Raw genomic sequence first — 71,070 nt, forward strand, 5'->3', positions numbered from 1 at the left:
CCACGCCGCTGGCACACGCAGCTTGTTATCGTTCTTGTGACAGTGACGTGGATTCCACGTGGGATTTTCATAAAGCGTTCGTGCGTGCAGTGCAGTGCGGCGCGAGCATTATTCTGTGGTCGCGCGCGGATCACTTCCAAAAACTCGTATCGATCAGCCGCGGAACACAGATCAGAGATCAGAGCGCGCAGCAGTTAAGTACGTAGCACGTCAGTCGATCTGTGCGGCTGGCGTTCATTCGTGGCTTTGGTGCTCTCGATCGGTGTCGGTGGCCCTCGCGTTCGCGTCCGCCTTTCTCAGTGGGATTCATGGAGGGCAGCCTCGTCCTCGATTCGGCCGCGGCGGGCTTGTGGGCGGCGTTCCGGAGCGGCGGTGCGAGCATCTTGAGCTGCGCCTACTCTTCTAGAGGTATGCATATATACACGACTTGTCTCGCCAAAACAGCCCTTTCTTCGCGCTGGCTCTGCAGCTTTGTGAGCTCGACCGTGCTGTCGTTGTACTCAGATCATGAGCCGGCGACGAGGGCTCGGGCGTCCTTCTCTTCGTTCGGTAGGATGCGGATGCGGAGGGCGGTGAACTCGGTGGCGCGCGTGAACTGGTGGAACGGCAATGGCCACGGGTGGACGACGGCGGCGCCGGAGGAGAGCTCCGTCCTGGAGGCCCGGGAGGACGAGTACGGCGGAATGGTCGTCGACGCCGACCGCCTGCCGCACGACGTGGCCGCGTTCGCGCGGTCCCTGACGGTGTCGCTCTCCTACTGGAAGTCGGTGGTGCGTCACCACGGCCGAATCACCTCTCCAGTGGTGAAGGCAAAATTTCACACCTGTTGAGCTCTAGCAGGTGCTTATATATATCACGGCAGTAGTGCTTTTTTACAGGGCAAGAAAGGGGTGTGGCTCAAGTTACCGTTGGATCGCTCCGAGTACATTCCATTAGCAGTAAAGGTATATTTGCGTAACCAAACAAAACTGTAAATAATGTGGTTAATTATTATTACGTGATGTTACGAATCTCTCTTTTCGTACCGGGTTCGAACCCCGTTCATGATGTTACTTGAGCATCAGTGAGCTATGTGCCTCTGTGCAGGAAGGATTCAGGTATCACCACGCAGAGGAGTCGTATCTGATGTTAACCTACTGGATCCCTGACGAGCCCTGCATGCTCCCTGCAAATGCTTCTCACCAGGTTGGAGTAGGAGCTTCGTGATCAACGACCAGATTGAGGTATATATATATCCGTACGTCGCTCATATGTTAGTGCATGTTCCTTGACGCGTGCTAAGGGCGTTTGGTAGGTCTCCCCCTAGTTCCGGCTCTGGCTCCTCAGATTCGGAGAAGCCCTGCCAAACACCCCCGGTAATGAGAAGATTTAGATTCCTGCAAGAGAAAAGGAGAAGAGTTTAATAAGTTTGCTACGTGTGTTTTTCATTCTGATTCTGATGGCATTTTATTTCTTGAGAACCCGACAAGGTCCTTGTAGTACAAGAGAAGTATTCTGCTTCAAGTTTGCTTGGTGCTTGGAAACTTCCAACGGGATTCATTCATGCGGTAAGGGTTCAGACGTTATGAAGTACTTCGATCATGGATGTATGCATGCATGTAAATGCTGAATGTTCCTTGCCCTGTGGCAGTCAGAAGAGATTTTAAGGAGAACTAAACAAGGGCTAAATGCTGAATGTTCCTTGCCCTGTGGTCAGAGAGGTCAAGGAGGAGACTGGAGTAAGAAATGGATTGTTCTGATTGTTTGAGAGTTAACCCTGTTCGCTTGTTGATTTCAGCCAGGCTTATTCAACCAACCAACATTGTTTCTCTCTCACAACAAACCAGCACCAGTCAGCCCAGAAACCAACTAACGAACACGCCGTTAGATTGTTCTGGTATTCATTCTTGGATTCAGAATTTTTTTTATGGAACAATCATGAACACAGTGTCTTCGCGCATTATGCAGGTTGACACTGAGTTTGTGGAACTGATTGCTTTTAGGTAATGGCTCTGCATGCTATTTGCTAGTGGTTTAATTCAGTAACGCACTCGTGCTGCGCGATAGAACAATTCTGCACATGCAGGCATCAGGCATCCAAATTTACAGAACGTCATCATATATCTGCTCGTTGCGGCCCTCGATCAATCTGTGGCAGGCACGCACACAAGGTGGCGTTCCAGAAGTCAGACCTGTTCTTCATCTGCGTGCTGAGACCACTATCCAACGACATCAAGATCGACGAAACGGAAATCCAAGCAGCGAAGGTACGACGTACTCGGCGCTTGTTCAGCGTTGGCTCGCCAAAGCAAGTCAGCATATATGATCTTCTGAACAGTGAACACGGTTTGCAGTGGATGCCGCTCCCGGAGTGGATGGAGCAGCCGTTCATCCAGGACGACCTCATGTTCAGGAAGATCTCCGAAATCTGTATGCAGCACCTCCGGAGGCGCTACTGCGGGCTGACGGCGCACCACGTGGTATCCAAGTTCGACGGCGGGACGTCCACCTTGTACTTCACGAGGCCGATCGTTTCTCGACAGATAAGCCGACTGAACCTGATTCGTTGCGAGAGAAAACTACTGATAACCAGGCTAATTGCGAGGAACTACTATAAGTTTAAGTAGCGAGCAGAGCGGGTTTATAGGACCTGGGGCGCGGGTATCTAATAAACACGACAGACGACGGTCGCTGGTGATGATAGGGACGAGACGGTGCCCGTATTATCTGCATAAACATGGAGCTTTTCTTTTTTAACTTGGTGGGCTGACTTGGGCTTCACATCAGGTTGGGCCAATAATTATGGTTATCGTATCGACCAATCAAAATTCAGCTGTAGATACAATTGCACGTATGAGTATGACCGTATTGCTTTCACGGCCGTAGTACACTGAATGCCATGTACTATCGTCGAACAGAATACAGATACCTTCCCCGCCGCCATCCTCTGCGGGGCGCTGCAGAGCACCGCGTTGGCCCTTACCCTTTCCGTCCGACCGCCTCAGGTGATTTTTTTTTAATTTTAACATTTTTTTGAAAACTAATTTTAAATCTAACACTGACTGTTTTTTTTTAAACTAACACTTTTGTTCGCGCCTATTGTCCTGGCGCGGCTAAATACCTGTGCCGCGCCATGCATGGTGGCACGGCAGCGGGCTGACGTGGCGACGACCGGAATCACGACCGGTGACGTGGCAAGGCTCTGCCGCGCCACCGATCTTGGCGCGGCACTGCCGCGTCACGGAGCATGGTGCGGCAGGACCAAATAAATATCGCGCGTGAGCCCGCCCACCCGCACGCACCCCTGCCCGCCCGCCCGCCCACTCCCGCCGCGCAGCACCCGCGCCGGCCGCGCCACGAACGTCGGTGCGTCAAGGCCGCCCACTCCTAAGGTAGCTCCCTCTCGATTTTATGTTATTTTGATTATTATTATTTTAGGATAATTGGTGATTTAGGATAATTAGTGATTTAGGATAGTTAGTAATTTAGGATAGTTAGTGTTTTATGATTGTTATTGATTTATGATAGTTTGTCAAATTTAGGATAATTAGTGATTTAGGATAGTTAGTGTCGATGTTTCACCACCGATAGCCTGCCACGGGGTACCCGGTGCAGTATGTTCGGGCTTCAGCGTATGCAGAACTCGACGGTAAACGTAACAGACAGTCGATTTATCTTGGTTCGGGCCCTTGACTGTGATCGAGTAATAGCCCTACAGTCCAGTCGGCGTTAGCCTTTGCGTTGGATTGATTGTAAAGTGTTGTGTTGCGTTATCTCCTCCGCTCTAGGAATCCGCCCTCCTTTATATAGTCAGGAGGCCAGAGTACTAGTCGGTTTACAATGTGAGTTTCTAGTAGGATTACAGAATAATACTACTACTACTAAGATTACATGGAAAGAATCTTAGTTAGACTAGGTCTTCTCCCTTCCTTGTGGGGTATCCCCCGTGGATCTCATATTGACAAGCCCCCGAGCACTTCATGGTTGAGCTCTGGAAGCCTCATCTTGTTCCTTCAGGTTTTGCCGAGCAGGAACAAGCTGTCGTTCGAGTGCTTTCTTGAGTGAAACCGTGTAGTGCTTCTTAGGATCTTCGAGTGGTGTGTGCTTTTTTGAAGAAAAAGGTACTCCCATCTGGGTGTAGCTCCCGAGCCTCTTGCTATTTGGAACAAGGAGCTGGAGGGTCTTGTCTTGAAATTGGTCTGATTCTTCGTCGAAGGGCTTCCGAGCATATACCCGGGTTCTTTATCAAAAAGAACTTGGATATAGCTAGGTCCGGGTTCTTTTTGTTGTAAGTCCTTAAAGTGGTTTGTCTTGAAGAAGTCTTCTTGGTGACGTGCGCTTTTTTCAAGGAAAAAAAGTGCACTCACTGAGTGTAGCCCCCGAGACTCTTGCTATTTGGAACGAGGAAGCTGGAGGGTCTTGAATCTTATGTTGTTCAAAAGAGCTGAAAACCCTCTTCTGTTGCAGCCCCCGAGCGTATATCCGGGTTCATTTACCCAAAAAGAACTCGGGTGCAGGGTCTTAGCATATTCTCTGGTAGTCTGTTGTTGTTAGATGTGGTTGTATGATAGTGGTTGAGTGTAAATGCTGTTTGCTTCATGAGTTGTACAGTGTTGGTATATCCTTTCGAATATGCTTGTCCTTGAGTACTGTTTCTTCACGCCTGAGTCCTCTTTCATTGAATTCTGTCTTTTCACTGTGCCCTTTGTTAGGTTTGTTCCGTTGGTGCTCCTGATCCATGTGCACCGCTTCTTTGGTCTATAAATACCCTCCTGGTGTGCTATTTTGGTTCATCGAGCATTTTGTTGCGTGGTCTGAAATCTTCATAGCCATGAATATGATAGTTTCTGAAGTAGAGCAGCCCCCGGACGTATCTCGTAGTTCTTGTATATCTTGTCATAGCTAGAGAGAGTCTTGTGATAGAGATTAGAGGTGGACTAATCTCGCAGCGGCATTATACCAGGAGGTACGTTGCGGTAGTTAGAGGAAGTATTGTGATGCGGGATATGTTCCTTCATCCAACAGTTCTGGGTAAATCCCCCTTGCCTGCCCTGCGACTGTCCGGTGTAGATCAACGCCTGATCTGGTGTCACATCGGACTTGGGTAGACAGATGCCTACTGGGCTTCTCTGTTCCATGTTGTCTCGCCGTGCTGCTGACTTCTGCCTCGGATGTTCTGTGTCTATCCTTTGAAGAAAACAGTGTAGCCGAGTGTGGTTTAGTTCTACCAAGTAGCGATTTGGAACACGTAGTCGTTCGAGAGCCTAGTTGTGTCTAGGTTCCTTTTTGCTACCTTGCTCGTCGTAGTACCGAGTTCGTTGGATCTTGTAAGATGTGTAATATTGTAATTTTTGAAGCCATTTATAATGGAAAGAATATTGTTTTCTAGGTTGTCATTCTTTTTTCTGCTGATGTCCTGGTTGTTTGTGAGATTGCCGAGTTCTTTCAATAAGAACCGAGTTCTTGTGTTCCTTGTGTGGCGACCCTTCGTTGCTTCATTGTTGACGAGTTCTTTTTATAGCAATATGTTAACTCTGCCTTGGTGCTAGATGGATAAGTCTGAAATCTGCCTGTTGAACTATACCATTGTGTAGAAGTATGTCGTCCGTCATTTTTGCTTTGTTAGTTGTGTTGGGAAATGAACCATTGCGTTCACATGCCGTGTTGAAACGGGCCTAATGGGCCGCATTTTCATTGCCGTAAAAACATATTTAAAGGCCTTCTTTCTTCTTTTTCTTTACTACCCTGCTTTTGCCTTGAAACCCTAGTTCTTACTCTGTCGTCGCCATTGTCACCATCATCTGAGCGTCGCCACCTGACCGCCGTTGTTTCTCAGTTCCTTATTGCTTTCGCTAGTATATGGGTAGGAAGAAAACCACGAGCAAGTCCTAGGACAACCTTTGTAGACGAGGAGGCATCACTTTCTATGATTGAAAATCAAGAATTCATGGCCATGAGGGCTGCTCAGAAGGTCTGGATCAGTTGCATGAGCTGGTCAGTGATTGCCTGATCCAGGACAAGGAGATTGCTGAGTGGAGGGCTCCTAGGCCAGCATCGGGTTCCAACCTTAGGCTCTAGTGAGATTGTTCTTTTTGTCTCCTTTATTCATGCTGGTCTTTGCCTTCCCGCCTCTGCTTTTCTTCATCGCTTTCTTAATTATTTTGGGATTAGCCTGAACCATCTTACTCCCAATGTTGTCCATCATCTTTCTATTTTTGTTCATCTTTGTGAAACTTTTCTTGGAATCCTTCCTTCTCTTTCTCTCTTTCAGTTACTTCTTTCCGTCTGAAGCCCCAACCCCGCAGCGATGACACCCATGTTCTTAGTGGCTGTGGGATTCAGTTTCATCAGGGTCATAAGGGTAGATTCTTTGATTATGATTTGGTTGATTCTGTGAGGGATTGGCGTGCCGATTGGTTTTATGCCACCAATATGATCCCTCCTCTTGCTGTCCATTCTTCTTCTGGTCCCGTGGTTAACGACCGATGGGAGAAGAATCCCATGACGGTGGATGAGCTCTAGGCGATCAAGCCATTTTTGGAGAGGATATGTGCTCTAAAACAGCAAGGCTTGACCGGCTTTGGTATCATCTCTAGTTTTCTTCACCGCCGTGTACAACCTCTGAAGGAGCGAGAAAACTATGGGTTTGAATACTCTAGAGTGGAGAACCCTTCTCGTATGGTCCCTGCCCTTGAGCTGACTGATGAGGAGGTGCTCGAGCGCCTTCAGAAGATGTTGAAGGGAGTAAGCGTCGTCCCGCATACTGTCTCTGAGTATTGTGCTAACAACCCGCCTCCTATTGTGAGTTGTTTTTTTCTTATGCTAGTACTTTTCGTATTTCCTTTGCTGTCTGCACTTTTCGCTTAATATTTCTTGTTTGGTTGTTTTACTCTTTTATAGGAATTGGGGCGTAACTTTGTTGATCCGATTCCCCTTGACGACTGCCCCGCCATTGTGGAGCTTGGGGAGAATCTTGCTGCGACATCTTTAACCAGTAAGTTTTAAACCACTACGATGTTTCCTAGTGTTTCTTCTGCCATTCTTGACACATATGTAGAGTATGTTCCTCGTCTAGTTCCTCGAGCTCCCCGCAGTGTTGGAAAAAGGGGGCGAGCAGATTGTTCTTCTTCCAGTTTGTCTGCCGCCAAGAAGTCTTATCAATCGAGTACTCATCCTAGGTACTCAAGTTATAGGTAGCGTGCTCCTAGGTGAGCATATTAATATGTTGTCTTTTTGTTGTTTGCTTTTGCCTCTAACCAAGTACTTTTCTTCTTTTTCAGATGGCGCTGTGGTTGCCATGCTTGAGAGTGAGGAAGAGGAGGAGGATGATGCGGCCCTTATTATGTGTCGGTGAGTTGTTTTCCTGCTTTTCTACTGTTGAACACTTCTTTTTGTTGTGACTTTGACCTTATTCTCTTGTAGTAAGCGATCGTCGACCTCGAAGTTCTTCTGGAGCTCCGATTTCAACCATGCCACTCCTAGTTGCAAGGTGGCGACGATATTTTTGCTTCTATAGTTCCCCCTCTAAGGTCTACTGTTGGTCTTGGGGGTTTTATGAAGAAAAGGATAGCTAAGTGAGTGAATTCTGGTTATGTTTCTCTGCTTCTGTTTTCCCCTTCTCTGATTCATATTCTTATCATCGATTTTCTTTATCATCTTGCAGGACCTTTGTCTTCCCTCAACCCTCAGTCGACTTCTTTTTAGTCTTCTAGCGCTCCCCTGCGTTCTGAGTCTCTGGACTCAGAATGTGCGGTCGGTGAGGTGGCTATGAGGGTGACAGGGTTCTTCGGTGATCCCTGCTGCTGTTGATTTGCTTGGCCCCGGAGGTGATCGTGGCCAGTGGCTATGGAGCCATCTAGGGAGGTAGCCGGTGCTTCCTAGGGTATGGCCCTGGTCTTGTCTTCTTTGCCTCAGCCGGCTTCTCCCTCTGCTCCTCTTCCTAGTGGCGTTCAGCGTCTAGATGATGATGTGGTGCAACAATTCGATGCCACTCATCGGTTATCAGAGCTGACCGCTGCCTGGGGGACCTTCGTGACTTCTTTTGGTGAAAAACTCTAGGTAAGTCTTTTCTAAAGTTCTTTCTTTGGATGTTCGTCTTTCTTCTGTTCTTATGTCTTGTTTTTCTCTTTCTCTTTTTGCTCAGTCTTTTTCTCAGGATCATACCAGCTTCTTTTTCTTGTCTAAAGCTGAGAAAAAATTGTCTTCTGAGGTTAGTGCCCTAAAAACAGAGCTTGATCTCTGTCGGGCCAAGATGGAGACCGAGCGTCAAACGCACCAAAAAGAGGAGAAAGCTCTCCATGCCCAGGTGGTTGAGGTAGGAAAACAAAGGGATGCAGCTGTGGAGGCCATGAAGAATGAGTGCAATGGTATTGCGGGTTCTTTTTGTTTCCTCTTGTATTCGAATTTTCCTTTCTGTTGACTTGTTTTTGGTGCCTGGTTTAGCTCTCCAAGTTGAAAAGCAGAAGCTCTCAGAGGATATTGAGGAAATGAAGACACTTGCTCACAATAGTCACAACAGGGCTAAGAGGTAATTACTCATGCTGAAGAAGAACTTGCGCTTGCCAAGTTGATTAGGCATGGAGCTGACAGGGATCTTGTGTAGGCCCAAAAAACAGTTGAAGTCTTGACTGGTAAGTTGGCGATGACTACTGAGAACTAGAATGCTTTGTGGAAATCATTTCGGTCAGTAGCCGATCTTCTCCGGACTCCATCGGATGATGGTCAATCTTGGGCTCAGTTTATTCCCCAAGTTCTGACCTGTTTGTAGGAGTTCATGAAGAGATGTGCCCAACTATGTACCAGAAATGTTCTTGCCCAGGTCTAGGTTCTTGCTTCGGAGATGCCCCTGTCCAAGATTGCAGAGAAAGCCAAGAGTCAAGAATATCTTAATGCTGTTGAAAAGATGGAGCCTGAGGTCGAAGATTTGGCTAGGAGGATTGTAGATAATCTGGATATTGATATTTCTTCTCCTAATGGCGATGCTTGATGTATTTTGAATTTATTACTCCAGCGTCTGTAATAAGAATATTATATTTCTTTTTGAATGAAGATCCTTTATTTTTTGTTGATGTCTTCTTTGCCTGGATGTTTTTGATTTTGTCAAGTGCTTGTCATGCTTTTGTCTGCTATGTGTAAACAACTCAGTATTTGTAGATCGTTGTCTTAGCAAACTTTCTTGATTTGTCGAGTGCTTGTCTGTCTTTCATCTGCGCTGTGTAAACAACTCGGTTTTTATAGATCGTTGTCTTGACAAACTTTCTTGGTTTGTCGAGTGCTTGTCTGGCTTTTATTTGTGCCGTGTAAACAACTTGGTTTTTTGTAGATCATTGTCTTGACAAACTTTCTTGATTTGTCGAGTGCTTGTCTAGGCTTTCGTCTGGTTGTAGAAAACATCTTAGGATTGGTTTGGGTGTTAGCTTATTAGCTACCCTCATCGACGGGCTCAAGCATCTTTTCAGCTCTTTTGCTCTCAGCCGGTATGCTCAGGCATGATTTCAGCCATTTTGCTTTTTGGATCCGGGTGTTAGCTTATTAGCTACCCTTATCGGTGAGCTCAAGCATCTTTTCAGCTCTTTTGCTCTCAGCCAGATGCTCAGTGAAAACTAACTCGGGAAGATTCATAATAAGACATTTGTTGTCGAGGAATACCATCTTTATTGATCATGAACGTTTACATGCTTAGTGAAAACAACTGGGGGAAAGCCATGATGAGACATATGTTGTCGAGGAACGCTATCTTTACTGATCATGAACGTTGATCTCTTGTGGCTTGTATTTATGTTCTTCCTTGTGTTGTCTTCATGCGTAGAATCTCCTTAGTTGGCTGATGTATCATGTATTGTTGATTTCTTTTCTATCTTCAGTTATCAACTTGTACGTGCCTGGTCCGGTAACTTTTGTGACAATAAAAGGACCTTCCCATGGACTGAGTAGTTTATGGCGTCCGTCAGTTTTTTTATATTCTTCTTAGTACTAGATCTCTGATTTGGAGTGATCAAGGTTGGGTATTCTTGTTGTAATGGCGTCTTAAACCTTGGAGGTATCTGGCTAATTGAAGGGTAGCATTTACTCTGACTTCTTCTGTACTAGTCGAGTTCTAATCTCTGAGTGTGTTCTGCTTCTGCTTCGTCGTATTGTTCTATCCTTGGTGACATCCAGATTAAGTCGGCAGGTAGTACTGCTCCTGATCCATAAACTAGGAAGAAGGGTGAGTATCCGATGGCTCTGCTTATTTAAGTCCGTAGCCCCCATACTACTTTGGGTAATTATTCAATCCATTTGGATCCATAGCCCACTAGTTCTTTGTATAATCTTGGTTTTAATCCGGCTATTATAAGTCCATTAGCCCTTTCTACCCATCCATTGGCTTCTGGATGTGCGACTGATGCGTAATCTATGCCGAAACCACAATCCTATGCCCAACTTTAGGAATTCTATAGTTGTAAAGGGAGAACCTAAATCTGCGATGATTCAATTTGGCATGCCGAAGCGATACATAATGTCTTGGATGAACTCAACTGCTTTGGTTGCGCTGTATTTTGCGAGTGGTTTGTATTCAATCCACTTGGTGAACTTGTCAATTGCTACAAAGATGTACTCGAAACCGTCCTTTGCTTTCTTGAGAGGTCCTACTTGATCTAGCCCCCAGCAGGAGAAAGGTCCAAGTGGGAGGGATGCAGATCAGATTGTGAGCTGGTACATGAGCTTGTCTTGCGAACATTTGACAACCTTTGCATTTTCTGATAAGTTCTTCTACGTCTTTCAAAGCAGTTGGCTAGTAGAATCTGGTTCGGAATGCTTTACCGACTAGTGTTCTTGAAGCTGCATGATTTCCACAGCAACCTGAGTGTATTTCTTTTAAGATCTCTTTGCCTTTTTCTAACCAGACACATTTTAGGAGTACTCCTGATGATGCGGCTCTTCTGTATAGGTTGTCCCCTATTAGGACATAGTTCTTGCTTCTACGGACAACTCGGGTAGCCTCCGCTTTATCTGCTGGCAACTTATTCTCTTTGATATAATCGATAAAAACCTGGGTCCATGAGGTGGTGATTACCAAGATCTGGGTGCCTTTAGCTGGGAGTTTAGGGGTTATCTCACCGGGTTGATTGATAGAGGGAGCTGATAACTCCTCTATGAATACGCTAGGGTGGGACCTTCGCCCTGTTCGATCCGAGCTTGGCGAGGACATCTGCTGCAATATTAGAATCGCGCAGGACATGTAGAATTTCCAATCCTTGAAAATATTTTTCGAGTTTTCGTATTTCAGCGTAGTAAGCGCCCATGTTTTCTTTGGTGTAGTCCCAATCTTTGTTGGCTTGGTTGACGACTACCGCCGAATTGCCATATACGAGTAATCGCTTAATTCTGAGAGTAATTGCTACTCGGAGTCCATGGATGAGGGCTTCATATTCTGCTTCATTGTTTGTGGCTTGCTATAGTATCTGAAGGACATACTTAAGTTGTTTTCCATCTGGAGAAATGAAGAGAACGCCTGCACCGGCTCCGCCTAGCTTGAGCGATCTATCAAAGTACATCTTCCAATGGTCAAGGATGGTATTTGGCATGGGTTGTTGAATCTCTAGTCCACTTGGCCACAAAATCGGCAAGGGCTTGAGATTTGATTGCCTTCCGTAGAGTGAAATCGATATTCAGAGCACCAATTTCAACTGCCCACTTAGATATACGCCATGTTGCATCTTTATTGTGTAGGATGTCTCCGAGTGGAAATCTATCACCATAGTAATCTTGTGGCTTTCAAAATAGTGGCGAAGCTTGCGTGAAGTGATCAAAAGGGCATAGAGTAGTTTTTGCACATGCGGGTACCAGGATTTTTTATTCTGACAGTACCTCGCTGATGTAGTATACAGGTCAGTTGTACTTTATATATGCGCCCTTCTTCTTCTCTTTCTACAGCTATCGCTGTGTTGATCATAGTAGAAGTTGCCGCAATGTACAACATCATGTCCTCGTATTTCTTTGGAGGTGTGAGAACGGATGAGGTTGTGAGGTACGTCTTGAGTCTTTTGAAAGCTTCGTTGGCTTCTTCTGTCCACTCAAACTTGTCTGTCTTCTTTAGTAGTTTAAAGAAAGGTAACCCTTTTTCGCCGAGTCTTGATATGAAGCAATTGAGGGCCGCCATGTAGCCTGTTAGTTTCTACACATCCTTGACACTTCGAGGAGGGCCCATCTCTGTTATGGCTTGAATTTGCTTAGCGCTGGCTTCGATTCCATAATGACTGACCAAGAATCCTAGTAGTTGTCCTGAAGGAACTCCGAATACACACTTGCTTGAGTTCAATTTCCACCTCCACCTCTTTAGGTTTTCAAAGGTTTGCCTTAAGTCTTCAATTAGTGTGTCCGGGTTCTTTGTTTTTACTACTACGTCGTCCACATATGCTTCTACCTTTTCGCCAATCTGATCACCAAGGCACATTTAGATAGCTCTTTGGTATGTGGCACCAGCATTCTTGAGTCCAAACAACATGGTCTTGTAGCAGTAGGTGCTGAATGGAGTGATGAAAGATGTCTTGCTCTGGTCTTATTCTTTTAATGCAATCTATGATATCTTGAATAGCAATCAAGAAAGGATAATAGGGCAGATCCTGCTGTCGAATCAACTATCTGATCAATGCGTGGTAGCTCGAATGGATCTTTCAGGCGGTGTTTGTTGAGATCTATGTAGTCGATGCACATGCGCCACTCATCCGTGTTCTTTTTTGTACTAGAACTGGGTTTGCTAGCCAATCTGGATGAATGATTTCTCTGATGAATCCGGCTGCCATTAGCTTTGTGATTTCCTTTTTAATTGCTGCCTTCTTGTCGGGTGAGAATCGTCATAGCCGTTGCTTCATAGGCTTTGAGCCTTCATTGACATCGATTTTGTGCTCAGCCAACTCTCTTGGGACACCTGGTATGTCGGCCGGCTTCCAACCAAAGATATCTTTGTTGTCCCAAAGAAAGTTGGTGAGCGCGAGTTCCTGTTTTGCCGAGAGGTGGGCGCTGATGGTTGCTGTTTTGGAGGGATCACCGGTGCCCAGGTCGATTTGCTTGATGTTGGCTTCTTTTGGTGGTGCGAGGATGCTGGGCTTTTTAGCCAATATCTCTAGTTCTTCTGGGCTCATTTCTGCAGCAAATAGTGACTATTTCTTTTCTACCATCGGTGGCTTGTGCCTTGGCTGCAATTTGAATTGCCTGAACGTCGCAGTCAAAAGCGCGCTTCAAATCACTTCGAAGGGAAAGGACACCGTTAGGCCCTAGCATCTTAAGCAATAGGTACGGGTAATGCGGTATTGTCCATGAATTTTGCTAGTGCTGGGCACCCAAGGATTGCATGATATGATGAATCGAAGTCTACAACTTCAAACTTGATGAACTCTGTTCGGTAGTTTGAGGGAGTGCCAAAAGTAACCGGTAGAGTGATTTGTCCAAGTGGCATAGCTGCCTTGTCGGGTACTATTCCATAAAAAGGGGTGCTCGTTGGTGTAATCATCTCGATGAGTTGTAGTCCCATCTTCCTTAGCGTCTCTGAAAAGATGATGTTGAGTCCAGCTCCCCCATCGATTAGTACTTTAGTGACAGTCATGCGAGTGATAGTTGGATCTAGAACCAGTGGGTAATGGCCTACGTTTCCTATGCTAGTCCTATTGGTCTTCTCTTGAAAATTGGATTAGATACTGTGACCAATTGAGATATCTTGGGGTAGCCGGTTCTGCTGCCATGATGGTTCGTAGAGCTAGCTTTTCTTGATGTTTACTTCTAGAATCTAGGGCTCCAGCGAAGATTACTGCTATTGTCCCCCCTGGATTTTTGGAATCCCTTGTCTTCGTAGTTGTCTTCATCTTTTTTCTAATTGTCTTCTTTAGTGTTTACCTTATTATCTTTTCTCGTGTATCGCTCGTTGAATGTGTAAAAATTTCTAGTGGTGTGATTTCCTTTAGGATGCAAAATGCAACGCATATTTTCAATGTCGTCATACCCTCTGGGTTTGGAAAACTTTCTTGATTTATCAGCCATCGCCACAGTGTTGTCTGGTCCACGTTTTCTTTCCTGATGTCTGATATTTTGATGATTTCGCTTGTCCGGGTTGTCTTGGTTGTTTTTATCCGGGAACCTTTCTCGTGTCTTCTCCTCTGTAGTAATCATCTTTTCTACTGTGTGTCTAAATTCTTCATTGCTTCTCGGGTTTTCTTTGCAGAAGTCCTAAAATTGCCACCTAGCCATAATTCCTGTGAGAGAAAGCTTTGATTACTTCCCGTTCTATGATGTCATGTACTTGAGCACATAGTTCGCCAAATCGTCGATAGTAATTTCTGAGAGTTTTGCCTCCTTTCTGCTTAAGTCCTTTTAATTCTGCGTGGGCGATGGGGTGCGTAATGATACCCGTGAAATTTCCATAGAAAACTCTTTGCAAGTCTTCCCAATTTCTGATTGACCCTGGATTTAATTTGTCGAACCATTGGAGGGGCATGGTTTCCAGTGCCATGGGAAAAAATAAGGTCTTGATATCGTCGTCTCCTCCGGCTAGTTCAATCGACTGCGAGTAAATTCTAAGTCACTGCCTTGGTTCGGTCTTGCCATCATATTTAGAGTGGTTGGATGGCTTGAACTTGTGAGGCAGTCGTATTGAAGCAAGTCTTTGTATTCTGATTCGGCACCTCCTTCCTGCCAACTGTCGTTTTAGGTGAGAGTAGTTCTGCGGGGATGTCTGAATAGGTATTTTGCTTCTGATCTTCCTTGGTTGTTTGATTCGGTAATTTTGACTGTGGTCCCTTCTACTTTCTCTGCTGTGACTTCCGCTTGGTCTAAGTCTCTTGAAAGTGGACTTCTTTTGAATTTGATCTTCCTTCCTATGAGATGTTGACCTGGCGGGTAGTCTTGAGCGGGCCCTTCCGTCGTGCATTCTTAGGGCTACTAATTGGAGGAGGTCTCAGAGCTGTTCCTATTTTTCTCTTAGAAGTGACGTTGCTCCGAGTTCTTCTAGTGCTTCTCAGATCTTATTGTAGGGTGTATTCGCCGCACGTTTTTCTTTGACTTCTTGCTCTGATTTTTTCCTGTCGTACTCAGCCAGATCTGACTCATATTTGACCCAAGCTTCCTTGCGTTGCCTAGCACGGCGTTGGCAGTCCTTGTTTTAATTTGTTTCTTCTTTCTCTGGCTTGCCTCTGACTCTCGGTCTCACCATCGTGCCCCTGGATAAAGGGTGATATGTTGGACTCAGATTCGTCTGATGACCTGATGTCGGGTACTTCTGGGGGGACCAGAGATGATCGAGGACGGCGAACCATGAATACTTCTCGTGTGTGAATTGTTCTGTTATTAGTGTTGGTTTCCACACTATCGGAGTTGTTGATGATTTTGGTAGAGGCTTCAAGGTCACAGATCGAGTCTCCCTCTTGGTAGGGTAGAATTGCTGTGCCGATTAGTTGGGTACCATTGTCCTCAGGAACAAAACCTGGCCAGTGGACGATGCAGTCTTGAGATGTTATAGTTAGTATGAGACCTTCCTAAGCTTCTTTCAGTGGCATTCTAAGCATTCAGATCGAGGGATCCTTCGGGTCATGCCTGATAAGATTTTGCCATGTTGTGGAGTCCGAACAGAAAAGGACCCGACTTCTTGAAAGAACTCTGAGTGTATTCTGAGTTGTTTTCTTGATAGGCTGAGGCCGCGTTCTGGAGCCCCACTGGAAAAGAACTTGGTTTCTCGAAAGAACTCGGTAAAGACTTCATCTCGGATGCTGGAGCCTGAGTTTGAGTTGGATGCGCAAAGCCACAAAATCTGAGTTGGATCGGACATCACGAGCTATGCGAATCTTTAGGTGAGTTCATCCGTCATAGTCGTCGAAATAGAAAAGTCTTCATAGGTGATCCGAATCTTCAAGGAGACGGCTTCGGAGCTTGCCATCGTCATCTGCCTCGTAGATCCATGAACCAAAAATGAAGGTTGATCCCATCGAGAAGATCATGTTGTCGAGGTCCGTCGAGCTCTCAGATGCAGTTTTGCCGAAAGCCCCTACCTAGCGCGCTAGCTGTCGATGTTTCACCACTGATATCTTGCCACGGGGGTACCCGGGGTAGTTTGTTCGGGCTTCAGCGTATGCAGAACTTGACGGTAAATGCAAGAGATAGTCGATTTATCCTGGTTCGGGCCCTCGACCATGATTGAGTAATAGCCCTACGTACATTCGGCGTTAGCCTTTGCGTTGGATTGATTGTAAAGTGTTGTGTTGCGTTATCTCCTCCTGCTCCAGGAACTCCGCCCTCCTTTATATAGTCAGGAGGCCAGAGTCCTAGTCGGTTTACAATGAGAGTTCCTAGTAGGATTACAGAATACTACTACTACTACTAAGATTACATAAAAAGAATCCTAGTTAGACTAGGTCTTCTCCCTTCCTTGTGGGGTATCCCGTGGGTCCCATATCGACAGTTAGGTTAGTGAATTTGTTTGTGATTTACGTAGGTAGTTTTTAGGTTTGAGGTTGTGTGTTCTAGTATAGTTAGGATTTTACGTTTAGGGATTGATTAGGTATTTATTATTTAGTTTATAGTTAGTTATTTAGTTAGGGATTTTGGGTATAGATACTAGTTTACAAATGTCGGTACTTACTAGTGCGTGATACGTCGATTTTGATAACTTCATGAAGTTTCGTCAAATGCTTATATTCCTAGTGAAGTTGTTTATGTTACTAGTGCGTGATATATCTATTAATGTTACTTTAAATATATACACGTGCTTTCATATTGTGTTCGTATTGCATAACAAGTAGTTCAAATTTTGCAATGCTACATAATGTTAGTTTGAATACTCTAACAGCTTAGTTTATCAATTTGTAATAGGATAGCGCCTCCTACGCAGCACCCGTTGTACCTCATTCTTGAGGTGGAGTACGACGACCAGCATCGAGCACACATCTTGAGTGACAACGATGTAGAGGTGGCCTTGCCTACTTTGAGGCCCCACACACACACCAGGGCACACCAGTGGGACGAGCATTATGCGCCGTACATACGGCATGCCGGCTTCCTCGAGCTTGTCCGTGTTGTCAACCATGGTCTTCCGCTCCTTGACCTAGCACTACTTACTACAGCTGTAGACAGGTGCGAGTGCATTCTTTGTACATAAACTTTCTTGTAACAAATTTGAGGCAACCAACAGCCGTTCTATTCTTATAACAGGTGGAGGCCTAAGACCCACACGTTCCACCTACCTTGTGGCGAGATGACCTTGACCATGCAGGACGTGAAGGCTGTTTTTGGCCTTTGGTTGGGGAGAGTTCCAGTGACAGGGATAGTTGACAACGATCACTGGAGGGAACTAGTGGCTCAGTTTACTGGCTTTCTTCCACTAGATGATGAGGCGTCCAAGAAAAATAAGTGAGAAATTGAAGCCTATTTAATACTTGTATTGCTTTTCAGCAGCCATCGGGTCTCATTTTCTTTGGTAAATTTCAGGAAAACTTCTGGTGTTTCGTCGTCCTAGCTCATGGAGCGCTTTGATTACTTGGACCCATAGGCTAAGGAGGCTTAGATTGACAGGTTCGCTCGAGTGTGGCTCTGGCACTTTCTTGGTGCTTTCCTCTTTCTAGACGCCTCGGGCAACACCATCAGCTAGATCTTCCTTGACATACTATGTCAGCCGTGGGAGAACATAGCGGCATATAGCTAGGGCAGCGCAGTCCTGGCATAGGACGTATCGACAGCTATGCGTTGCCTGCCGTCGCACCTTAGGGTATGCGAACATTGGAGGTTGCTCATACCTACTCCAATTTGGTGTTGGGAACGATGGCCCATTGGGAGGTCCCCTTAGTACTGGTTTACCGGTAAGTACTTCGATTCATTATATTCTTCGATATGGTTACATATGATGAGTTTATTAATGGCTAATTCATTATCGTGTTCAATGCAAGCAATGGAACGGGCAGGATACACTCCCTACAGCTCTGTTTATCTAGACGGAATCAGAGTTAGTTAGAGGGAATGCGAGGCGCAAGTACATGGAGTACACGGACGGTCTCGACGTCCTGACACAGCACCAGGTTACGCTCTCTTTACTATCATACCTGTGTCTTGTTCGATCTATACTATATCACAGCCTAACTCAATTACGAAATGTTCAAGTACATTGGTATCCTTGGGATGCTCTGGAGCTCCAGTACTATCTTAGTCCTGCCACTAGGGACGAGTCAGAGGAGTATCGCTGCAACGTCCCTCTTATTTTCTTCCACGTGGTCGAGATTCACTTGCTCGTTAGGGTCTGCAGATAGTTTGAAAGAATGATAGGCTGCCCACCACCGTTTTACTCCACCAACCAAGGATTCCACGGGTGCGTTATCAATTAATAATAAAGCTATAATTCAGATGTGTATGTGGTACAACTAACATCATTTTGTTGCAGGTATGACCGTAGGAAGAGATACAAGACCAAGGATTGACGCGTGACACACAATGCGCACATCCACTTGTGGGAGACCAGGGAACGACAGCCGGTCCATGCGGGTCCTCCACACGACCAGCACACCTTCGACGAGTACCTGCGGTGGCTTCACAGGTCTACGAGGACACATATCAAGCCCCCATACACTGAGGAGGCGATTGACGAGGACTCAAAGGATGATGTCATCGAAGATGTGTATGACGTTACCACTAGGGAGGATACACAACTATAGAGAACCCCGCTTCAAAGATATGTGGTAAGATACTTGAATGGTACAATTTGTTATCCTTTTGGTATTAAGTATGTGTACTAAAAATGTCCAACCGCGTTTCTGTACCTAGGCGACACAATTATCAAGGATGTCCAACGAAGCAGCGTTCGGCTTCACGAGTCTAGAGGACAGGGGCCTAGGTGTTCTCGCGGCTTTTGTGGAGGTAAACATAAACTAGTCTGTTCTAAAAGTGTTTTTTTAGTGTATATGAGTTTGGGAAATACACTAACTTTAACGTCTATTTACGCAGAAGGTGAAGAAGAGCTGCAGGAAGCTAGCTCAGAAGTTGAGCTGCATGTACACTCCTTATGAGGAACCGTCACTCCCGGCGTAGTCGGGTGGCACGTCTTCAGCCTCTTTGAGGACACCAAGACACCAGCCAGCTCTTCTCAGCCGGTGACATGTGCCACTTCCGCGGTGCGTACACCACCACATCATAGCGCTGGGGAGGACCCTGCAATCGAGGACGACGATGACGACGACGACGACCCTCTGGGCTTCCGCAGGCAACACGACCAGTGGGACGATTGGCCACAGGATGAGGTCGGCATGTCTCAGCTAGGTGGTGCCCCGCTTGATACCCAAGGAGCCTCACAGGTACTAACAAAGATAGTTTCTTTAAATACGTAGGCTACATGAACTAACGATCATAAATAATTCTAAGTAATCGTGCATATCATATACTTGCAGGGTATGAGCCGTACGCACCGGCGACGCGACCACACTGACGTTGGCTACACTCTCAATGTGTTGCCAACAAATCCGAAGAGACAGAGGCGTCCGAGGGATCCTTACACTCCTAGGGTCTTAGTTTGTTAGGTCGAACTATTATTGGCGTCCGAAACTTGCAGGCATAGTTGGTTATGTTATGTCAAACTTATGTCAAACCAATGAAAATATTATGTGACAGCTTGTCAACTTGCGCACGTACTTCATTTATTTGCTTCATATTCGTTTCAATGCGTCGCGGCATCACTGCATACGAGATTAAGTAGCAACTAGTTCAGAAACCGGCAGTCAAATTCTCTATTCGGCCGTGAAAAAATTCAACAAAAGACAGAAACAAATCCACTATTGATTTTTACATCAAGCAATACTTAAAATAACTCACACTATCGGCGCGATGCGTTCCGATTAAACCGTCTAGGTACCGCCGGGTGGGCGGCGGGCGCGGTGGCCAGGCGGGCTTGCTGCTCTGTTAGGCGTGACTGGCCGCGGGGTTTTATTCGGCTCTGTCGCGCCACGGATCAGGGCGCGGCACTGCCGCGCCAAGGTCGATGGCGCGGCAGACCCTTCCACGTCATCGGTCAGCAATTCCGGTCACCGCCACGTCAGTCCTCTGCCGCGCCACCATACATGGCACGGCATAGGCATTTGGCCGCGCCGAGGCAATAGGCGCGACAAAAAATGTTAGTTTAAAAAAAAACAGACAATGCTATATTTAAAATTAGTTTTGAAAAAGTGTTAAAATTAAAAAAAAATCCCTCTGGTCAGGGTCCGTCGCCTGTGCATGGATCTAGTTACCTTCATACGCTCGATCGAAAGCCAATTCTTTTTTCCTTTGCTTACGTTTGTTCCCTGTTGTATTTCTTAGGGTTTTTGTTCTTTAATTTGCTAGATCTGTTTGCTGCTGCATACTGAAGGTGCTCTTTATTCCTCTTCATAATTGACAGATTACTCGCTAGTGAATCGAGCGATAATTTTTTGTCTTTGGACGGTCGGTTAAGGTCAGTTCGAAGTTGGGAGTTGCCGATAGAGTCTGACGATGGGTCTGCCGCGGCGGTTGCAGAATCTGATCGTGGAGAACCGCCTCACTGGCGCCAAATCGCTGTTCTCCATCGACCTCACGCGCCAGTTATTCGGTAACAACATAGCAGCACATCCATCAACAACGATCAGAGATAGATCGGAATCAGCAGCAGTGCAGACACCGGTGGCTGACGCCGGTAATCATCGTCAGAAGTATAAACAGGTTGAGGCGGCGGCGGCGGCCTTAGAGATGGAGAGGATTCAGCTTCCAAACCCGACCTTAACCTTCCAAGCTTTCGGTCCAGGACTGAACGATCAGCCATGCAAGGTCCATTGCTTTCCCCTCGCGGGTGGTAAGATGCTCTGGGCAGATCAGTTGGGTCGCTCCTTCGTCTTCGACGTGGAGACGCGGCAGACGGTGATGGTGCCCAGCCTCCACGTGCCCAAGTGGACGCCCTTCTCTCTCTTTGTACCCTATGCCAGCGCCGATGCCGACGACGACGACAATTGGTGGCAGATTCAGAGAAGTAGCAGCGGCCTTTTCATCGGGGTGAGAAAAATTCCTAAACCGGCGGAGACTATCGGCAGCCGCCTTTTCATCATGGAGAGGATTCCTAAACCGGAGGCTATCGGCAGCATGCCGCTGGGGAGCTTCCAGTTTGAGGCTGTTGTCTGCAAGCCTCGGTGGTACATCGACTCTTGGCAGTGCCAACTCTTTCCTCCACCGCCGTATATCCATGAGCCGGTGTACCGGGACTGCTACAGCCGCCACGAGATCAGCTCGTATGCAGTGATCCACGTGGATGAAGGCTTCCACATCTGCATATCAGTCGATGGCATTGGCACCTACTGCCTGGACACGGCAAGCCGCACGTGGAGAAAAGTCGGAGACTGGACTCTACCCTTCCGTGGCAGGGTTGAGTATGTGCCTGAATTGAAGCTTTGGCTTGGCCTCACCGCTGAAGATCAGCACCTAGCTCTGGCTGCTGCTGACCTCACTGCCATAGACTCCCAGCCACAGCCAGTGGGCTCTTGGAAGCTGCTTTACCTGCTAGAAGAAGAGGAAGGGAAGGAATGCAAAGATTCTCAACTTGTCAACCTAGGCTCCGGCAGGTTCTGCATCACAAGGACTCTCAACGCTAGCTCTCTTGGTGATACTGACAAAGATATTACTGTACTTACTGGTGTTGAGGTGTTGCCATGTGTCCAGGATGCCAACGGCGACAATGGAGAAGTGGGGCTCCAAATGATCCCTCACAAATCGTTATGTTACAAGTCTGATGACAATACCGTCCATGCCGTGTTCTGAATATTTCACTGCTTTATCTATCTGAACAAATTTCGATGATGTGTTCTCAATAATTCCCCGCTGTCTCCGGACGCTCTAGGGGTTAAGAAAAATTCAGTGTCGGGGATTGTGGTGTAATTTAGGACCTTCGCATGATAGTCTCTTTTTTTTTATCCATCTATAGTATGTACTTCCTCTGTTCTAAATTATAAGACATTTGGGTTTTTTTAATGTCTTGATTTCGTTATGTATCTACACATAAGTGTATATCTAGATGCATTAAAATGTATATATCTAGAAATAACAAAACATCTTATAATCTTGGAACAGAAAGAGTATTGAAGTATTGTATCGTGCAATGGCACATTCTATTATGATAATTCAGTCCTACTCCCTCCGTTGCAATGCGATCAATAATAATAACTATGATATATGCTAGGATCTGATCTGAAAAACCAGTACATAATTACAATACCTCAGGCCTCTCGCCTGACCGGCGAAGAAGACGGTGTTTGATTCGCGCAAACCAGTCACGCTGCCGGGTGCCGGGTCCGGGTCCGGGCTGCGGACCTGCGCGCGCGCACTGGATTTGTGCCGCGCGTCTCCGCGACATCTCTTCCGGTAGTCCGGTATCACGACAGTCCACGCGGCCACCGCCCACGCCACGCCCCGCGCCGAGACGCCGTCCGCTCCACCGTCCACCCCAACGCCGGGAAACGGAAAAGTGACCAGTCTCACCAACGTTAAGCAACAGCGTGAACAGCTCATCATTCAAAAAGAAAACGATAGCGTGAAGATAGCGACACATGCGGGGGGAAAACAGTGATCATCATTCCTTAATTAACCAGATCGAATCGAAAAGGCAGAGAGGGAGGGGGATCTCTCCGTCTCCACGCCGCGTCCTCCCGCACGAATCCGCGCTCCGGCCAAGCCCTAGCCACCCCCGCCCATTCATGGTGGGCGGGCCGTGAGATCTCTAGGGAGGCTCGTGGGCTTCATTCGTCGGGCGGGAGGGGAGGGGAGGGGAGGAGATGGGCGCCCGGAACAGCGCTGCCGCCACGCCGGTGCTGCTCAACGTGTACGACCTCACGGCCGCGAACGATTACCTCTACTGGCTCGGCTTCGGCGTCTTCCACTCCGGAATCGAAGGTTCCCATGGCGATCTATCCTCTTCCCTTTTCTTTTTCTGTATCCGTTCTGCTGCGGTAGAATGATGGATTATGCTGATTTTATATTTTCTTTATTGTTGCTGCTTTATGGTCAAATTAGTAGGATAATATATTCTTCGGAACAACATGTATTGAGATGGCTGATCAATGGGAAAAAGGGGCAGGGAAACAAAGATTATAGAAATAATACCGTTGTGTCTTCGCAAGAATTTCAAGGAGAATCGCGTGTCACGCCTGCCTGGCTGCAAAAAAAATGATCACTTCTGCTCTGCCAGATTTTTAAGTATCGAAAGTGTGGATTCACCAACGTAGCATCTCTTCAACCTTCCTTGATTACATGGATGGATTGCTACAACCTGGCGAATCCCTGAATCAACACTGCTTTTTAAAAAAATTTTCATCTATGTCTGCATTTTTCCTAGATCTAGATGTCATGATGTCTATTTCAGTATCTAATGACTAATTTACAGAAGGTTTACATTTTTTTTCTCTTCTTCAAAATGAACAGTCCATGGCACGGAATATGGATTTGGAGCCCACGACTACCCATCCAGTGGTGTGTTTGAGGTGGAATCAAAGAGTTGCCCTGGCTTTATCTACAGAAGAACGGTGTGGCTTGGTACAACAGACATGTCTCAGGAAGAATTCCGCTCGTTTATTGAAAAACTCGCAGGGGATTATCATGGCAACACATACCATTTGATTAATAAGAACTGCAATCACTTCACAGATGATGTCTGCCAGAACTTGACTGGGAAGCCCATCCCTTCCTGGGTGAATAGGCTTGCGAGAGTAGGTTGGTATCAGCGTCACTGCCGATTTATTTGTTTCCTCTTTCCTTTACACTTGAAACTATAGGCAGCTGACTGTATCTTTTCTCCAAAATTTAGGCTCAGTTTTTGATTGTCTTCTACCAGAAAGCGTTCAAGTTTCTCCTGTAGGTCGTGTCCCAACTCGTCGTCAAATATCTGGTCAGTATCTACCTGAATTCTCAATTGCTCGCTTCCTTCTGTTTCTATGATTTCAATTAAATGTTCAAATTGTATTGTATCAACCTAAGAACAATAGCCTGTTGTGCATGATTCAACTCAGTTTATAGTTTCAAACTTTCAATGCTGTGTTATGCTACTTTCACGAAAATGTGTCATTGACATGGAACAATTATTTCTTTGTAGTCTTGCTCAATATTGCGATATTTTACCTTCTCTGTGAACAGTGGGCTTTCTTAATTTTGTTAATTTAGCTGTATGTATCTGCACCCATTCCATGGAGATTAAATGAAGTTTTACTTTCTTATGTGCTAATCAGAGCATTGGACATGTTGCATGTCTCATTTCATGCACAATTATTGGTGATATAAATCTCAAAATGTTATGGAAAATTTCAATAGATTTCAGAAATCAATATTACTAGGTAACTCCTGTATAATGTTGCTTTTTATGCAAATGCCAAACAAATATAGAGGAATTCACAGATATTATCTTCCACTATTTACAATCTTGTTAACCATCTGTCTATTTCTCTTAAAATGTTACTCAGACGATGATTTGTATTCAATACATTCACCAATCATTGGGGAAAGCGACAATGATGAGGATGAGGCCAAACACCTGCTGCCAGCTCCATCCAACGACCTGCATTCTTTAGATGTACCACCAAAACTAGCGAAAGATCTTCTCTGAATCACTCCATGTTCATAGGCGCCTACCATACTGTAACTTAACTCGTATAGCTATTGGTGCTAAAGTGATTCTGAAGATGGCTTGACACAGATAGGAATTGACCATCTTTCATTAAAGATGAAGCTCTAATTGCTTGTGGTTTTGCAGTTTGCAGTTTCACTTTGCTGTCTCATCTCAGCGAACAGTTGTCATCTATGGTAGCAGGTGGCATGATTGTTACTCTGCCATTTAGCACATCTGGAAGTTGCAAATTTGGTATGTGGGGTTCCGGTACCTGTTAGGAATTAGGACTGTGATGCTTGTTGAGCCCAGTGTTGAAGGCACATACTGTAACATGTTACTATCAAAAGAGTGTACATGTACACGGCTACTGAGTATTGGCCACGAATCCAAATGGGTGACTGTTTCTGTTGGGCTGCTTAAGCGCCTGTAGTGACAAACTGACAACTGACAAGGGACTAGGGAACAACGTTTGTTTGTTCCGGGCTATTGAACACTGGAACGCGTGCTTTGTTGCCCAACCCTGTGATTTTGTCGCTGACGCTTGTTATGCTGTAATAATGTGAGATTACCTTGTGGGTAATTTTGAAGTTGGGCAACAAAGCGTTTATCTATATACATTTATCTGCCGTACGAAGAGGAAGTGAGGAACACTCTAAACAAATGACATTTACAATCTCTATATAGGATTCGTGCACCAAAAGCGGGAAAACCGTCGTGCCACGTCGCCCGCTAAGCCGAGAGCCGTTGGATCGGGCGAGAAAGCGATCTAGTCCGTCCGATTGCGGATCGGTCGGGTCTTGTATCCGCTTTATCGTCAACCCGAGCCAACGTGAACCTTCGCTGTAACGTCCCGCCTCCCCGAGGCCGGGCCCGTTTATATTTGGCAGCTTCTCTAGGATATAGACTGCCCTCACAGACCAACACAGGTCTTTTCTGCGCACTTTGTCCTCACTCGTGCGAACCCGGGAAGAACTTCCCGGTCGGTCACCCATCGCTCTAGGCCAAGCACGCTTCACCTCGGAGTTATTTGCAGATGGGCTTCCGGAAAAGAAGTTGCAACTTATTGGTATGAGTATCCTGTTAAGCCCTGGGCCGGGATGTTACATTCGCGGGCCGATACTTTGCCCGCTCCCACACCTCCCTCCTCCTCCCAACGTGGGCGGGGTGCAGGCGTGGCGTTCCCGGCGAGACTGGCGGCCCAAACGGCCCCGACGACCTTGGCTCGGGTAGGGGTGCGGGCGCGGTGGCCCCGGCGACCCCGGCGCGAGTGGGGGTGCGGGCGTGGCTGCTCCGGCCACCTCAGAGCAGGCAGGGGGCGCGGGCACGGCAGCTGCGGCCACCCCGGCGCGGACGTGCGGCTCGGGCGCGCCAGCCCCGGCGGGCCCCTTCCCACGGCGACCCCGCCGCGGCGTCCCTAGGCGGCGCTACAGGCAGCAAAAGGCGCGAGCGGCGGGTCGGGCGGACGACGGAGGTAGGCTAGCAGCGCAACGCTGCGAGCTGGACGCACCACTTTGAATGCTCCTTGATGTGGATCTACGGCAGGTTTGCTCCTTCGTCCTCTCCAGAAGATGAACAGTGCAAGCTAACGAGAACTTGCACATTGTACAAATCCATGCAGAAACTTGTGAAAATCCTAGGGAAATAATTGTAGATCCAAATAATGTGAAATTAATTTTGTTTGATTCATAACTTTATCCTCTATCCGTGGAAAATATGTTTGCATATGTTACTCTAGCCAAAAATTTCTTTATTTATTATAATGTGCGGAATTTGATAAATGCAAAAAAAAAATCCCTAGGGCTCTACAAATTGTAACACCAATTTTATTGGATCTGTTGTGATGTGGCCTTACCTGGAGAAATGCATATGCACAACCATCTTTGCATTATAATGATTTATATGCTTTAGTTGCCTTATGTTAAATAGTATCTTTGCACTATGTCCTGTTGAATAGTTTGACAAAGGACCACCTGTCATGTAGCTATGACTATCATGGTTCCTCACAATTTTTGATAGACTCATACTTTATCAGAGTGGTTTGGTTTAGCAAGTGTAGAACCTAGGTAACAGGATTAACTTCTAGCTTAGGTCCTGGAAGCTTGCTTTTCCTATCAGCTGACACTAGCTTGTATTTTATTGAACTATAGACTGCATCTAAAAATTGATTGCTTCTTGGTGTGATCATATGTGAATGATTATTTTTGCCTATGCGATCTTGGGTTTAAGGCATAATAAATCAGAACAAAGAACTTGTATTATGTGTCCTTTGTCAGTTCTATTCTATATGCGGTGAGTGGCTCGGGGCGTGGGAGTACGAGGACCTGGGGTTCACCAGCCTCAGCCTCTGCTTCGACTACAACACGATGAAGCTATGAAATGGATTTCTAGGATTAGTGGAGGCTTTGTGGTGAACCTATGCTGATTGGACTATAAAATTTGAGGCTTGCCCTTAGCTCACAAGTTATAGATCATGTGGTGCTGGTTATGCATTATCCTCACTGTTTCGGTGTATTGTTTTGACTAGCCTCCCTAGTAGCGCTTAGAATTCCTGTTATCCAGATGCTGCAAGCCCTTAATCTCGTTTCTATAAAAGCCGAGTAATGTTGTTCTTGAAGACAGAGTGAAAGAGCTTAAGCTAGATAGCTGCATTAGAACGGATTGGAAATATCATTCATGTCACATATTTCTCCCATTTTAATTTTTTTATCTGTGCTTTACACTTACATATTTATGTGTTTTGCTAATTGATATATGTGCATGATTCATTCTGAAAAAAAATCCATAGGACCTGTCTACCCTCTTCCAAATTTATGGTGTCTTCTTTTTTCAACATAGAGTTTGGATATAGTTACTAACATGTGACATCTGATTCCTTCAAGCACTAATGCTTTCTTAGAGGTTCACCAAAAAAAGTACCTTCTTCTTTAACTTGGTTATCATGGATCATAAACATTGAATTAAGTAGTCCTATTATTTTTAAAGTTAAATTTTACTCCAATCTAAAAAGAAAGGTTCTGTTAATTTATCATTCACATCATAAAAGTTTAAGCTTCTTAATTCCAAGACTAGATGGCTTGTGTTTACATACCAAAATCAAAGAACTATTTTTTCACATTTTACCACTATTCTTGAACAATACGCTGAATAAACGCAAACCCATGATATGATATGGAATCATGGTAGCGACTGTTTTAATTGTGTCAAATGTTGTATGGTTTACTGCTTGGGACTGCATTTCAACCATGCCTTTTGTGACTAGACTAGATAAAAAAATGCTATTCCTTAACCTTTCGTTGCTAACAATAGGCAACACAATCAGCTGTGAGTCGCAACAACCACATCAAGTGGCTATTAGATTTGTTTAATGCCATTTCTATTCTTTCTATGGTACTTATCCAGATCATGCTCAGGGTGTCTTCCTCCACGGAACAACGCCACCTCAGATTGCGTACGATCCTCAAGAGTGGGGAAAGAAATCATTTCCATTTTTCTCTGAATTCTAGTAGGGGGTCACAAACCTCCTGTAAAAAAAAACTCTGAAGCTTCCTTGCTTCGATCTTTCTTGCGTGCGTGCGTGAGAGGTTCTTTCTTTCTTTTGTGCCATGGTCGTTGGCTAATTGATTTCCATTCTACGCAGGTTAGCTGGAACAAGACATGAGCAAAATATGTTGATTAATTGATGTTTCGTGGATTTCAGTTCTGATTCTATTTTAGTTTTTTTGCACGTGAGTTTCATCCCCATATCCTAATTTAGGCATTTGATATTTCTTCTGTTTGATGGATTTTCCATACCCTACTTGCTTGTAGCACGCAACTGGTGTTGATTATGATAAATCAGTTTTGTGCTCCATGCCATGACTCCATCCAGGGGCAGCGGTGGAGTCAGCAAAGGGGGCGGCTAATGATGCAGAGCATAGGCAAGCAACTCACCTTCAGCTCACTGCCTATGCCAAAGAGATTGTAACAAGTGTTAAGTGGTGACCGTAATTTCTAAAGGTTGATATATGATCTCTTTACTAAAATTGAATTTTTGTCCAATCCATACCAGCATCTCTAGAGGACTACTGTCAAGTGTCCACAACATAGGTTATAAAGTCTCTCTGCTGCCTTTCCTGTTTTTTATATTTCTCAAAGACCATAAACTCACTTTGGAGTTTAGAAAAGATACAATATATTTAAGTACAACCACATTTTATACGTCGATCCTACTTATTTTTCTTCATGTAGTAATTTTTAAGGATTCATCCTACCATGATTTAATGCGATTCTAATTATCTACAGGAATGCCCATCTCTTTACCTCCTTTGAAATACCTCCATTTCTGGAATATCATTATGATTGGAATATCCTACATTAATGCGTATGCAGTCCTTTCTACTCCACGTTGACATTGCGAGGTAGCCTAATACTGGCAGCTACGCGGCAACACCACGCTTAGTTTCTAGTAACAATGATTTGTGCTAAAATTACAAACAGCATATGACATATATGATCATAAATAAATAACTAAACAAACCAACGGGCATGCACGCGTGTTTCCACCCTCTATCTCTGTGGGCGTGTGTGGACCGCTTAAAATTGGATTTGCAACCGTCCCAACCATGAGAATCAAGAAAATCTCGCCAAACATATTGTGTTATCTAATGCCCTCCATGTTGAGACCATGGCTTGCATGAAATTTTAGAGCAAGTATAATAAGAGGCTGCAAGTAGGCTGAATGTTAGGGTAGAGGAGAGAAGGAAGGATAGAGAGGAGAAGCAGGTTGTAACCTTACAGCCGGTGTCGGGGATCAATACTAGGGTACCCGAAGAGGAGAAGCTAATGACCATCAATATTGACTCATCCGAGCAGTTAAGAGTGCGACTATAGCTCCAACCAACCCCTCGGCGCTCAAGCTCCGCTTTCTTCCGACCTCTGGGAGAGGGCACCGCCTCGCCCGACCTTTAGGTCTACGTTCCGCCTCGCCCGACCCTTGGGTCTCCACCTCGCCCAACCTCGAGGGCGTGGGCTCTGCATCGCCCGACCCTTGGGCCTACGCTTCGCCTCGCCCGATCCTTGGGTCTGCGCTCCGTCTCGCCCGACCCTCGGGTTTGCGCTCCACCTCGCCCAGCCTCTGGGGGAGGACTTCGCCTCGCCTGACCCTTGGGTCTGCGCTTCGCCTCGCTCGACCTCTGGGGGAGGACTCCGCCTCACCCGACCCCGAGGCCACGGGCTCAGTCTCGCTCGACCCTTGGGCCTGCGCTCCGCCTTGCCCGACCCTTAGGTCTGCGCTTCGCCTCGGCTGGCCTCTGGGGAAGGACTCCGCCTCGCCCGACCACGAGGCCGCGGGCTTCGCCTCGCTCGACCCTTAGGGCCGCGCTCCGCCTCGCCCGACCCTTGGGCCTGCGCTCTGCCTCGCCTGACCCTTGGGTCAGCGCTCCTCCTCGCTTGACCCTTGGGCCTATGCTCCGCCTCGCCGGACCCTTAGGCCTGTGCTCCGCCTCGCCGAACCTTGGGTCTACGCTCCGCCTCGCTCGACCCTTGGGCCTACGCTCTTCCTCGCTTGACCCTTAGGTCCACGCTCTGCCTCACCTGACCTCGAGGCCGCGGGCTCTGCCTTGCCCGACCCTCGGGTTTGTGCTCCGCCTCGCCCGGCCTATGGGGGAGGAGTCCGCCTCGCTTGACTCTTGGGTCTGTGCTTTGCCTCACCTGGCCGCTGGGGGAGGACTCCGCCTCGCTCGACCCTTGGGCCTACGCTCCACCTCACCCGACACTTGGGTCTACGCTCCGCCTTGCCTGACCCTGAGGCCGCGGGCTCCGCCTCGCCTGACCCTTGGATCTGCGCTCCGCCTCTCCCGACCCTTGGGTCTGCGCTCCGCCTTGCTCGACCCTTTGGGTCTGCGCTTTGCCTTACCCAACCCCGAGGCCACGGGCTCCGCCTTGCCCGACCCTCGGGTTTGTGCTCTGCCTTGTCCAGCCTCTGGAGGAGGACTCCGCCTCGCGCCGACCCGTGGGTCTGTGCTTTGCCTCGCTCGGCCTCTAGGGAGAACTCTGCCACGCCAGATCCCGAGGCCACGGGCTCTGCCTCGCCCGACCCTTGGGCCTACGCTCTGCCTCGCCCGACCCTTAGGTCTATGCTCCGTTTTGCCCGACCCTTGGGTCTACGCTCCGCCTCGCGCCGACCCTTGGGCCTATGCTCCGCATCACCCAACCCTTGGGTCTACGCTCCGCCTCGCCCAACCCTTGGGTCTGCGCACCGCCTTGCCCGACCTCGAGGCCACGGGCTCCGCATCGCACGACCCTCGGGTTTGCACTCCGCCTTCGCCCGGCCTCTGGGGAAGGACTCCGCCTCGCCTGATCCTTGGGTCTGCGCTTCGCCTCGCCCAGCCTCTGGGGGAGGACTCCGCCTCGCCCGACCCCGAGGCCGCAGGCTCTGCCTCGCCCGACCCTCGGGTTGCTCTCTGCCGCGCCTGGCCTCTAGGGAAGGACTCTGCCTCGCCCAACCCTTGGGTCTGCGCTCTGCCTCACCCGACCTCTGGGGGAGGACTCCGCCTTGCCCGACAGAGACCCATACCGTCGTCAACCACTACAGGTCCAAGCGTATGGGCCTGAGTCAAAGCTCTGATATCAGGGAAGAGACCGGCATGCCCTGATGTAACCCGTGGCCTTGACGGGACATATCGGAGGATTTACAACAAGAACAGTGTCGGGCGTACCGATGTTGTTCTACCTAACCCCCGTACGAACACTGATGGACGCGTCAGTTCACCATGACGTTTGCCAGGATAGAGTGGAGCGCCATGACCGGCATATGACGCCTGCGCATGGCGCTAGTGACGGACAGGACCACGAGACGAAGCCGTCCCTGTTGACATTTACAGGGTCGACGAGACCCGCATGAAGGAGAAGAAGGACCCGACGATCCTGAAGGCCTTCGGCTCTCTCTCTCTCGTTCTTCTTTTTCCTCCGCTGTAACCCATGTTTTCCCTTGGCCTATAACAAAGAAAGCATGGCGTTCCATAAGGGGAGGGCAACACATCACATCGATTCAGGCTAGATACGGTCGAACCATCACGAACCCAGCGAACCCTGGACACACGGCTGAGTAGCAACCGAGCTCTCTCAGCACCCATTCACTCATTTCACTAGAGACTTGGTACATGTCCCTCTCTCGCCCGTTTGTAACCCCTACTATGAATTTTCAGTGCTAGTAACACGAGCAGCAGCAACGAACTGGATGTAGGGACATTCTGCCCGAACCAGTATGAACCTCGTGTCCTCTAAGCACACCATCCAAGCCAGACGCGCAATATTAAAAAATTACTTGTCGGTGGCAACTCGAAACACCGACAGCCGGCTTGGACACAAAAACCAAGAAACTCTGTGAGAGAGACAGGTGGACCATATATTAATAGTGAAGATATAACTACTTTATGGATGAGCCGAGAGGTAGGCTGTAATGATTCATACAGCCAGCAGTCGGCTGTATTATTAGCCTTGCTCTTAGAGTTGGCCGTCTCTATTGGAATGCGAAAATTAACTCTGAGATAGATGTCCAGAATTTGTCTCCGTGCATTGTTATAATATACTCCTTTCGTGTCGCTATGGTATTCGTTCCGGTCAATTTTTCTTAATTTTAACTAGGTTTGTAGAAAATATTAGCAACATTTGTATCTTCAAATAAGATTTTTATAAAAATAAATTCAATGATCTATCTAATGATACTAGTTATGTACTATAAATACTAATACATTTTCTTGTATATATTTGATCAAAGTTAAAAGCGTTTGACTTATCGGGAAACGAGAACGATATTTATTTTGGGACGGAGGGTGTAGCTAGGATCATGTATCAAAATGTCTTGACTAATTGGCCCACCATGGTGCTAATTTGAATGATGTTTGAGTACTCTCTCTATCTAAAAAAATGCAATTCTAGCATTCTTGTATTGTCTTAAGCCAATCTCGATGTGATATCATAGGAGTTTTATGTGCATTAAATAAGACATTGTGTCATAATATTGATAAAGAGAGATAAGATAAAAGTTTCATGAAATGAGTTTCATAGGAATAAAACTTGTTTGCAACGTTTCCAGCACGTGAAACCTCTACCGAGACTAGACTAAAAATACAACTAAGTATGATATTTCTCAAAAAAAAAAAACTAAGTGTGATATTCTAAAAAGATGTGTTATATGTGTACTATGCGTTAGATTATTGAGCTTATAAATATAATCATTTGTTTTTGTCCAATCAACATATGTCAAAAATAAAATGAATAGGGATACATACTTCTTTTTATTGTATGCTATTTTAAAAATATATATATACACATGAGAATTGTATTTTTTTTTAGGGCGGAGGAAATACTACAGGCTATGGCTAGACCACGCACGGCACGGAGGCACCACTCTTCTGTGTATCGGGATTCACCCAGTTCGGGTAGTTAAATGGAGGAAACATTTTCAAGGGTGGCAAATGGACGCTGGCTGAACGGCAGGGGAGCAAATTCTGAAATTTCCATCTAGAAAAACCCTAGCCGGCGGAGGTCAGGAGGCGGCCGCCGCTCGGGCCTGGGGCACTGTCGCAACAGGAGAGGGTCAGAGAGATGGTGCGGCCTTACGCGGTGAAGGGGCGGAAGAAGAAGCGCAAGCTCGAGGAGGCGTCGGCCTCGGACGCTGCCCCGCCCGCCGAAGAAGCGGAGGAGCTGCCACCGCCAGAGGTGGGCAGCGGCGAGGAGAAGAGCAGCGAGGAAGATGAGGCAGCGGCGGGGAAGGAGGAGCACCCGGCGGCGGACGGGCTCCCAATCCTACCCAGGACGGTTGATGGGAAGCGGCAGCCCGGCGCCATCTTCGTGCTTGAGAGGGCCTGCCTCGAGGTCGGCAAAGTCGGCAAGGTACAGTGGTTCGGCTGCAGCAAGAAACTCCTCTTTTTTTCTTGTGCTATATTCCTGTTCCAGAACGAATTCGTTTCTAGCTCGGTTGGATGTTTATGTCCAGTCCAGTTCAGTCGCGTCCTTAGCTTTGGGGGATTTATTGGAGCAGTGGATTTATTGATGAGGTGGTTCTAGTGTTATTAGTAGGAAAAAAAGGGCAAAATCATAGTAATTTTCACCTTATCATGAAACTGAAATGTGCAGCTTGTTGTGACAACTTCGCAGAATGTGGAAATTGATGAAAGAAATCAAGGATGCTAGGATATGAATGGCTAGTATATGAAGTGTATGCCTTCAGGAACGCTCAGTATCTTTGTGATTATGCAACAGTAGATGATTTTATCGTTGGCTTGGAGTGAACCCTGTTGAGATATTGGTGACATCTTGTACGTGTATGATTATAAGTTTATTTTGTACAGGACCAATTGTTACATGTGCTCATATGGGACATATGAGGCTTGTAATTTCCATTCTTCAGTTTATGGCTATAGCTTTTGCAGATCTTTTCCCGGCAAAAGATTGTTGCTTGCACATCTAGAATTCCAGTGTTAAGTAGGCATTTTTTTCATTATTAATTCTAAAAGTGTCAACTTGATATTACTATTCACCTCAGAGTAGACTTGGTGTGGTCTATTGTTTACAGATTCTTCTATCTTGTATATAAAAAGGCACATTTGTACTTTACTAATTTGGTAGCCTTGACCATTGCTAGTGTTTCCATTTTTAATCATTTAAAAGGTTCAGTTTTGTTTGCAGAAACAAAAATTCAAGCATAGCATCTGGGATATTAGTTTGCAGAAACAAAAAATCAAGTATTTCTAAACAAATTATTATCACCCCATGGATATTAGTTTGACAGTTTCTTTTACCATTCTGTGCAGACTATGCAAATCTTGAACTCAGATGATCATGCAAATTATTTGAGGAAGCAGAATCGCAATCCTGCAGATTATAGGCCTGATATCATTCATCAGGTAATGTAAATTTCTTGTTGCCTGAAAACATTAAAAATACTGGAAGATGAATAAAATGCACTCCTCTTTTTATTTGATTCGATTCTCAAATCATTTGCTTCAGGTAAATGGAAATCAGGCAATTTTTCAGTATCAAGTTATCAAGTACTTTCTTTTGTTATTTCCATTATCCAATTGATCAGCTATGCATCCTGTGCTGTTTCGTAAGAAAACATTACTGATTTTAGTAAAACATAGTTGATTGGGCGTTGCCCAACAATTATTCGGCTCATTCCTTTGACAGACATCCTTTCCAACTTGTCTTAGATGATTGTTTTGAAAATGTTTTGCAGGCTCTACTGGCAATATTTGATAGCCCTCTAACTAAGGCTGGAAGGTTACAGGCTGTTTATGTAAGGACTGAAAAGGGAGTATTGTTTGAAATCAAACCTCATGTCCGCATGCCAAGAACATTTAAACGTTTCTGTGGTTTAATGTGTAAGTTACCAATAAAACTCTTATACCTTCTGTATGTTATGTGTTTCTGTTATTTTGATAATTGTGCTGATTGCAGTTAACTATATAATATGGCAGCACAATTGTTACAAAAACTGAGCATTACCGCAGTTGGGAAGCGTGAGAAGCTTCTTAATGTTGTTAAAAATCCTGTTACCCGCTATCTACCTGTTGGTGCACGTAAGATTGGTGAGAATCTATTGTTTAATATAACATATTTCATATCAGATAGATAGATATGCTAATTGATGCATTTTTATATACTTAGGCCTTTCATTTAGTGCTGAGAAGTCAGTCAACTTGTTTGACTATGTTGCCAAATCCAGTGATGATGAACCCCTTGTGTTTGTGGTGAGTAAATAGCTGTGTTTGTAAGCTGAGCTGTTTTGACCCCTTAATGCTTGCACATAATCCCATTCGGACTGCACATTATCTCCAGGTTGGTGCCATGGCCCATGGAAAGATCGACAAGGAATACACAGATGACTACATACAAAGTAAGTAACATTTAGTTGAAACACTAAAAATATTGTATGCTGAAAAATTTGGATATGGGTGATGTTTTATTTCCTTGCATTCACCATAGTTTGGTTGTTAATTAGTTCTATACTGGGTCACATGCACTGATGCACATGTAGCAAATGGTGTTAACTTGGTAGCAAATTGGGCTGATAACCAGTTTGGATCAAAATATCATCCTGTGTCAGACTAGTTTGAGTAGCTGGTACACACATCCTATTTAGAGAATGAGAAACTAGCAAATATAAATGTCCAAAATTATATACTTGATTACATTGCTTGGACAAGCCCTGTCTCTATTCTGTTTGTTTTTTCTTTTCCTTGGTGTACATATTTTGTGAAGACTGCAATGTCTGCATATTATTTATTTATCTGTATGTTTTCCTTTCAACCTTATTGTTGACCACTTCCCCCGTTTGTGCAGTTTGCAACTACCCTCTCAGTGCCGCCTGCTGTTTAAATCGGATATGCAGTGCTCTGGAGCAGAAGTGGAACATCCGATGAGAAGAACTTTTGACACAAGCATGAGAATCTTGTTTTGTTATATACATTTAGCTATTAGCATTGCCTGATTCTTCATCTTACATGTGCTGCCTTCTGTTTATGTACAACACGTAGCTTTGGCTTTGTTTCAAAGTTAAAACCAAATGACTCAGTGTAGCATTATGACGTGTTTTGGACATCAACGCCGGTGCTTATGATTCATAGCCTTAAACTGGTCTGTTCATCAAGTCATTCTAGCAAAACCGAGTGTTTTGCGTGAAGAGACCAAACTTGGCTCTACTCAAACCGGCAAATAAAAGCCTCGCGGCAGCCAGCCGCTCTCATCTCCCCCCCCCCCCCCCCCCCCCCCCTCCTCTTTTCGCGGCGAGATGCGGCGGCGGGGGCTCGGTAGCAGTAGGGGAGGAAGAGAGGCGACCAAGAAACCACCTTGGGCCCAGACTACAGGGATGGAACGACGATCCGATCGTTGATTTTGAAAGAACGAAGATTTGCTGTTTTTTAGTTTGTTGATTTTGACGGGCCAAGAAACCACTTTGGTCCCAGACTACAGGGACGGACGGACGATCCGATCGTTGACGGGCCAATGTATGAAAAAGTCGGACCGTGGCGTAGTAAAATCGAATAGAGGACACTGTTGCTGCTGAACTTGAAAATCGGCAGTCCTGGCGCCTGGACATCCAGACGGACACCCGCGCTGCATTCCGTTTCCCACGCTTGGGCTAGCACGCCCCCGCTCGAGCCCCGCATTTTGCGCGCCCTAGCGGGGCCGCGCCGCCCAGACGACGCCCGCGGCGCCGGACTGCATGCAGGACCGCTCGCGCCCCCCTCTGCATCTCACACGTATTGTAACATGTGCAACACCCGATCTACTTTTGCAATGTCCAGTTAAAACACTTGCAACATACGTCCGGAACAGCTGAAACACTTGGAACATACGTCTGAAACATTTACAAAAGATCATAAAAAACTTGAAAACACTAGTGCCATTGCAAACATATGCAAACATCAAGATAAAACACTTGCAGTATACGTATGAAAACACTCGAAACACTTGCATATATATGCAACATCCTGATTTAGTTTTGCAACATCCCAATAAAACACTTGCAACATACGTCTGAAACAGATAAAACATCTGGAATATACACTTGAAACATACGTGTATAACCCATTGCAACATGTGCAACATCTCGATCTACTTTTACAACATCCTTATGAACATACCTCTAAAATATCTGAAACATTTGAAATGTATGCTTGCAACATGCATCATATCTCGGTGTGGCCTCCTCCACCATCTACATCGAGGCGCCGCGGCCGTAGCAGGAGGCGAGGCCGGAGGGCTTCCGTGCCAGGGCCTGACACTTCTCCTTGCACGGCGGCCTCATTAGCTAGCTGCGGCGGAGGAAGCAGTCGCCACACGTGGGCACGACGGTGCCCCCGTGCCGTCAAGCGAAGCGGGCCGCAGAGCAAAAGCAGCGGGGCGGTGTGGTGGAAAAGGAGAAGGAGCAATACAGGGTGACCGTCGACGGCAGAGCGGGCCACAGAGCAGGAGCAGCGGGCGCGATCGACGGAGGCGGCCGTCGACGCGCGTAGCAGAGCGAAGCAGGTCTCTCATCTCATTTTCCTTTCCTTATCTAACCGGCGCAACGAAAGAGACGGATGCAGACACCGTAATAAAAAAAACTAGCGGACGCAAAGCAGAGGTATATTGGGATGGTATGCGGGCCCATCAATGGGCCTTCAGACGGACGGGTGAAGTGGTGCTCGGATGGACGGACGGCCTATACGTAGCATTTTCGAATGAAAATCGGATGTCGCGGATGCATCAAACGAGAAATCAGTCTAACAGAGAAGTCTGGAGCGGAGAGAGCAAGGAAAGGAACTTACGCGTGGACAAAGAAACACTATTTTACGGGGAAAAAATCTATGCTATGGTGTCGCATAAAATGCTCCGTGAGACGTCCACGCTGGCCCCACCTGCAGCAAGCGAGTGGAGTAGTTCCACGCCACTACGCCGCGTATCACGCAAGCAGGCGGCGTCGCACAGACGTCTTTACGCGACGGTGTCGCATACATATTTCCCCCCCTATTTTAGTTGTAGGGTGAGTATCCGTGCGTTGTAACGGGAGCTGAAAATTTTTCAACACTATAACAATTGCATAGATGTTTCTAAAATCACACATGCTTGAAATTTGAGTGAGTATGGAGTTGGCCGGCTCAGCGCCCCTTTCGAGCTAGACGTGTTCGGTCCCCTCCATGTTGGCACCATATATCTATTATATCAATAGTCATCCAGTAACGGTCACGTCATAATACATGATGCGCTTCTACGGCCTGCACGAGTCCTTTGTGCATACAGAACACATCCAAGTCTTCGTGTTGGTTGCCCTTCTCTCCCTCACCTATCGGTTTCATTAAGGTCACTGCAAAGGTGGAGGAAAACCGCAACAGAAACTATGCCATGGAATTCAAAAACTCGTAGATTTGTTTGAATAATTAGGACTCAGTACACGTGATTTGTTTACAGGATGAGAATGATCTTAGCAGAGATGCAAATCTTACTTGGCCACTGACCTATTATTTAGACAAAAGAAATGAGTAATGCTGGCAAGCAGGAGACAGGGCTCACGGAAGGATCTCTTTCTACATTATGTATCTATTTACTACCCTAGAGCAGTTAAATTGAATATAAGATACAAATTGATCAGACAACTATGGAGTTCCGATTTTTTTTTTTTGCCCTAGGAACATGAATTTGAATAATCCACTTAAACATTAGGGCAGAATTGCCAGCAACAGTTAGAGCATCTTCAAGAGACATTTTAAATTTCATGTTCCATATCTTCATTTAGCTATCTACTTCGTAAAAATCATTTCTCCATAATTTAACATATTTCAACAGACTAGCCATATCTTTGAAAGAAATGAATGGAGCTTGGAGCAACGCAAACATGGCACTAGCTATCAGCCTCACATACATTAAGATAGCATGGCATGCTGGCTAGCCAAATTTAGCTACCGAGGCTCAAGGGATAGCATGTCAAATGAGATAGCAATCGTGCTGGCTAGTCTCTTGAAGATCATTTTTCTAGAGCTTTAGCTAAAAATAGCATTTGCATGTTAGATAGCAATTCTGTTGGAGATGCTCTTAGCTTCAAAAATGGGGCGGCAGCCTCCCATGCAGCAAAACTAATAACAATAACATATGATTGCAGTAGATTTTCACGAGATCTAGCTAAAGGATTAGGTTAAGACTCTTGCAGTTCCGACTGATTATTCTGAACTACTGGACATTAGCTTATATATCTCAAAGATTGCGCTCTGTACCTGATCATCTTCAGAGTCTGATGGCTGAACCCACAAGGGTGACTGTAGTCTCGAACTTGCATCCATCTTGCCCTTTCTAGAAAGGCTCTCTCATGTCTCATTGTCTCAAATGGTCTAGGTTTCTGAGATAGCAGCAGGAAGAGAAGAACCATAAATGAAAAACAGCCTATGTAATAAACTTTACTACTACAAACAGATAACCTAGTCCAAATAACAAAACCATATTGTCGGGTTCATAAACCCAGGGTCCCTCATGGACCAGCTTCCCAACAAAGGCTCGGCCCAGCAGGCAACGTTGCAAACAAACACGTAACTCATGGGCCGGCCCAATTACCTAAACGACAGGCCAGAAGGGCGATCCAATCACCGACCGGAAGGACTGGCCAAGGAGGAACGGCGCCTGTTTTTTGACTCCAGCCCACCTCTCCGACCGGAGCGCTCGCTTCGGTCTCCAGCCAACCTCTAGATAGCCTCTCCGACTAGAAGGCCTGACAAAAGAACTACTTCCGACTCTGACCCACGTCTCCGACTGGGGATGCACCAAACCCCTGCTCACTGCTCTTCTCCAACTGGCACGTTCAGAGCCGACTGGGACTAACCAACCGGGGACGCCCGCTCGGTAAGAACCAGGGAACGGACGGAGAAAGTAAGGTAGGGCGCATAAGTCAAAGTGCAATACCAGGGACCGCACCTTGTGCACCTGCCAGGTAGTACCCTGCGACCCTCCTGGCACGACAGAACCCAAGTAGTGTTGTAGGCGCCGATATTTTCCCCTACAGTATTGTGGCCGCCATTAACTCCCATACGGTAAGGCTCCCCCAACACACCTCTGGGCATCAACTATGTTGTGGGCGTCGACATTTATCGTACGAGGCGAACATGGTAAACCCCTTGCATGTCTCCAGGTATCAATAGTGTGGCAGGTGCCGACGTCTGCCATACCCGAAGAAGACAACACAACCTCCCACGTGCATCTGACATTCAACAGTATTGTGGACGCCTACCATCATCCTGTACCCGCCGGTGTGGGCAACAAGGCTTAGTAGCATACGTACTCTCTCCCTCTCACTTGTAAGGCCATCCCCTTCATCTATAAAAGGGGATGCGCTCTCTCCCAATAGATTTAGATTCATTCAGATCGATCAAGTTCACTACTACACAACAGCAGAATCACCAGGTTCAAACCACGAGCACACACTCGAACACTTAGCTCATAGCGGGGTTCCCATCACTCTCGGCCCTTCCGACCGGAGTCCGACCGGACCTCTTATACCCCCCATCTTTCTCCTTCTCGTTTGTAACCCCACTGCAAACTTCAAACACCTAAGCTCAGGAATACAGTCACCCACCAACTCAAACTGGACGTAGGGCACATTGCCTGAACCAGTATAAATCCTATGTCATTGAGTGTTAGGCCACCTCCGATCACAACGTACGACAAAACTACAAATATTTACTTGTTGGTCACTTTTTGCACCGACACATATGTATTTCATTCATGAATTCAATACATACAGTGTCAACATCATTATTAGGTAATGTTAATGATTAGCATTGAAGGAAAACATTAAGAAATGTGCTGACAGATCGTAGGAAACATAATTTTGTTCAGTTAACTATCTTTCCATCTCCTAACCGGTGTGACTACCTATGTATTTGTGACAGAACCGCCCAATTTATACAAGATCAAGTACGGTTGTCCCCGCTAACACGTTGACATACCCATACTTTCACTCATATAAACCCGGTAGTCCGCCGAGTGTCCCGAAAGACCTCGGTAAATCAACATCACAACCAAGATCGCGTGATTAAGCAAATACACATCACATACATCGGGTTGCAGCGGAAATAATATTACAAAGGGGTTAACAAATAATAGTACAAGTTTGGGTTTCAAAACCGCTTAGTGAAAACAACATAGCTTTCAAATGATTATATTAATATAAGTTCCAAATATATTGCTAGCATAGTGACATCATCCGACAAAAGCATATAGATGAGAAGTAAGTATAGAATCACCGAGCCCATCGGTGGTTAGCCACCATCATCAACAGGTCGAGAACATCACCTGCAACAAGGTGGGATAAACCCTGAGTACTCGAATGTACTCAGCCAGACTTACCCGTCTTAAAAAAAATAAAGCGATACCAAGGATTATGCATGGCTTTCTTTAGTGGGCTAGCTGACTTGTTTGCGAAAAGCATAAGCTATCATGAAGAAACCATTTTAAGTACTCTGCATCATCTTTATTATGACCTATCCATCTAGGTAAGCACCTGTACTATAGCAACCACTTGATTAACCAATAACATCCAGTTACCAATTTAGATTTAGCATATCCCATACCATCCAGATAACCATCATTGTTCCATAATAATTACTACGATGCAGTAACTCGAGTCAAGTGCTCACTATCCAGGAGCGATGGTGATTCGAATCGATTCCTAACCAGCTGGTGATTTATTCCTTACACAAACCTCACTCACCCGCTAAAGTGAGATATTGATCACCGAGTCAACTTTCTAGGAATCTCGAGTTTGCCAGGAACCACATGTACCCGGGGGCCGACCGACTGCACTTTGGTCTTATCATCTCGCCCCCGTGTCCTACCACACCTGCTCCGGCACAGTGCGCTGCGGGCAATCTACTCGGCCCGAAAAATCTCCCAGCTTCGCGGTCGGAAGGTACTTTATCCGGCCAGCTAAATGTAAGGCATGCGTTCAACATGACTCGAGGGCCAACAACGGTCAGTCCTTAATCAACACAGATGGAAACTAACAGCACCCCAGAACCCTGTCTGGTTGCCTCCAACTTTTTCCGTCCGGTCTCCAATTATCCATCACACATGGTTAATTCCAGGATATCATTCTTTCCATAGCTAAATTCTTCCAGTAACCACCTACAATGTAGGTGACCGGATATCACCGATCGCTACCGGTCTAAGCAAGGCTAAGCAGTTATTCGATCCTGACCTAACAGGGTAACAAGGTAGTAAGGTAGGCAAGGATAGTAATAAATGCATCAATGGTTTCAATCAACTCCTACAACTTAATGCAACAATATAGATAAACTCCTATATATAGAAAGAATTGCTTTTATAAAGTAGGAGACTTAGAATGCTCCGGGGCTTGCCTGGGATCCGCCACAAGTCAGTTCAGTTAGCTTGCACCATCCTGGTAACATCTCCGGTTCTAGCATTCGCTTAGTCCTTCCATCTTCAGGATAGATCCATCAAACACTGTCTTCGGGTTTGGCTCCAACATCACGTCCTTCACGTGGTTCAGCTAGCGTACCTAGATGAGATGCAATATGCAAGTGCATAAATATGAAGAATAGTACCATGAGACACATCACAAAATAGCAAGCAAGACAAGCATAGTTTACACTAACACACTTAAGTACTTTGCGATGCTTAACTTAAACATCACACAATCTATCATGCTAAGATGGCAAAGAAGACAACAACACCAAGCATGACACAAGTTTCCCAAGATCTCAAGTGCTCTAACTCAGTCATCATTCAAAGCATACGTCACACTTAACAATATACAAGCAAGCACTATAATTGGAATCTGCCAATTTCTGGACATGCAAACAGCAGCTACAAGATTTAGCTATAACTGGAGTTACACAAATCCAAATGACTTGCAAGAAGACATTATGGAAATCTTATGAAATTTTCTACAATTAATCTTTAATCATCTTAGCATGATTCTCAAGTTAACTAAGTCAAATATATTCATTTACAGAAACTGGTCTACAATTGACAGAAAGCAGCCATTTCTGAAACCCAACTTTAAACAGCTATAACTCTTAAACTACTTGGCCAAATGACACCAAATTTTAATAGAAGCTAGATACATGAATTATCTACAACTTTTGTATAAACAAGTTTCACAACAAAGCACATTATCATGAAGAACTTTGCTAAGTTCCCAGATCTGTCCATAAACCACATCGGCAAGAAAATAATTATTAACTTATGTTGCAAATACATAATTGGGCAAAACCAACTTTACCAACATTTCACACATGACTAAAGAACACCATAAAACCTAGTGTCCATGACCAAATAAATTCTTTTAATGCATTTCTTAATTTATTTTAGATAACAAGGTGACTTAATGAACATATACCAAAAGTGCACAATAACTTCTACAAAAATTACAGTGGCTCACATATCCTCTCAATAGTCTATTGTACAAATGTCACTCCATTTGGATATGTATAGCAACCTCTATGAAAAAGACAAGTTGCTAAAGCAAGAATTCATGTGAGAGCAAGATAAACCAATAACTCACTCATACTTTATCCAATACTCATGAAATTTTTACCACACATCAACTATCACATGAGTAGCATGCCACAAAAATTTCACTTCATTTGGAGCCCTAGATCTACAGTTATGAAAAATAACAAATTCAACTAGCATTACAACCTTACTGCACAAATCTATTTTTACCGCAAAATATTTAAACTAAAACATGCCATATTATAGATCCACTGCATAGATAATTTCACAAGGATTCCAAAAAGTCCTCATTTACTATTTTACGAATTTTCTACGATTTACTATGAATTTCCAAAGTTCCTGCAAAATAATTACAAACCAGTCCTTATGGCACTATTCACCTGAGTCTATGACATTGCAGTTACACCCCTCCCTTTAGTCGAATTGCTGCGCGAGGTCCCTGGTCGGAAAAACAGAGCAGAGGATGGCCGGAGCTTGCTGTTGCGACCGGAGAAGGTACGTCGTCGGCGGCTGAGGGGCGGGGGAGCACCAGGGGGCCCTTGCGCACCCACTGGTGGTTGGAGGCGGCCGGGAGAGGGCTCGTGGCAGCCCAGCCACGTGAGATCACGGCGTCTAGGTGACCGCGCCGGCGGCTGCTGCTCTCCGGCGGAATTCAGTCGCGACAAGCGCACGTGAGGGAGAAGGAGAGGCGAGGCGGAGATGGTGGCGCACGCGGGGAAGCTCGGAGGCAGCGAGGACGCGATGGCGGCAAGCTCAGCGGCGGCGCCCATGGTGGCCGCGCTCTGGCACTCGCGCGCAGGCTCTGGAGAGCGAGAGGGAGCGAGCAGGGAGTGGAGAGGGGGATGGAGAGGGCGTGCTGGTGCCCCTCCTCATCGGCAGCAGGGTGCAGGGCGCGTGGCCAAAGGTGGGATGCGCGGCAGCGGCGGAGGCGCATGGCGGCCACGTACAGGACGCGTGTCGTCCGTTGGGGCGTTTTCGCGAACAGTTGGCGGGCGACGACGGGATCAGCGTGGGACGCGATTTTGGGCTATTTCCAGGCCAAATCAGGACCTGGTACGAAGATCGAAGCCCGCACGAAGCTCTACGTTTTTCATTAAGGGGGTTCAGCCATTAGCAAAACATATTAGAAGATAAATGTATGTCAAAACAACAGTGTCAACACCTTGACGGTAGTCACGGAAACTCGCTTTCGGTGGTCAAAACTTCTTCAAACTGAATCCAACTTTTTGTATGCTCTTCACCAAGGTGTAAACTCCAACTTTTGTTTTTGTACCAAATCAAGTTGCTTAACAAAATTGGAGAACGCGGAATGCCAACGTCGTTGCTTAGCGAAACTCCAGACTTAGAATAATTCTAAGTGTTGAAATCAGCAGCAGGTTCCAACTTCGAGCCCCTGTTTGACTTATTTCCAAGTTGATCTAGCTCTTGGTCCAAAAACAAAGTTTGTTCTACATGATATGTACTACAACTTTCATTTAAGGTCCAAACTCAAAAATGGTATAGAACCTACTGTTCTACTTTGACCAAAGTAGGATCACGATGAAGCTTAAATTATCCTTTTTGTGATCCATTGGAGCATTTTCTTGGCATTTGCCCAACATGAACCTTTCATGACTTTTGTTGTAGAGTTCATCTAGAGTCATTTTGGCAAGGTTACAAGGTTTGGTTGACATCTCATGTTCTCATTCACTTAATAGTGCAATTCAAGCACTTAGTAAAATCATTCCAACAAGGATATAACTTATCATTTCATGTGACTTTTTGATTCCAAACTGCATGAAAATTTTTGAGTGTCTAATATAGATGGGTATTGATGTGAGACACATGAAGATATCCCAATCACACCACCCAAGCATATATCTTGAAAAGGGCCTATATGTAAAGCAAGGGTGCAATATCCAAGTTTAGGTCGGGGCTCAATTCCATAGGTTGACCTTGACATCTTCATCATCACTTAATATACCATGTTTTAGCTCAAACCCATTGCTTAACTGGTGGCAAACACCTGGGGTGTTACAGCCCTCCCCCCTTAAAGGAATCGCGTCCCGAGATTCGATGCGAAAGACTTTTAAGGGAAGAGAAACATGTCATCCAGTTTCCAACATCAGTGATAGCATTAGGCTACTTAACTTCAGAGCATCAGAGAGGCTAATTTGGTCATGACACTTTCTGATACTTGCTCTTCGTCGTAAGCTGTTGTCTGAAGAATTTCCTTCTTCGGCCTTCATGAAGTATTGTTACTTTGGGAGGAATCCAAGATAGCAATGTCCTACGTACTTCGTCCTTGATGTACGAAGAGCGATACAAACGTAGACTAAATACTTGCAGCATCTACTTCCCAAGTGGATATAGCACAGACCATATGAACTTTGCACTAGACCGTAGTCGGTTGACAGATATTCCTTGCAACTGTGCTATATTTGCTCCCAAGGTTTGAAAAGCAGTTCTCTATTAAAGTGGCTTGAGCACAACTTCTCATAAAGGATGTGATCATAAATGGGTAAACGTCCTTTGAGGGTATGAGAAGCTAGTTAACCAATATCCAAACTGGTTATAGCGGTGCAATCACTCAAATGTCAACTGATGGAAAGCTACATAATATTCCATGTGCATAGTGCTCTTTCTTTGATAATAATATTGTATGGTCTGAGTCTGATGAGTGAGTGGTAAACATAGTAGCTGACTCTGTTGGCTCAACATTCTCGATGATCATTCCTTAGGGAGCCTTAGGATCCAAGTTGCAACAGTGATCTGGGTGGAATCTGATGCAACCTCTTGAGTAAAAACACATATAAGGTACCAAAGGCATGTCAGCATTGGAGAACCATTGACGTAGAAGGATGTTAGCGAGGCTTGGAGGACAACACAAGTTGCAAGTAATCACAAAACTAGGGACTAGTTCACTACCAAACAGATTGAGTATAATTTGCCTTCGTGGTGCAGTTGCACAGCAAGTTGGGTTGACTTGCATCGTAGCAAAACCAGCTTTCTTACTACATTTGTCGTCGAGGCTTCCAATCTAAGGCCAATCAATATCTCAAAAACCATAATCTAAAAATCTGCGGTTTGACACCTTTCCAATTGCCTTCGAATTGCAAGGGCACAATTTGACTTGTAGAACATCTTGACTGCTCAACTATTATTGATACGAGAGGATAAAGGTACGGCACAAACATGGGTGCAAGGAGTCTTCTCTAGGGCATGGAGGGTTGTCTAACAGCGATACACCTACAAGTTGTAATTTCTTGGCAGGAATGACAAACACAACCGTCTAATGCAAATGATGATCGCAGTCACAGCGAAATTGCAGATTCTGTACCCTTTTGTTTTCTATTCATATCTCACAAACTACTGCTCCAATATGCACAAAATTTGGTGGGCTTGTAGATCCATGGGTCTTCTAACTACTCACCAAAATTCAACTCAAACGGACACCATTTGACCATCCAAATAATTCCTCTACCAAAACTGTTGTGTTCTGAAATGGCAGCAACCGAGCCGACAAGATATCTCTCAAATCCGATGTTTTACTCAACCAATACTCCAACAAACTTGAGGCATCGACCTATCCTAAGTGAGGAATGAGGTCACCAAAATTTGAGGCCATTCCAACCACGTTTGAGTCACTAATTGCTGGCTCGAAGATAACCATTTTTTTGTCACAAAAGCTGGACAGATTTCTTGTTCTTCCTTTTCTTTGCTTCACACGTTGAGGTGTGTGTTTGGCACTCTCTAATCTTTCTCATAGCAGCAGCAGCTTTTCTCTAGCCAAGGATGGAGGCTATAGTCTTCCTGCCATGCTTCTTAGGTAACAATTTCCGCCGTTGATCTAGATACCAACTTGGCTGTTTTCGCAGGGCACAAAACATTATTCCACATGTAGGGCATTTCTACATTGACAAGGAGCCATTCCTATATATCCTTCGGCACTTCATCCAATAGAGTCCGGACACATGTGTTAGTGGCACCTTGGGGCACAAAGATGCTGACTAAAAAAACTAGGGACGTGCTTTCGCTAGCTCCTACCTAGCCGATACAACGTCTTGTACTATATACGTGATTGTCAAAGATGGAATTGACTAGATAGCACATTTGGAGAAGAAGTAGCACTTGCATTGCGGGGCCAGGTTTGATGTTTCCTTGATCAACATTGTTCTGTGAGATCTGGCCTTCATAGTTACCAAATAGTTGTTACCTATCTGAAGACTAACTTTCCTACTGGTAACAAATTCGTTGTCCCTCAACACTAAAAAGGTTCCAAATCTTCACTCCTGATAATAAAAATTTTGGTCGAAGCCTATAGATGGTCGCCATTGAAGTCAGCAGAAAGGGGTCACACCAAGAAGGTCGATTCATCTACGTCATCCTTATGCACCTAAAGATTGAGAATTTGGACAGGAATCTCATATATACCAGGTGATCTATTACAGCACATAATCTCCTGGTCCATTCATCATCTGACTGATAACTTGTTCAACATTAAGTGTTGGGTTCCTTTCTGATCCAACATGGATGACATAAGTTGCTCACTAGATGACTGACATCATTATAGGGATCGTCAAGTAGAGTCACTTGTCTACCCTCTTGCAGTCTGTTTATGTTCCTGTTAGTGACCTGTTCTTCAAAGGTTAACCGTTGGACGACTTAAAAAGGGAGTCCTATTGCACCTAGTTCGACATATAGATCGCTTGACATGATAAGGAGAGATAACCAAGGAAGAGCTCACGTGAAAATAACACATCGGCGCAGTTCGGCAATGGATCATGACTAGGAACCTTGATACCAGCGCGTGCCGAGCAGCACAGCCTTGTGTGTGCACCCACAGGGGCTCTCGGTTTCGTCGCGGCACCATAGATCGCTAATCATGGCACCATTATCGAACATACAACCCACAAGAAATCTCACATGGCATAAATTGGGTTGCATAGGAGCAAGCACTATGCGAAGGAGGGATAGCAAACAAAGGTAGTCACAAGGTTAGGAGTCAACAAGCAGGGGATCTGAAGATTAAAACATAACGCAAGAGAGCATAGCTTAATTGCCAAAGACAACTGAGCAGGGGACTTCTTGCCAAATTTCCATATACGTCTTGTGTCCACCAAGTGATTACCAAAACTTGGACGTGGTTCTAGGATAGCGCTCTTCAACACTCGTATGCTTATCGAGGACAAAAGGGGTGATAACTATGGCACTAATTAGATAACAAGCATACATACCCACCACTTGGCTAAACTAGAGGACATTATAGGTTAAGCATGTAACCACAATTATTTCTAGCAAGGCTAAGCACACACTTTTCTCAAGCACTTCCTATTCAAGCAACATGGAACAAGGCATTCTTGTTTAACTCCACACAAGGAAGATAGTGTAATACATCGATCACAAGTTACTTAGTACTCAGAACAAAGGAAGGGAAGCATATTTATGCACAAGCACAATCATGATGCATGCTCGTCCTATTCGTCCTCACGAAATTGCCAGCCTAAGGTGGCAATCACGTTCTACGTCGGTGGCATAACACGTACTCTCTCGATATATAGCTAGTCGTTAGCTACATTCAATCTACGCATTCGTGGTTAGCGTACCTGCAGGCAAATTCATTGCAGCCCATTCCCACAAGAGATAAATAAGCACACAATGAAAACAGTAAACTAAGATACTCTCCATATATACATCCCCAGATGTATATACTTCGATATCCATAGCTACCCGACAAATATACCCGCAATTAAGTACCTTCATATATACATGTGTGTAACATGTAAATATTCCAGTAGCCACAGCTAACTCTCCCTTAGACCGACAGTTGGACGGTCATACTCTCACAACTCACACTTACCTGGGCGTAGAGGCAATTGATCCATACAGTACCATTCAAGCGAATGGCATCCATACAATAGTACGCCGTATGGACGACGAAAGAAAAATTGCAATAAAATACATCCCTTAAAGTTAGTACTTAGATAGCCACCTAATAGTCCTTAACTGGGCATAAAGGAGGATGTCGCTAGCATAGTTTTGCAAATAAGTTTTGACAACTTTGCCTGTAGCTAAAGTTTTAGTTAAAATAGACCTTTTAAAACCAAAACTTGGCTTTTAAAACTATGTACCTGATAGTATTATGCTTAATCTCGCTCTGATACCAGCTATGACAGAACCGCCCAATTTATACAAGATCAAGTACGGTTGTCCCCGCTAACACGTTGACACACCCATACTTTCACTTATATAAACCCGGTAGTCCGCCGAGTGTCCCGAAAGACCTCGGTAAATCAACATCACAACCAAGATCGTGTGATTAAGCAAATACACATCACATACATCGGGTTGCAGCGGAAATAATATTACAAAGGGGTTAACAAATAATAGTACAAGTTTGGGTTTCAAAACCGCTTAGTGAAAACAACATAGCTTTCAAATGATTATATTAATATAAGTTCCAAATATATTGCTAGCATAGTGACATCATCCGACAAAAGCATATAGATGAGAAGTAAGTATAGAATCACCGAGCCCACCGGTGGTTAGCCACCATCATCAACAGGTCGAGAACATCACCTGCAACAAGGTGGGATAAACCCTGAGTACTCGAATGTACTCAGCCAGACTTACCCGTCTTAAACCAAAATAAAGCGACACCAAGGATTATGCATGGCTTTCTTTAGTGGGCTAGCTGACTTGTTTGCGAAAAGCATAAGCTATCATGAAGAAACCATTTTAAGTACTCTGCATCATCTTTATTATGACCTATCCATCTAGGTAAGCACCTGTACTATAGCAATCACTTGATTAACCAATAACATCCAGTTACCAATTTAGATTTAGCATATCCCATACCATCCAGATAACCATCATTGTTCCATAATAATTACTACGATGCAGTAACTCGAGTCAAGTGCTCACTATCCAGGAGCGATGGCGATTCGAATCGATTCCTAACCAGCTGGTGATTTATTCCTTACACAAACCTCACTCACCCGCTAAAGTGAGATATTGATCACCGAGTCAACTTTCTAGGAATCTCGAGTTTGCCAGGAACCACATATACCCGGGGGCCGACCGACTGCACTTTGGTCTTATCATCTCGCCCCCGTGTCCTACCACACCTGCTCCGGCACAGTGCGCTGCGGGCAATCTACTCGGCCCGAAAAATCTCCCAGCTTCGCGGTCGGAAGGTACTTTATCCGGCCAGCTAAATGTAAGGCATGCGTTCAACATGACTCGAGGGCCAACAACGGTCGGTCCTTAATCAACACAGACGGAAACTAACAGCACCCCAGAACCCTGTCTGGTTGCCTCCAACTTTTTCCATCCGGTCTCCAATTATCCATCACACATGGTTAATTCCAGGATATCATTCTTTCCATAGCTAAATTCTTCTAGTAACCACCTATAATGTAGGTGACCGGATATCACTGATCGCTACCGGTCTAAGCAAGGCTAAGCAGTTATTCGATCCTGACCTAACAGGGTAACAAGGTAGTAAGGTAGGCAAGGATAGTAATAAATACATCAACGGTTTCAATCAACTCCTACAACTTAATGCAACAATATAGATAAACTCCTATATATAGAAAGAATTGCTTTTATAAAGTAGGAGACTTAGAATGCTCCGAGGCTTGCCTGGGATGCGCCACAAGTCAGTTCAGTTAGCTTGCACCATCCTGGTAACATCTCCGGTTCTAGCATTCGCTTAGTCCTTCCATCTTCGGGATAGATCCATCAAACACTGTCTTCGGGTTTGGCTCCAACATCACGTCCTTCACGTGGTTCAGCTAGCGTACCTAGATGAGATGCAATATGCAAGTACATAAATATGAAGAATAGTACCATGAGACACATCACAAAATAGCAAGCAAGACAAGCATAGTTTACACTAACACACTTAAGTACTTTGCGATGCTTAACTTAAACATCACACAATCTATCATGCTAAGATGGCAAAGAAGACAACAACACCAAGCATGACACAAGTTTCCCAAGATCTCAAGTGCTCTAACTCAGTCATCATTCAAAGCATACGTCACACTTAACAATATACAAGCAAGCACTATAATTGGAATCTGCCAATTTCTGGACATGCAAACAGCAGCTACAAGATTTAGCTATAACTGGAGTTACACAAATCCAAATGACTTGCAAGAAGACATTATGGAAAGCTTATGAAATTTTCTACAATTCATCTTTAATCATCTTAGCATGATTCTCAAGTTAACTAAGTCAAATATATTCATTTACAGAAACAGGTCTACAATTGACAGAAAGCAGCCATTTCTGAAACCCAAATTTAAACAGCTATAACTCTTAAACTACTTGGCCAAATGACACCAAATTTTAATAGAAACTAGATACATGAATTATCTACAACTTTTGTATAAACAAGTTTCACAACAAAGTACATTATCATGAAGAACTTTGCTATGTTCCCAGATCTATCCATAAACCACATCGGCAAGAAAATAATTATTAACTTATGTTGCAAATACATAATTGGGCAAAACCAACTTTACCAACATTTCACACATGACTAAAGAACACCAGAAAATCTAGTGTCCATGACCAAATAAATTCTTTTAATGCATTTCTTAATTTATTTTAGATAACAAGGTGACTTAATGAACATATACCAAAAGTGCACAATAACTTCTACAAAAATTACAGTGGCTCACATATCCTCTCAATAGTCTACTGTACAAATTTCACTCCATTTGGATATGTATAGCAACCTCTATGAAAAAGACAAGTTGCTAAAGCAAGAATTCATGTGAGAGCAAGATAAACTAATAACTCACTCATACTTCATCCAATACTCATGAAATTTTTATCACACATCAACTATCACATGAGTAGCATGCCACAAAAATTTCACTTCATTTGGAGCCCTAGATCTACAGTTATGAAAAATAACAAATTCAACTAGCATTACAACCTTACTGCACAAATCTATTTTTACCGCAAAATATTTAAACTAAAACATGCCATATTATAGATCCACTGCATAGACAATTTCACAAGGATTCCAAAAAGTCCTCATTTACTATTTTACGAATTTTCTATGATTTACTATGAATTTCCAAAGTTCCTGCAAAATAATTACAAACCAGTCCTTATGGCACTATTCACCTGAGTCTATGACATTGCAGTTACACCCCTCCCTTTAGTCGAATTGCTGCGCGAGGTCCCTGGTCAGAAAAACAGAGCAGAGGATGGCCGGAGCTTGCTGTTGCGGCTGGAGAAGGTACGTCGTCGGCGGCTGAGGGGCGGGGGAGCACCAGGGGGCCCTTGCGCACCCACTGGTGGTTGGAGGCGGCCGGGAGAGGGCTCGTGGCGGCCCAGCCACGTGAGGTCACGACGTCCAGGTGACCGCGCCGGCGGCTGCTGCTCTCCGGCGGAATTCAGTCGCGACAAGCGCACGCGAGGGAGAAGGAGAGGCGAGGCGGAGATGGTGGCGCACGCGGGGAAGCTCGGAGGCAGCGAGGACGTGACGGCGGCAAGCTCAGCGGCGGCGCCCATGGTGGCCGCGCTCTGGCACTCGCGCGCAGGCTCTGGAGAGCGAGAGGGAGCGAGTAGGGAGTGGAGAGGGGGATGGAGAGGGCGTGCTGGTGCCCCTCCTCATCGGCAGCAGGGCGCAGGGCACGTGGCCAAAGGTGGGATGCGCGGCAGCGGCGGAGGCGCATGGCGGCCACGTACAGGGCGCGTGTCGTCCGTTGGGGCGTTTTCGCGAACAGTTGGCGGGCGACGACGGGATCAGCGTGGGACGCGATTTTGGGCTATTTCCAGGCCGAATCAGGACCTGGGCCGAATACGAAGATCGAAGCCCGCATGAAGCTCTACGTTTTTCATTAAGGGGGTTCAGCCATTAGCAAAACATATTAGAAGATAAATGTATGTCAAAACAGCAGTGTCAACACCTTGACGGTAGTCACGGAAACTCGCTTTCGGTGGTCAAAACTTCTTCAAACTGAATCCAACTTTTTGTATGCTCTTCACCAAGGTGTAAACTCCAACTTTTGTTTTTGTACCAAATCAAGTTGCTTAACAAAATTTGGAGAACGCGGAATGCCAACGTTGTTGCTTAGCGAAACTCCAGACTTAGAATAATTCTAAGTGTTGAAATCAGCAGCAGGTTCCAACTTCGAGCCCCTGTTTGACTTATTTCCAAGTTGATCTAGCTCTTGGTCCAAAAACAAAGTTTGTTCTACATGATATGTACTACAACTTTCATTTAAGGTCCAACCTCAAAAATGGTATAGAATCTACTGTTCTACTTTGACCAAAGTAGGATCACGATGAAGCTTAAATTATCCTTTTTTGATCCATTGGAGCATTTTCTTGGCATTTGCCCAACATGAACCTTTCATGACTTTTGTTGTAGAGTTCATCTAGAGTCATTTTGGCAAGGTTGCAAGGTTTGGTTGACATCTCATGTTCTCATTCACTTAATAGTGCAATTCAAGCACTTAGTAAAATCATTCCAACAAGGATATAACTTATCATTTCATGTGACTTTTTGATTCCAAACTGCATGAAACTTTTTGAGTGTCCAATATAGATGGGTATTGATGTGAGACACATGAATATATCCCAATCACACCACCCAAGCATATATCTTGAAAAGGGCCTATATGTAAAGCAAGGGTGCAATATCCAAGTTTAGGTCGGGGCTCAATTCCATAGGTTGACCTTGACATCTTCATCATCACTTAATATACCATGTTTTAGCTCAAACCCATTGCTTAACTGGTGGCAAACACCTGGGGTGTTACAGTATTGTGAACTATGTATGCAAGGTAGTGTAGCACAAACTGCTAGCTAACAATTTTTAAAGGCAAGAGGATGCTTACCATCCTTGCTTCCATGATTCCATAAGCTGTGGTGAGAATTCTGTTTTTTACACAATATTTCTTTTGTATCAGAGACTTTTAGAACAGAATTAGTGCTATGATCATGAACCTAGCTATTTATGAAAGAGATTCAAAGTTTCAAATCAGTTCAGATATTCAAGTATGGTGTTTAGGACATGAACAACAAACTAACCAGTACCAAAGAATCAAGGGTAACTGATCACACACCATTGATGATTGATTTGCCCCTTTTGCACTTGCTAGCTAGCGATGGAAGCTCGATACAATGTCCAAATTGAAAGGCTCCTGCATATGAAAAATCTCTTTCCTACTAAATTACATAGAACTTGTAGGGACCCACACACAGAACATCAGTTCCTATTATTGCAGAAACTAAGTGTTCCTATTATTGTCATTCTTCAGGAGTTGTCAACTTCATTTTTGTCAAAGCAAGTGAAGCCTACTTAATTTTGCAACTTTAGAGCATAACCAATGATAAAACATGTTCATGTCTTTAATTTTAGACCTAAACAATGTGTACCTTTTGTTCTCTTAATGATTATTTCTTAGACCACAAGAAAGTGATACATATGCTATTTAGGGCTGGACCCCTAGCTGTAATGGCTTCTCATACAAGAAACTAAATTTAATTCTCAAGGAGTATGGTAAAGACTAATCGAACAACATATGAGAAAAATCAAACAAACATTTAGACAAGCCATTGTCACCACTTGAGGAAGAGCTCCCGCTTCTCATCGCTGAAGGGCTTCTCTTAGAGACCCTTGTTCTAGAACTCGTTGTAGACGTTGTAGCACATGGTGTGGCCCTTGTGGTTGTGTCATGGTAGAAGATGATGTTCTCTGGATCGAGCAGGACAAGGTCAACATAGAGGAGTGAGGTGATGCCAAATCGCTTGTGCCATAGCACTGCGTACTTGAGCATCGCCATGGCATCCTTCATCTTGAACTCCTGCACGTGTAGGAACTTGAGCAGCACCATGTCTGTGCTCATCGTCCCCCACCACTGGGCTCAGGGTTCATTCTAATAATTATAGACATTGCCATGGGAGCCAGCATCCTCCCAACCTAAAACTACTCATGGCTCCCAACTACACATCAAGGAAGCAATGAAACCTGAATAAGGTACTACACATGTTGCTCCAAATCAGGTCCATGAAATCCAAATCATATAGTAGGGATGCATCTCATTTGAAAGCTCTAGTTTGGTTTTGGTGAATTGATGAAACCCTAAGTGCTAACCTAGTTTATCAAAGTGATCATGAGATAGGTAACACATTCCAAGTGGTGAAACAAATGAAGATCATGACATGATGATGGTGATGCCATGGTGATGATCGAGCGCTTGGACTTGAAAAGAAGAAAGAGAAAAACAAAAGGCTCAAGGCAAAGGTATAAGTGATAGGAGCCATTTCGTTTCAGTGATCAAGATACTTAGTGAGTGTGATCATATTTAGGTTCGATAGCCATACTATTAAGACGGGTGAAACTCGTATCAAAATATGGTTATCAACGCGCTACTAGATGTTGTAACTCATTGCGTATGCATTTAGGATCTAGTGGAGTGCTAACACCCTTGAAAATGTTTTTATGAAAATATGCTAACACACATGCACAAAGGTGATACACATTGTGTTTAGCACTTGGGAGCAAGGGTTCAAAACTTCATCGGTGGAGTGTCCACCCGTAGAGTGAGGATAGTCCGACGGTGCCACCGGCGCCCCGTACAGAAAAGATAGAGTTTCACAGAGTGCACCGGATGTTGTCCTCATGGAACCAGACGCATCCGGTGGCTAACCCTAGGCATCGGTCAGTCAGCAGAGACTGACTGGACTCTGAGTGAGTCCGGTCATGTGTGATCGGACGTGTTCGGTCGCTCAGGGAGCTCTCTAGACGCTCTCTGAGTTGCATAGGACGCTGGCTGATAAAACCGACTGGACGCTACTCTGGCGCGTCTAGTGCTAATGACGTGGTGCTTGGGGGGTTTGGTATGTGTGTTGACCGGATGCTGGGTGAGTCCGATAAGGGGTGACCGGACACGTCCGGTCACGACTGGAACCTTACTAGAAGTTACCGGACGCTAGGCAACTATGTGTCTGGTCCTACACTGTAGTGCGTCCGGTCATAACTTAAGTGTACTAATGACCATTGAGATCGAGCGATCAACATTTGAAGCAGGGGACATGTGGCGAAAATATGAGGACCGAAGGCTGGGGTCCTATGTCCGGTCAATTCGACCGGCGCGTCCGGTCGCCCTGATTTCTCAGTAAACAGAGAGCCAACGACTCTATTCATGGGGGCTCTCTATTTAAGCCCCATTACCGGCTCTAGCTCACTCTCTTGGCCATTTGCATTGACATAGCAACCTTATGAGCTTAGCCAAAGCCCTTCCACTCATCTCCATCATTGATTCATCTTCTTTGTGAGATTGGTTCATTCCTCGACTCGGCGGTATAACCATCTTGCTCTATCACTTTATATTACCGCAAACTAGTTGTCAAGCTCTTTAGTGTAGCTAGTCGTGAGAGCTTGTTAGTTTGATTAGTGTGGCTCTTTAGTTAGCCTTTGGGAGCACACTAACTTAGTGTAGTGACATAGCCATTGTGTGGATAGAGACTATATAAACTAGGATTGTGGTAGGTGGCTTGCATTTTTAGTAGGCTAGCGCAACACTCGCTTCGCCTCATATTTGTTTAACCGGTTTGCTAAGTGTTGTTGTAGAATTTTTTTAATAGGCTATTTACCCCCTCTAGCCATTAGGACCTTTCATCATTCACAAATCACAACGACAGAGGCAATAACTCACCTCCATAGTGGCTGAAGAGGTTCCAGGAGATTGAAATTGGCATATATGGAAGTGATGGGTGTTCCTGCATAAGAGCATGCTTAAATCAAACATATCAACAGTGAATCTAAAAAAGTAAAAACTATTTTTTCGTCAAACGGGGAGGGCAAGCAAGTGATCTGTGAACTGATAATTGCTAGCTTGCTGCTAGTAAATTTTAACCCTAATACTAGGCAAAGAAAAAACTTTGAGCTAGCCTACGAACTGGCAAGTAACATATCCAAAAGAACATGGTTGGAATCAATTGTGGCCACATGCCCCCTCAATGATGACCAATCGTACCAATATTGCAGAGTAAGCAATTGCATGGAAAGAGAGATTTTGGGGAGCGCGATGGGAGATAGAGGCAGGGAGCAGCAGCGCGTACCTATGCCGTCGAAGCTGCCGTGGACGGTGTACCCATGATCGAGGAGAAGGTTGACGATCCACGATCCGATGAAGACACTGGCACCGGTGATGCACATGACGACGGCCATCGTGCCCTGTCTTGCCCTCTTGAATAGGGCTAGGATTGGATCGCGAGGGGGTGGGAAGGGGCGGCGTGGAGTTGGGGCAGGTAGGGCGGAGGAGCACGAGGGGCGGTGCTGGGCAGGCGGGTGCTTCTTGCGGGCCTCGTCGTCGCCATGGCGGCGGCCAAAACCCTAGCAGTAGCCGACGGTGAAGATCGAGGACACGAGATGGGGCAGTTGCGGGAGCTACTCACGCACGACACATCGGACTTAGGTAGGGCCCACATGTCGGCATGGTAGAAAGATCGCAGGAGGGGAATGGTAGCGGCGGGCCTCGCCGTCGCCATGGTGGTGGCTAAAACCCTAGCAGCAGCCGACGGCGAAGATCGAGGACGCGAGATGGGGCAGTTGCGGGAGCTTCTCACGCACGACGCATCGGACTCAGGTAGGGCCCACATGTCGGCACGGTAGAAAGATCGCAGGAGGGGAATGGTAGCGGCGGGCCTCGCCGTCGCCATGGCGGTGGCCAAAACCCTAGCAGCAGCCGACGGCGAAGATCGACGACGCGAGATGGGGTAGTTGCGGGAGCTGCTCAGGCATGACGTATTGGACTCAGACAGGGCCCACATTTGGCGCTGTAGAAAGATCGCAGGAGGGGAATGGTAGCGGCTTCACCACGGTAGTGGTAGACGGGTCCAAGTGACTCTTTTTAGTAGTAGAGATAGGGTATGTGGTGAGTCTCACCACTCACCAGCCAATCAGTTTGAACGGAGGAGTCTAGAGCTAGGAGAGGCATGGACAAAGAAACACTATTTTACTTACGACCTAAATAAATTCAGGAGCTAAAGTATAGAGGTGTCACATCGGATGTCATATGAGAGTGTCACATCAAGTGTCTGGATAGTAATAATAAAACAAATTACATAAATCATCGGTAATCCATAAGATAAATTTATTAAGCCTAATTAATCTGGCATTAGCGCACGTTACTGTAGCACCACATTGTCAAATCATAGACTAATTAGGCTTAAAAAATTCGTCTCATAAATTAGTCTCAATCTGTGCATTTAATTTCGTAATAGTCTATATTTAATACTCTATGTATGTGTCCAAACATCTGATGTGACAGGAGCTAAAGTTTAGGAGGAGAAAATAAATCGGGTTTGCAAGGTGAGTTTGAGTCTCACCGGCCGATGCCCACACTATACGCATCGAACTGCCTGACGCACCTTAAATTTTGCATATCTGGTTCACTGTCTAAAAATCGGTGATTTCTACAGGTGGCTGTCCAGCTAGCTCCAGTAGAAATCGATAATTTCTAGAGCCGAGCCAATTTCGGACCACCCGTAGAAATATATTTCATGGAAATAAAAATTGAAAAAAAAAATCCCAGGAGAATACCGTGGCCACACGCATTGCAAGTTAGAAGTCACGCGCTTTCTTTTGCGAGAAATATAATTTTTTTACTCTTCCAAAAGCTATCTTCTTGCGCGAAGTTATTTGGCTTTGCTGGCTAGTGGCCACTGGCTGATTTTGATCCTACAATTCTCCGTCATGACAGCACCAGTGTCATTCAAATTACCAACAACCCAGTCAAGCATGAGCTTACTAAGCACATTGGTGTTGATGTCTCCTATATATAATCCCATTGCCAACAAACTAGAGAAAATTCTCTATTTGGCCCTCTTAAAAGAAGTCTTCCCTTCTTGGCGCTGACAAATTTGAACTTACCTATTTGCCCTGAATCTATGATTTTTTTTTTGGTCTTTTTTGTCAGTTTGTTCCTCTAACAGTGTTAAGTAGAGGACGAAAAGACCATTGAAAACTGGATGCGAAATTAACCTTTAGCATAGTATAGAGTTCACATACAAACTACAGATATCAGTGAAATATACGATGAAAAACTGAAGTTTGTATTGTGTTTAAGGTTAATTTCATACTAAGAGGCAAAATGTTTTTTCGTCCTCCACTTAACACCGTTAGAGGGTCAACTGATGGAAAGGCCATAAAAGGAATTAAAAATAGATCTAAGACTAGGACCCAGAAAGAAAGGCTTGATTTTTAACATGGCCTTTCAAACTTCAACTTGCAGATTTCTTCACCCAGGCCTAGAGCCCTAGACTCGAGATCAACGCCATTTTCACATACTCAAACTAAACGTGTCAACTCATATTCGTAGCCACTTTTGGTTTGAGGGGGGAGTTAATATATGCAGATATATATAAGTCTTCTCTCTTCTGTTTCTCTCTTTCTAGCCCATGTAGGCCTTACGGCCCCTTTGGGCCCATACACTATACTTTTGTAAACTAGACTTAATGCAACTGTTGTGTGAGGTCATTCTTCATTAACAATAACATGCTCACAAAATTTGGGTGTAGGAGAAGACCAACACAGATTACTAGTGCTAAAATTACAACGACAAGAATAGTGCTAAAATTACATACACCATACAACATATATATGATCACAGATTACTAAAGCATGCGCACGTGTTTCCACCCTCTATATCTATATACCTGACCCATCAGAGACTAAATCTTACACCTGGGATTTCCATAAACGTGCTCACCAGGCTCGGTGACTAAGCAGTTAGCAAATGACGTATCCTGGTTCATGTCTGTTTCCAAAGACCAGGGCTTTTACTATAGAATGAATTGGTCAATCATATGCTGTATGACATCGGCACCTTCGCTATGCATCACAGGATCTTTTACCTGTTAAAATTTCATTCCAAGACAGGTTTCCGCCTCAGTATATCTTTCACAAACATTTAAGTGCTGGCCACTAAATTGTTGACAGGGAAAGAACGAACTATGGCACTTGGTACCGAAGCAAATTTTTATTTCTGAATATGAGAGAACGCCACCAGGAGGCAAAGGCAATACCTGAATCACACTATGTGCTGCAGATCTTACTTTACTGTTGTGGAAGCTAACATCCACCTTTTCCCATGACACACGCTTAAGTCCTTGTAAAAGGCGTTCTGAAAATAGCAATAGAAGTCAGCCCATCATGTGCAGTTCTGCAGTAAGGAACAAAGCATGACAGGAACTAAATAATGTTGGATCATGAGTCATGACACAGGTTAACATATGACAAAATCCAAAACATATATTTTCCTTCCCTCCAAAAAAGCATCTCCTAATGCACTGTAAATATGGAGACATGGAAAGCTTTCCCTAGAAAACAAATGTGAAGCTCCTGGAGTCCTGGTTACTCGTGAATCGTGATGGATGGATAGCATAAAATGATGGAAGTCCAACATTCTACAATAGAGCAGCATGCCCACGTTAATAAACAGACTGGGCATGTCAATAACTCAATATCAATCTGGATGAGTCAGGAAACTGTCCTTGGATGTGGTTTCGTTCTGTAGCATATCAATCTCAGCTTGACTTATCAGTCATGGTATAGTATTTTTCTCTCACAACAAATCAGCGAACAGTACTTTTCGGCAGGGTTCTCAAAATGCTATAAAGTCAGAGACCCCACTTGACAATCAGCACGGCATGGGTCATTAAACAGCTACAGTATGATAGATAGAGGCCATGCTCCTATGTCTAGAGTTTTTTTTAAGCTGCATGAAAAAGGTATTTTAAAAAAGAAAAACTTTGAGGTTTACCTTTTTTGAAAAAAAAAACCTAGGATGAACTATGTATTTCTCATTTCCAAATCCTGAGCCTAGGAATACTTGAATCAGGTATTCATTTTTTTTTCAGGATTAACTGGGAAGCTTTATCCTCTTTAAGCCTTCAGCAACTAAGGAACTCACTCCCAACATGACAATATCAACATACAACAAAAACTGTCAATCGTATTTTGACAAGTGAGCAGGAAGCAGATCCAAAACTTCCTGGTAGCCCTTCCACTTAGGCACTGTGAGAATACATAGAACAGTGAGGCATCACTAATTCACAGAGAGGTAGGAAGACCGGAAGACACTAGGAAGTAAATACGCTAGTGTCTCAGTACTCCCATATTATGTTAGCTTTTGCAACATTGCCAACCTGGAAAAAAATGCCTAGAATTTTCATATTATAATAGCATTTCATATTTTGTTTAAAAAGATATAAATCACAAATAGTGAAACAAACACATGTTCAATTGTATAACCCAAGCATTAGTACAAACCTTCTAGTGTGCAGTTGTCTGTGTCAGTACATTGATTAGGAACTTCTGCTTTGGATAGTTCCTCATATACAATATGCGGGTAAATCTTGTTGGTTGAATCAACCCACTGGAAGAAGAAATGGTAGAATGAAAGAAAAGATCATGTTATCGGTTGGCCAAATTAAACCAACACAAGTTACAATGGAAAGTACAGAAGGTTTACCTTGGGTAGTTCAGAATCTTTTCTGATCGATGATGTTCTCCACCCAACAATATCTTAATCAACATTCAGTTATGGAAAAAAACTTTAAACAACGCTTATTACTACATGCTAATTTCAGGAGTGAAGTAAGGATACGATCATGACCAACATTGGAGTATGCAACACGTCGTTTAAATGCTTGCAAAGCAGACCTACAACAATAAATTGGTAAGCTATAAGCATTCGCAACCCAGGTATGTGAAAGCAGTTGTCGAAGATAAGCATACATGAACTGCAGGTCCCCCAAATTGTCCACCATCCGTTGCAGCAATGGAGGCTTTCCATCATCATTGTCAGTAAGAAAGAGGTGTTTTCCAGTTCTTCCAAATATCAAATGAATGATGTGGCACGCAAAATTTTCAATTGCAGTAACTCCAAAAAGGAAAGGAACCTGTACATTTAAACAAGATAAAATTTCAATCAAGTGTTTGAAGAAACATGTTATGAGTACAAAAGGCTTCTGCAGACCAAGCTATTATACTATTATTATCACTCAAGAAAGATAGTTATTTTTTACATCATTTTGAAAAAGAAGTGCTTTGAATCATTGCTATTTGACTCGGACCTGTTCTGAAAAGGTCGAGGTATTTCGAATTGTTTGTTTCCATGCAAGGATGATAGATTATTTTTCATTTCTGAATGTGATGATGAAACACAAAACTTAAGTTACTAGGTACCTGCTTATTTCCTTTGGAACCAAGATGTGGTGACGCAACTGTTATAAAGTTCACTGCCTCGAGTCCATGTATGGTACCTCTATTGTTGTCATCCAGAGTTTGCAGAGTATTTTCGGATGTTCGTTTAGGTGGTTTATAAAGTCTTCCAATAGCGTATCTAGCAACCAATCCACCAACAGAGTGTGCAACAAAAGATATCTTTTTGATATACGGCCTTCTGTTGATTTCTTCTATAACCTTCATTGAGATAATTTGTCATCAGTTTGTAGAAGGAACATAAAGTAGAGCATAACACATGGTCAGAAAACAAGCAAGAACCATAATGAAAGAACTAACCTCTTGTGCCAATCGTTCACCCATCACATCAACACCATCTAAAGTTAGCTTGTGCATGTTGCGGTTGCTACCTACACATTAAAAAAATCATTCAAGTAAGCATAAGAAAAGATTATAATGACACAGAAACATCGCCACAATCATCTTTAATGATGCAACTTTCTGCATCATCAGTTGCACATGGCTAGGTATATATTCTTCAAGGAAACAAGATTCCAAGAGCCAAACAAAACATAGAATATAGGGTAAAGTACACTTTCCAACCCTCAACTCGCACCGAAGTTCGATTTTCAACCTTCAACTATGACACCGGTTAAGAAACACCCTCCAACTATCAAAACCGGACAAATTTGGTCCTCGGCTGGTTTCAAAAGTGGTTTTCTATTTTCGGGAGGCGCCGAAATTTTATATTATTTTTTTGAGCATCTTAACGTCCTCAAATGAAAAAACTCAAAACTACAAAGTTGTAGATCTCATTGAGAGCTACAACTTTGGTATAAAAAGTATTTTCATTTAACTCCATACAAATAACATATTAGTGCTCTAATGCAGCAAGCGCTAGTAGGCGATTATTATGGTGCTGAAATTTTATATTATTTTTTCGAGCATCTTACTGTCCTCAAATGAAAAACATTAAAACTATAAAGTTGTAGATCTCATCGAGGTCTACAATTTACATATAAAAATTATCTTCAACCGACATCGTATTGAAGGGTTTTCTATTTTTTGAAATTTGAGTCTCGTCACGCGACAAAACAATATTGTGGCGTGACCTAGAAGGCACCTAGGTGTCCACGGCGTACCCCTAGCTCCACAAAATGCCACAATGCCTCAAAAACCATACAGGACATTTTGGCCTTTCTCTCTCTTAATGCAATGACACACACTCTCCAGCATGTTTCAGAGAAAAAAAAAACTCAATGCATCAAGCCATCAACCAAGCACCTCAGGTGTACCGGTCGGACGTCACTGGATATCAAATGTATGAATAGTTCAACACGACGATTCAAGGATTGGTGATTGTGATATGCTAAGTTGTCAAATTGGCATTTGAAAAAGTACTATACAACGGACACCAGTACATACAAAACTCACAGCTCATGAGAAACTGTCAATATGAAGTGATGAACACAATGAGAGAGCTTACGATGAACTATAACTTTGTCTGAGAGCTGCTTATCAAACTGCTCAGCTCCAAACTTCCAATCTGCTGTGCTGTACAACAAAATATTGAGGAGTAAGGATCAATACGTTGGCCAAAACAATTAAACTGCTACCTGAATCAAACAAGGCGTAAAAGGATCACTATTATATGGTTGAAATGTAAATAAATGATGTGAATGCACCGAAATTTTACCAAACCGCGTTTCACTTTGGTACTACTCTATTTAGGCACTCTGAATCCATCAGCATGGGGTTACTTTTCCGTGGCTAGTTGGAACTACCAACCTGCCCAGTGCAGATCTCGTAGCGTCTCCGCATGAGGCACCTCAATTCGTTAAGAGCACATTTTATGTCTCCAAACCAATAATTTACTTCATTCACTTCAGAAAAAAAAACATAGGAAACTGCTTTTGCACCCCGCGCCGCCGCGTGGAATTAATCCAAACAATGATCAGACGATAAGAGAACTAACCAGAAAAGCCTCAACGTTCTCAAAACAACCAAAATGTTTTCCCCACGTGAAAAGGCGTACGGCAACAAGTTGTTCTCGGAGCAATTAAGAACCGAGCTCGATCAATTACGCAGCTAAATGGAACGAAGATCAGCTAGAGCCAAGCAAGTGGCCGTACCTCCCGACGATCCCGTGGACCATGACCATCAGGTGGTCGGGCCCGGCGGCGGCTTCCGCCGGCCCCTTGTCGGCCACCGCATCCCGCCAGTCCCCTCCTCCCAGGTCACCCATTCACGGATTCACCCCACCACGCAGAGGCAGGCGCACCAGCGGAAAGGCTTGTGGGAAGGGGAGCTCGCTCGCGCGGGGCAGAGAGGGGCGCACGGAAAAGGGGAAGCTGTCCTTATAAGAGCGGCGGGTTTGGTTTGGCGAATCGCGACTCGCGACGCGGATGCCGGAGCCCGGAGGCGAAACGAAGCTGACGAGGGGAGGAGGAAACGGCTGTTCGGGGAGAGCGGATTGGCGTTGCTGTGGCCGTGGGCTCTGGTTGGAGGGTGACAGCTGACAGGTGGGGCTTGCGGTTGGCCAAGGAGGAGGCCATCTGTCACCTCGCTTCGCTTCGTCTAGGCAAGGGAAGGCCACGGAAGGACGAAGGACCCAACTGCCAACCATCGGTTTTAATGACCGTGCTGCTAGATGGCTGGTCGTGTCGTGTGACTCGTGTCCAGGCGTCCAGCAGCAGGATTGCCGAATGCTAGTGACCACATGACAACCACCTATACAATGCTAGTGACCACATGACCACCATAATCGAAACCGTCCATAAACAATTTGTTCGTTTGCTCGTAAACGATCGTAAATTTTCAATCAGGAATCGTGTTTTTCTCTCATATCAAACTAGTCAACAATAAATAATCCACGATCGTTTACGGCCTCCCGAACAGGCCGAAGCCTCTGCAACACTGACAACAAATAATCATCTTATCCGTAGCAACAACCAACAAGGGCCCAATTCGCTGGTCTGAAATTTGGCTGAAACTAGCTGAAAAACACTGTTCCAGCTGAATTATTGTGAGAGAAAAACACTATTCTAGCTGAAAAAAAAACCGAACACGCCGAATATGGGGTAAACCGAAGATGACCAAATTGGTTTCAAAAAAGCGATGTCTTCTTCAAGAATACGATATCCGCACATGTCGAGATTGCAAGACCGACAAAGAGTTTTCCAATCAGAAAAGAACTCCAGGCGGAGGGTGGGGTTGCGGGAGAAGGGCACATGAGTCACGACAATGTTATTAGATAGCATCCAACAAAGAAGATAATGACACGCTTGTCATCCTTGAAAGATGGATTTGCCTTCGATGTCGACAAAGGCTATATTACCAGGCAGGTGTTTGGGCGTCGAAGCCAAGCTTTGGTAAGTTGGGTTCTTCCACAGTCCACACACACCCCACTAAACCAACACACAGGAAATATAAATGAGCAGCTGGCACTCACTCTGGCAGGTTGCATCTCCATCCAAAGCAAATTCTACGGTTGCCGTTCGTTGGCAAATTAGCAGTGGGTTTTAGAACGGTACGTACATAGTCGTTCATGATACACTAGTATATCGAAGCTCGTGGATGTTATATTGAGATTTAACAATTGTATCAACTATCAAGCACGTCACTGTGATTTGTGAGGAAAGGCAACACAAAGATACAATAGATGCTGCTTGGCAGTTGGCACCACGGAATTGCAGGATTATCTGCAATCGTGTTCATTGCACGCAAAGCCAAGCCATGGACTTTGGACCACCCACAATAGCTGAAATTTGCGTGCACAAAACACAGATCCGTCAATGCGGACCGTCGTCAGTGGAGCGTGTACGCACAAGCCAGGGCAAAGCTAACATGATTTAGAGATGCGTACGCGTCGCGCGCGCGCGATCATTTGAAGGCGTCGTTTGGCGACCGAGCAATGCATGCAACGAGCCAACGAGGGCAGTGAAGACTGAAGAGTGAAGTCGTACTCGAGAGATCAGCAAACGAGCTGCGTTCTTCTTGTCGTAAAATTACGTACGCATAGTGATACGTTCATTCATGGTGAAAAGGGATTGTATCTTTTTTGCCCATGAAACAAATACTACAAATTAAGCTATCCTGATGAGACAAATAGCAATATTGGATAGGGACGGCAGCAAACCGATGGATAGCAAGGCGGTGTGTTTTCGAGAGAAATCGAGACAACACCTCGAGCTGGACCACATGAAACTGATGATGCGTGTGAGTAGCGTGGAGGGTGGTTTTGTAGAGTAGTAGTTCGCCTTTGCGCAGCCTGTTCGCTCGCTCGTATACGAACGTGGATTATAAATTAAAATAATATTTTTCTCTTGTATCAAATTAATCAGCAGTAAATAATCCATCATTGTTTGCGACAAAACTAACGGCGCAACGGATTGTGAACGCCTGCGCCTGCGACTCTGCCAGTGTGGTGGTGTCACTGTCGATACATTTATGCTTCTGGCAAGCCGTTTCAAAGCTTTTGACGATCGAGCACAGCCGAACACCTGTTGTCACACTTCCCAGCAGGAGCAACGAGCGGTCGCTTTCGTAGCTCGTTTAATTCCAGTCCCATCACTCTCCAGCAGTACAGTCCAGCTGCCCATTTTACGGTCGTTTGTCAAAAGGACGGCAAACGAATCGCGTTGAATGAAACGAGATCTGGCTGTTGCCCCTTGCGCGCGGCACGTTGGCACGTTGCTGGAGGCTGCCGCCTGCCGCCTGCCTGTCAACGTGCGGTGCAACGCAGTCACTGTATTGCCTGCCCGTATTGAGGTAGCTGGACGTCTTGCTTTGAGAGGAGAGAATTATTTCCTTGGCCTAAAAAAAAGTTTTTTTTTGCTTCCTTTCTTGGCTTTTGTACTTTTGAAGTTACTTATTTGGCCCAAAAACTATCCTTCAATTCTTTACATGGCCCTCCCTTAGTTTGAGACTTAACGATGTTAAGTTAAGGGCAAAATGATGATTTTACCCCTAGACGAAAAATGATCGGTGCAAAGTTAAGTTTGTCTGTGTTTAATTTTGAGTAATATTTCATATTGTTTTGGGCATAATTGCATAAAATAAGGAATATAATATTGTGAACAATACAAAATATGCTAAAAACTAAACACAGACAACCTGAACTCTGCACTGATTCATTTTTCACCTAGGGGTAAAATCTTCATTTTGTCCTAACTCCTAACTTATAACACGATTAATTCTCAAAACTAACGGAAGGGCCATATAAGAAACTGAAGATAGCTTCTAGACCACATAGCTAGCTTCAAAAATAAGAGGGCCAAAGAAGGAAATGGAACTTTTTTTAAGGCAAGGAAACAATTCTCTCTTGTTTTTTTTTTTTTTTGAATCAAATTCTCTCTTCTTCTTGAGAGAAATGTACCAAGAAACACTACCAAACGCCGATTGCGCCCTTGCCCCTTGTTACAGGTCCAAACAGGCTCGAAGGAAGCCCAACCCAACACCCCCTCTACAGCCCAAGAGCGGAGAATGCCAGCCCAAGCAGGGTTTTCCATCCCTGTAACCGCCCGATCCCGAACAACGCCAGGCGGCGGCGGGGCCACGCCTCCTCCGCATGACGCAAGAGCCGACGTCACTCCTCCCGATCTGGGCGCGGACGCCAACGACGCGACGACCCAAGTCGCGACGCCACCAGCTTCCCATCTCCTCAGACGCCATGGCGGAAGCCCACGACCACAGGTCCTCCTCCACCGCCGGCCGCCCCTTCTTCTCTGGCCTCTGCGCCGCGGCGCTCCGCCGCAAGCCCCTCGGCGCCCACGGCTCCGCCGCCGCTGCCGCCACCGGCGAGGGCCTCGTGCGGCAGCTCGGCGTCCTTGATCTCGTGCTGCTCGGTATCGGTGCGTCCATCGGCGCAGGCATATTCGTCGTCACTGGCACCGTCGCCCGCGACGCCGGCCCAGGTCAACCCTACAGCCCCATACTAATTTGAATTAGAATCGAAACCAAACACTGCTGCTGCTGCTCGGTCCAGGCCGACATTTGCAGTATAATGTTTACAGTGGGAGCTACAGCTTGTTGGTTTCATGGCTAAGTAGAACCAGTGCGATGGCGCAGTGATTTTGGGGGATCGTTCACGCTTGTTATGGAGCATTACGGAAGTACTTGATTGTTTTGCTACTTCAAATGCCCCAACTGAAGTGTTGCTTTATTTGCCAAAGTAGCGTGTCCTCCTTTGTTTCGTTTCTGTGGAACTGAAACTAACATGAGGTTATATAACAGGCGTTACAATCAGTTTTGTTCTTGCCGGAGCTGCGTGTGTGCTCAATGCCTTATGCTATGCTGAACTCGCATCTCGGTTCCCTGCTGTGGTTGGGGGAGCATACTTGTACACGTATGCAGCGTTCAATGAGATCACCGCCTTCTTGGTCTTCACTCAGTTGATGGTGGATTACCATATCGGTGCAGCAAGCATTGCTCGTAGCTTAGCAAGCTACTTTATCCAGTTCTTGGAGCTAATCCCGTTCTTGAAGGACCAAATTCCAAGCTGGATAGGGCATGGAGAGGAGTTTTTTGGTGGTGTCATATCGATTAATATATTAGCCCCCATTCTTCTCATAATCTTAACTGCGATTCTCTGTTGTGGTGTCAAAGAGTCATCAGCAGTGAACACGTTTATGACCACATTGAAGGTAAGATTGTTTACATGCTCTTATTGGGTTTTGTGTTCGCTGCACCTTGAACTTGCTCATTGTTGAATTGGCAAAGGTGATATTTTCCTGTAACATCATTGTTAGGTAGGTGGCTAAGTGAGCCTTTCCATATGATACTAGTTGTTCTATGATAAGAGTTTTTGTGCTTGCACAAGGCAATGCTTTTTAATGTTAGGTGTTATGTTTCTCAAGATTTAGTTTTTCATGTTTGTGAGGTAGAAGGCATATGCAATGTTGTTTACTACTTTGGACTGATGCACCTGTTTCCAAATGCAGATAATCATTGTTATAGTCGTTGTATTTGCTGGTGTGTTTGAGGTGGATGTATCAAACTGGTCACCATTTATGCCAAATGGTTTCAAATCTGTAGTGACTGGAGCCACAGTAGTCTTTTTTGCATATGTTGGATTTGATGTGGTTGCTAATTCTGCTGAGGAAGCCAAAAGGCCGCAGGTAATTCATGCTGGATTTATTGCCTTGTCTTTTTATGGCCATATTCTATTGCTTAGTGAATGTCAGTATTCGATTTTTACATAATATATAGATTATAATAGTGTGAAATGCATTCTAACTTCTCCTGCTCACGCAAACAAAATTTTCCAGAGGGACTTGCCCATTGGTATACTAGGAAGCCTTCTAGCATGTGTGTTGTTATACGTTGCTGTATGTTTGGTCATTACTGGAATGGTTCCATATACATTACTCGGTGAAGATGCTCCTTTGGCTGAGGCTTTTGCTGCTAAGGGCCTGAAATTTATTACTGTATTGATCAGCATTGGAGCTGTTGCTGGACTTACTACAACACTTCTTGTTGGCTTGTATGTTCAGGTAATACCTTCTAACTTGACTATGTATGTTTAGGTCACACTAGTAGGTTTCACTAGTCAAATTGATCTACTTGATGAGGATTACATCCTTTTAATTGTAAACAGTCACGTTTGTATCTTGGACTTGGAAGGGATGGGCTTCTACCTTCAGTATTTGCTAAAGTACACCCAACAAGGCATACTCCTCTACAATCTCAGATTTGGGTTGGTTGTGTTGCAGCAGTCATGGCAGGCCTCTTTAATGTGTCTATGCTCTCTCATATTCTTTCCGTTGGCACTCTGGTATGGAAATTTCAGTAAATGTTTCAGCAACAATGTTTCATTCTCATCATCGAACAGTCGCATGTAACTGCTACTTTTTTCCCCTTCTTTCTTTCTGGGAGCAGACCGGTTATTCAGTTGTATCAGCTTGTGTGATCACACTAAGATGGAATGACAAAGGAACTAGTCGCCGCTCCCTTGGAAGTATGTCAATCTGGCAAGAGGGTGTTCTATGTCTTGTCATAGTTGCTCTTTGTGGTTTTATAGTGGGACTTTGCTATCGCTTTAACTATGCTATAGCCTTTATGGTGGTAGCTTTTGTGATAGCTGTTGCTGCCAGTTTTGCTCTCCAGTTCCGTCAGGTAAATTCCATTTATATCTATCTGGCCTACTTACTGCGTACCCTCATAATCCTGTATGCGTGCAGTCCATTGTTTCAAGTTGCATAAATCACGCTATTTGCTTTGCTGTTTGAAACCATGGATAAAGATGTCATGCTACTCTAAATATTTAGACGCACTGAAGCTCAGCCTCAACTTGCTGATACATTGTTTT

At 45.0% G+C, this 71,070-nt stretch overlaps 5 protein-coding genes and 1 pseudogene across 5 annotated transcripts in view; 5 read left to right on the forward strand and 1 right to left on the reverse strand.

Moving 5' to 3' along the window:
• The first annotated feature begins 308 nt into the window (after nt 1–308).
• On the forward strand, nt 309–2,606 carry LOC136470469 (nudix hydrolase 8-like; annotated as a pseudogene).
• Nucleotides 2,607–20,448: 17,842 nt separating this feature from the next.
• On the forward strand, nt 20,449–21,741 carry LOC136470470 (uncharacterized). Its single transcript, XM_066468306.1, has one exon. It carries the CDS (start codon nt 20,449–20,451, stop codon nt 21,739–21,741), a length of 1,293 nt encoding a protein of 430 aa, XP_066324403.1.
• A 788-nt stretch (nt 21,742–22,529) lies between these two features.
• On the forward strand, nt 22,530–24,994 carry LOC136474502 (deSI-like protein At4g17486). The gene is made up of 4 exons (XM_066472071.1): nt 22,530–22,869; nt 23,398–23,685; nt 23,780–23,860; nt 24,429–24,994. The coding sequence occupies exons 1-4, from the start codon at nt 22,752–22,754 to the stop codon at nt 24,569–24,571; spliced, it is 630 nt and encodes a 209-aa protein (XP_066328168.1). The 5' UTR covers nt 22,530–22,751; the 3' UTR covers nt 24,572–24,994.
• A 7,972-nt stretch (nt 24,995–32,966) lies between these two features.
• Nucleotides 32,967–36,161, forward strand: LOC136474503 (uncharacterized). The gene is made up of 7 exons (XM_066472072.1): nt 32,967–33,448; nt 34,369–34,461; nt 34,794–34,938; nt 35,035–35,145; nt 35,225–35,307; nt 35,396–35,453; nt 35,900–36,161. The coding sequence occupies exons 1-7, from the start codon at nt 33,161–33,163 to the stop codon at nt 35,977–35,979; spliced, it is 858 nt and encodes a 285-aa protein (XP_066328169.1). The 5' UTR covers nt 32,967–33,160; the 3' UTR covers nt 35,980–36,161.
• A 23,867-nt stretch (nt 36,162–60,028) lies between these two features.
• LOC136477876 (lipid droplet phospholipase 1-like) lies at nt 60,029–65,307 on the reverse strand. Its single transcript, XM_066476133.1, has 10 exons — nt 64,895–65,307; nt 64,249–64,316; nt 63,102–63,172; nt 62,766–63,002; nt 62,316–62,479; nt 62,185–62,240; nt 62,050–62,102; nt 61,848–61,953; nt 60,602–60,699; nt 60,029–60,430 (listed from the first exon to the last, which is right to left on the reverse strand). The coding sequence occupies exons 1-10, from the start codon at nt 65,005–65,007 to the stop codon at nt 60,359–60,361; spliced, it is 1,038 nt and encodes a 345-aa protein (XP_066332230.1). The 5' UTR covers nt 65,008–65,307; the 3' UTR covers nt 60,029–60,358.
• Nucleotides 65,308–68,313: 3,006 nt separating this feature from the next.
• Nucleotides 68,314–71,070, forward strand: part of LOC136474504 (cationic amino acid transporter 9, chloroplastic-like) — a 3,494-nt gene continuing 737 nt past the window's right edge. Inside the window, exons 1-6 of the mRNA XM_066472073.1 lie at nt 68,314–68,677; nt 68,997–69,406; nt 69,704–69,880; nt 70,031–70,255; nt 70,360–70,536; nt 70,641–70,877. Of these exons, the coding sequence (XP_066328170.1) occupies nt 68,332–68,677; nt 68,997–69,406; nt 69,704–69,880; nt 70,031–70,255; nt 70,360–70,536; nt 70,641–70,877 (1,572 nt within the window). The 5' untranslated portion in view covers nt 68,314–68,331. The remainder of the gene's footprint in view (nt 68,678–68,996; nt 69,407–69,703; nt 69,881–70,030; nt 70,256–70,359; nt 70,537–70,640; nt 70,878–71,070) is intronic.

Source organism: Miscanthus floridulus, chromosome 8 (assembly GCF_019320115.1).
Source record: "Miscanthus floridulus cultivar M001 chromosome 8, ASM1932011v1, whole genome shotgun sequence".
NCBI lineage: Eukaryota > Viridiplantae > Streptophyta > Magnoliopsida > Poales > Poaceae > Miscanthus > Miscanthus floridulus.

Bases quoted from the DNA above. Each gene is read 5' to 3' on its own strand.
- LOC136470470 (XM_066468306.1), top strand. From the start codon at position 20,449: ATGGGTCTGCCGCGGCGGTTGCAGAATCTGATCGTGGAGAACCGCCTC.
- LOC136477876 (XM_066476133.1), bottom strand. From the start codon at position 65,007: ATGGGTGACCTGGGAGGAGGGGACTGGCGGGATGCGGTGGCCGACAAG. The intron at 63,173-64,248 runs GTAAGCTCTCTC...TTTAATGTGTAG, and splicing joins AGACAAAGTTATAGTTCATC to GTAGCAACCGCAACATGCAC. The intron at 61,954-62,049 runs GTAAACCTTCTG...TTCTTCTTCCAG, and splicing joins AAGATTCTGAACTACCCAAG to TGGGTTGATTCAACCAACAA.
- LOC136474503 (XM_066472072.1), top strand. From the start codon at position 33,161: ATGGTGCGGCCTTACGCGGTGAAGGGGCGGAAGAAGAAGCGCAAGCTC. The intron at 33,449-34,368 runs GTACAGTGGTTC...CATTCTGTGCAG, and splicing joins AGGTCGGCAAAGTCGGCAAG to ACTATGCAAATCTTGAACTC. The intron at 35,454-35,899 runs GTAAGTAACATT...CCGTTTGTGCAG, and splicing joins CACAGATGACTACATACAAA to TTTGCAACTACCCTCTCAGT.
- LOC136474502 (XM_066472071.1), top strand. From the start codon at position 22,752: ATGGGCGCCCGGAACAGCGCTGCCGCCACGCCGGTGCTGCTCAACGTG. The intron at 22,870-23,397 runs GTTCCCATGGCG...CAAAATGAACAG, and splicing joins CTTCCACTCCGGAATCGAAG to TCCATGGCACGGAATATGGA. The intron at 23,861-24,428 runs GTCAGTATCTAC...AATGTTACTCAG, and splicing joins AACTCGTCGTCAAATATCTG to ACGATGATTTGTATTCAATA.